Source organism: Phaseolus vulgaris, chromosome 8 (genome assembly GCF_000499845.2).
Source record: "Phaseolus vulgaris cultivar G19833 chromosome 8, P. vulgaris v2.0, whole genome shotgun sequence".
In the NCBI taxonomy this organism is placed as follows: Eukaryota; Viridiplantae; Streptophyta; class Magnoliopsida; order Fabales; family Fabaceae; genus Phaseolus; species Phaseolus vulgaris.
In genome coordinates, this window is record NC_023752.2 from 23,012,287 (window position 1) to 23,083,133 (window position 70,847).

The 70,847-nt window shown below is 39.3% G+C and overlaps 6 protein-coding genes across 10 annotated transcripts; 4 read left to right on the forward strand and 2 right to left on the reverse strand.

Moving 5' to 3' along the window:
* The first annotated feature begins 9,341 nt into the window (after positions 1-9,341).
* LOC137824354 (protein TRIGALACTOSYLDIACYLGLYCEROL 1, chloroplastic) lies at positions 9,342-11,683 on the forward strand. 2 transcript variants are annotated; one of them, XM_068629982.1, is made up of 5 exons: positions 9,342-9,509; positions 9,903-9,977; positions 10,081-10,145; positions 10,385-10,459; positions 10,558-11,683. In XM_068629982.1, exons 4-5 carry the CDS (start codon positions 10,413-10,415, stop codon positions 11,579-11,581), a joined length of 1,071 nt encoding a protein of 356 aa, XP_068486083.1. In that variant the 5' UTR covers positions 9,342-9,509; positions 9,903-9,977; positions 10,081-10,145; positions 10,385-10,412; the 3' UTR covers positions 11,582-11,683. The 2 variants fall into 2 exon arrangements, with proteins under 2 accessions (XP_068486083.1, XP_068486084.1); XM_068629983.1 differs by having other exon boundaries at positions 9,438-9,823.
* A 1,241-nt stretch (positions 11,684-12,924) lies between these two features.
* Positions 12,925-23,806, forward strand: LOC137825466 (uncharacterized). 4 transcript variants are annotated; one of them, XM_068631130.1, is made up of 9 exons: positions 12,925-13,166; positions 13,723-14,445; positions 15,362-18,182; positions 19,892-20,141; positions 20,278-20,484; positions 21,514-21,687; positions 22,808-22,996; positions 23,096-23,209; positions 23,333-23,806. In XM_068631130.1, the coding sequence occupies exons 2-9, from the start codon at positions 13,788-13,790 to the stop codon at positions 23,636-23,638; spliced, it is 4,719 nt and encodes a 1,572-aa protein (XP_068487231.1). In that variant the 5' UTR covers positions 12,925-13,166; positions 13,723-13,787; the 3' UTR covers positions 23,639-23,806. The 4 variants fall into 4 exon arrangements, with proteins under 4 accessions (XP_068487231.1, XP_068487233.1, XP_068487232.1 ...); XM_068631132.1 differs by having other exon boundaries at positions 13,007-13,133; XM_068631131.1 differs by having other exon boundaries at positions 13,161-13,224.
* Positions 23,807-25,102: 1,296 nt separating this feature from the next.
* LOC137824777 (uncharacterized) lies at positions 25,103-27,323 on the forward strand. The gene is made up of 5 exons (XM_068630456.1): positions 25,103-25,209; positions 25,390-25,512; positions 25,630-25,791; positions 26,105-26,543; positions 27,297-27,323. Exons 1-5 carry the CDS (start codon positions 25,103-25,105, stop codon positions 27,321-27,323), a joined length of 858 nt encoding a protein of 285 aa, XP_068486557.1.
* A 22,143-nt stretch (positions 27,324-49,466) lies between these two features.
* Positions 49,467-49,850, reverse strand: LOC137824778 (uncharacterized). Its single transcript, XM_068630457.1, has one exon. It carries the CDS (start codon positions 49,848-49,850, stop codon positions 49,467-49,469), a length of 384 nt encoding a protein of 127 aa, XP_068486558.1.
* Positions 49,851-53,113: 3,263 nt separating this feature from the next.
* LOC137824779 (uncharacterized) lies at positions 53,114-54,874 on the reverse strand. Its single transcript, XM_068630458.1, has 2 exons — positions 54,028-54,874; positions 53,114-53,889 (listed from the first exon to the last, which is right to left on the reverse strand). Exons 1-2 carry the CDS (start codon positions 54,872-54,874, stop codon positions 53,114-53,116), a joined length of 1,623 nt encoding a protein of 540 aa, XP_068486559.1.
* Positions 54,875-56,457: 1,583 nt separating this feature from the next.
* Positions 56,458-57,126, forward strand: LOC137824780 (uncharacterized). Its single transcript, XM_068630459.1, has one exon. It carries the CDS (start codon positions 56,458-56,460, stop codon positions 57,124-57,126), a length of 669 nt encoding a protein of 222 aa, XP_068486560.1.
* Positions 57,127-70,847: the final 13,721 nt, after the last annotated feature.

A 70,847-nucleotide genomic window follows, 5' to 3' on the forward strand; every position in this document is an offset into this window, starting at 1 on the left:
CAACCTTTTGATGAAAGTCAAAGGGAAAATATTTTTCATACAAGATGTCTTATTCAAAACAACATTTGCTATTTGATAGTGGATGGGGGTAGTTGTGCTAATGTGGCTAGTACAAGAGTAGTAGATAAGCTTGTATTGCCTACTATCTCTCATTCAAAGCCCTACAAATTGCAATGGCTTAGTGAAGTAGGAGAAATTGTTGTGAATAAACAAGTCCTCATCCATTTCTCTATTGGAAAATACAAAGATGAGGTATTATGTGATGTTGTGCCCATGGAAGCTACTCATGTTCTTTTGGGAAGGCCTTGGCAATTTGATAGAAAAGTTTTTCATGATGGCTTTACCAACAAACTTTCTTTTGATTTCCATGGTCACAAGGTTACTTTAAAATCTCTCTCTCCTAGAGAAGTCCATGAGGACCAAATCATCATGAAAAAAAAGAGGGAGAGTGACAAAGATAAAAAAGATAAGAGTTCTAAGCCTACACTCCTTGTGTCTAGACATGAGATTCAAAGGGAAATAGTGGCTCATCATCCTCTTTTCTTAGCCATCCCTAGAACTCTTAAGATAGAACCACTTGTTGATAGTCCTCATTGTTTGGAAAATTTGGTAGAAGAATTTCAAGATGTGTTTCAAGATCCTCCAAAAGGACTTCCACCTTTGAGAGGGATTGAGCACCAAATTGATTTGATACCGGGTTCTTCTTTACCAAACCGTCCAGCATATAGGACCAATCCAAGTGAAACCAAGGAAATTCGCCAACAAGTTGAGGCTTTGATTGAAAAAGGGTGGGTTCAAGATAGCATGAGTCCTTGTGCTATGCCTATCATCTTAGTGCCTAAAAAGGATGGCACATGGCGAATGTGTTCGGATTGTAGGGCCATCAATAATATTACAATTAAGTATAGGCATCCCATACCTAGACTAGATGATTTGTTGGATGAATTGCATGGTTCAAAAATATTTTCAAAGATTGATCTTAAAAGCGGCTACAATCAAATCCGTATCAAACCGGGTGATGAAAGGAAGACGGCTTTTAAGACCAACTTTGGTTTATATGAGTGGTTAGTTATGCCCTTTGGTTTAACTAATGCACCAAGTACCTTCATGCGCCTCATGCATCATGTTCTTAGACCTTTCATTGGTAAGTTTGTTGTTATTTACTTTGATGATATACTCATTTATAGCTTATCTTTGAATGACCATAGGTTGCATGTTAGGCAAGTTTTAGAAACCCTTAGGAAGGAACATTTGTATGCTAATCTTGCTAAATGTATGTTTGCTCTTGATCATATAGAATTCCTAGGGTTTGTTGTGAGTAGCAAAGGGGTCCATGTGGACAAAACAAAGGTGATGGCCATTCAAAATTGGCCTACACCGAAATCTTTGAATGAAGTCCGAAGTGTCCATGGACTTGCTTCTTTCTATAGAAGATTTGTACCAAACTTTGGTACCATTGCTGCACCTCTCAATGATATAGTGAAAAAGGATGTGGTTTTTCAATGGGGAGAAGCACAACAAAAAGCTTTTGAAACTTTGAAAGAAAAATTGACTAATACTCCCATCTTAGCCCTTCCTAATTTCACTAAAACATTTGAGATTGAGTGTGATGCTTCAAGCATAGGAATTGGGGCTGTCCTCCTTCAAAAGGGCCACCCCATAGCTTACTTTAGTGAGAAATTGAAGGGAAGTCATCTCAATTATTCCACTTATGATAAAGAATTATATGCACTTGTTAGGGCTTTGTTTACTTGGCAACACTATCTTTTTCCTAAAGAGTTTGTGATACATAGTGATCATGAATCTCTTAAGTATTTGAAAAGCCAAAACAAGCTTAACAAGAGGCATGCTAAGTGGGTGGAATTTATTGAGCAATTTCCTTATGTGATCAAACATAAGCAAGGCAAAGTAAACATTGTGGCGGATGCACTTTCTAGAAGATACACTTTTCTAAATCTTTTAAGTTCTCAATATCTTGGCTTTGATCACATTAAGGAACTTTATTATGATGACCTTGATTTTTCTCTCATCTATCAAGAGTGTCTTAAGGGAGGACACAAAGATTTTTTTATCCAAGATGGCTTTCTTTTTAAAGGAAAACGTCTTTGTGTCCCTCAAAGCTCTATTAGATTATCTCTTGTTAGAGAAGCTCATGAGGGGGGTTTAATGGGTCACTTTGGGGTTGCTAAAACTTTGGATGTGTTGCATGAACATTTCTTTTGGCCTCATATGCATAAACATGTTCATAGTTTGTGTGATAAATGCATAGCTTGCCGCAAAGCTAAATCTAAGATGCATCCCCATGGTTTATATACTCCTCTTCCTATCCCTTCAATGCCTTGGGTTGACATATCTATGGATTTCATCTTAGGATTACCCAAGACATCAAAGGGAAAGGACTCCATTTTTGTGGTAGTGGATCGTTTTTCAAAGATGGCTCACTTTATTCCTTGCCACAAAGTGGATGATGCATGTCATATTGCAAACCTCTTCTTTCAAGAAGAGGTTCGTTTGCATGGGATCCCTAGATCTATAGTGTCCGATAGAGATCCCAAGTTCTTAAGTCACTTTTGGAAGACCTTGTGGGGCAAGCTTGGAACTAAACTTTTATTTTCTACCACTTGCCACCCATAAACTGATGGTCAAACCGAGGTGGTGAATAAAACTTTGGGACAACTATTGAGATGTTTCATTTCGGGGAATCCTAGAGTGTGGGAGAATTTACTACCCCATGTTGAGTTTGCATATAACCGTGTTGTAAATTCTACCACCTCACATTCTCCTTTTGAGGTTGTCTATGGGTTTAATCCCTTAACACCTCTTGATCTTCTTCCTATTCCCATTCTTGGAGATGTCTTGTGCAAAGATGGGGATGAAAAGGCTTCTTTTGTGAAAACTTTGCATAAAGACATCAAGAAGAGAATTGAGAAGAAGGTTGGCAAGTATGCTGAACTTGCCAATAAAAGGAGAAAAGCATTGTTGTTTGAGGAGGGTGATTGGGTTTGGCTTCACTTGAGGAAAGATCGTTTTCCTACTCAAAGGAAGTCCAAACTAATGCCTCGTGGAGATGGACCTTTCCAAGTCCTAAAGAGGATTAATGACAATGCTTATGAGTTAGATATGCCTGATACATTCTTAGGTAGTCATACTTTTAATATCAGTGATCTAACTCCTTTTTCTGTAGGTCTCCAGAATTCGTGGTCGAATTCTCTCCAACTCGGGGAGCATAATGGAGATCAAGCTTAAGTGGACATGGAGGCCAATCATCAAGAGCAAGAAGAGGTTGAGGCTCAAATAGAGGACGCTCATGGAGGTCAAAGCCCACCTCAAAGGCTTACAAGGAGCATGTTCAAAGCTTTAGGAGCTAATGGACGTTTATTTTCTCCCTTTGTAATTTATTTGTTTGAAGGTGCTTAGAGGGAAACATTAGAAACCTCTTTTGTTAAAGCATCTTTAGGTCTTTAGTTAGGAGTCTTAGGGGGGGTGTGCGTTAGTAGATAGGTGTAGGAGTAATAGGGAGGTGCCAAAGTGAGAGAGGAGGTCACACCTTCCTCATAACTTAGATTGGCGCCACTTTCATTTGTATTTGGGGGGAATTTTGAATTTAATTAGCTTTGCATTTTCAGCACCTCTAGGCTATAAATTAAGGTGCTGCCTTTGTATTTTTCATATCTGAATTTTGATTAGAGAAACTATACTCAATTTTTGAGAGAATTGGAGAGCTTTGTGCCTTCCTCACTTAGTCTTATCTTGAGAGTCCTATGGTTACCTCAAGTGGCGGCTTGCACACTCATCTTGGAGTCACCATCCTCTAATTGGCGTGATCATCCAACCATTCCTCCATCTTCATGAGCTTTCTCTTCTCCTTCCTTCCTTCTCTTGTTATATTCATGTCTTAGCTTGCTTCTTAGCTTTTTCTGTTCGGCATTTTTTTCAATTCCTTGCTGTTTTGCTTCAGTCATTTTAATTCTGCTGTTCATCTTTGGTTCTTCTTCCTTTTCTAGCTTAATTGTTCGGTGCAATTCAGTTTTTACACATTTTATTCGGTGCCTTTGCCTTTTCAATCAATTTGTTCGGTTCAATTTGACAATACATGGAACTTCCATATGAGTTTGGGTTTTGGTACTAGTCTTGGTGAGTTCTTGATCATAGAACCTTGATCCAATTCTATCTTAAAGTGCCTATCTCATATCCAACTCAAGATGATTCCTAAGAATGTCAAGAATCATTCATATTGTGCTATTGGAATCATATCAATCTCCATCGCGTCATACCTATCCTCGGAAGGCTAAATCACTTAGGGATGCTAAAACACTATTGATGGTCATCATGTGGAGGTCTCTGCTACTGTGGCTAAAGCACTACTCCTAGATAATGATACGTTGGTTCGGCAAAATCAATTTTCCTCTCTTGATGGTTTGGTAACTACAGATGCAAGAGGTGATCCTCATACTGGTACGCCAATTATTCTGACTGCCATTGTTGAATTTAATTATGAACATATCACTGTTGAAAATCAGGTTGTCCTCAAATCCAATGCGTCTTCTTCTTCATTGTTACCTACAAAAGGAGTTAAATCAATGACATTAAATGTATTATGTACTCCATACTCTGCAGGTAAATCAAGCTTATATGCATTGTTATTTATTCTCTTAAGGACTTGGAAAGGTCCATCACCGCGGGGACTAAGTTTGGACTTTCTCTTAGTTGGAAACCTATCTTTCCTAAGATGAAGCCAAACTAGGTCTCTTTCCTCAAAGATTATTTCTCGCTTCCCTTATTGTTATGTTTTATATATTTCTTTGTTGTATTTGTTCTTTAACCCTCTCATGAATTTTCTTAACAAATTTAGCTTTTGTAGCTCCTTCCTTATGCACAAAGGTATGTGGATTAGGAAGTGGCAACAAATCTAAAGGAGTAAGAGGGTTAAACCCATACACAACTTCAAATGGAGAAATATTAGTAGTCTTGTGAACTACCCTATTGTATGCAAACTCAACATGGGGAAGGTACTCATCCCAAGATCTATGGCTACCCTTCATGACTGCCCTAAGCATAGTAGAAAGAGATCTATTGACTACCTCCATTTGACATCCGTTTGAGGATGACAAGACGTGGAAAATTGGAGTTTAGTACCAAGTTTTTTCCAAAGGGTTCTAAAAAAATGACTTATAAACGTTGGATCTCTATCCGAGACTATGTTTCTAGGTAGCCAATGAAGTCTTACCACTTCTATAAAGAAGAGTTTAGAAACATTGTGAGCATCATCCACCTTGTGGCATGGAATAAAATGTGCCATTTTACTAAAACGATCCACAACCACAAAAAAGGAATCAAAACCTCTTGCGGTCCTAGGAAGTCCTAGAATAAAATCCATGCTAATGTCTTTCCATGGAGCACTTGCAAAAGGTAAAGGAGTATAGAGTCCATGAGGCATTGTTTTAGACTTAGCTTTTAAACATGATATACATCTAAAATAATTTCTTTGGACGTCTCTTCTCATATATGGCCAAAAAAAATTCCTTTTAAAAGCTCAAGAGTCTTATCAACTCCAAAATGGCCCATGAGACCTCCTTCATGAGATTCTTTTACAAGAAGTTTTCTATGGGTTCCTTGGCGTATACAGAGTTTTCCTTCTTTAAAAAGATACCCCTCAGACACATAAAATCCTCCTTGTGCTCTATGTTCACACTTAGCAAAGATGGATGCAAAATCATGATCTTCCTTGTAAATTTCAATTATGTTGTCAAATCCAAGAATTTGGGCTCCAAGTTTTGAAAAGAAGGCATGTCTCCTTGAAAGAGCATCAGCCACAATGTTTGTACTATCATTCTTGTATTTGATAACATAAGGGGATTATTCAAGAAATTTCATCCATTTTGCATGGTGTTTGTTCAACTTATGTTGACCTTTAAAATATTTTAAAGACTCATGATCACTATGAATGACAAATTCCTTATAAACTAGATAGTGCTCCCAAGTCTTTAAGGCCCTCACAAGTGCATATAGTTCTTTATCATAGGTGGGATAGTTGAGGGTGACTTCATGAAGTTTTTCACTAAAATAAGCAATTGGATGTCCACCTTGCAACAATACAACACCTATGCCTACTCTCGATGCATCACACTCTAGCTCAAAAGTTTTTGCAAAGTTTGGTAAAGCTAGAATGGGTGCATTAATGAGTTGAGCTTTTAGCCTCTTGAAGGCTTGATCTTGCTTCTCGATCCAACAAAATGGAACGTCCTTCTTCACTAACTCATTGAGTGGTGAAGCTAGACTTGAGAAGTTAGGCACAAATCTTCTATAAAAGTTGGCTAGGCCATGAAAACTCCTAACATCTCCTACATTTTGTGATGTTGGCCATTTTTGGATGGCTTTGATTTTCTCGGGGTTAACATGTACCCCATTTTTGTTAACTATAAAACCCAAAAACACTACACTATCAACACAAAAGGTACATTTATCACTATTAGCAAACAAACTATTAACTCTAAGCACTAAGAGAACTTCCCTAAGGTGTCTGAGGTGGTCTTCTAGGCTTTGACTATAAACTAATATATCATCAAAATAAACTACTACGTATTTACTTATACAATCCCTTAAGACATGATTCATGAGCCTCATGAAAGTGCTAGGTGCATTAGTGAGACCAAAAGGCATCACTAATCATTCATATAATCCAAATTTGGTTTTAAAAGCGGTTTTCCACTCGTCACCCACTTTAATTCGAATTTGGTGATATCCACTTTTAAGATCAATTTTAGAATATATGATGGACCCATGCAATTCATCAAGAATGTCATCTAGTCTTGGAATTGGATGCCTATACTTGATGGTGATGTTATTGATGGCTCTACAATCACAACACATTCTCCACTTGCCATCTTTTTTTGGCACCAACAAGACAGGTACAACACAAAGGCTTAAGCTCTTTTGAACCCAACCCTTCTCCAACAAATCTTGTATTTTTGATTCTATCTCTTTAGTTTCCTTAGGATTAGTTCTATAAGCTGGTCTATTAGGTAGACTAGCTCCCGGAACTAAATCGATTTGATGTTCTATACCTCTAAAAGGAGGAAGTCCTATGGGGCCTTCCTTAGAGAATATATCATCAAATTCTTTTACTTGAGAAGGTAGAACACAAGTCTTTACAAGTGTGGCAGTGCATGTAAGTGTTCCTTTACAAATTAAAAGGCTTGAAGGTTGTTCAACAAGAAGCATGTTTTCAAATGTATTTTCAATTCTTTCTTCTTGTTGAATGACCTTGTGGGAAGGAACACTCTTCTCCCACGCCTTTTGCTCCCTAAGGGGTTTTTCTTGTTTTTCTATTTGTGTTTTTTTTTTTCTCTTCGTCCCTTTTTTGTTTCATTTGTACTTGATCTTTTACCACTTGTGAATGTGATAAAGGATAAACTTCTTTTCTTTGTGGGTGAAGGTAATCTCATTGGTTAGACCATTGTGCATAGTTTTCTTATCAAATTTCCAAGGTCTACCCAACAAAATATGACAAGCTTCCATGAGAACTACATCACATAAAACTTTATCTTTCTAGTTTCCCATAGAAAACTCGACTTTCACTTGCTTGTCTATAGTTAATTCCCCATCTTCATTGATCCATTGAAATTTGTAAGGTTTAGGATGGGGTATTAATTGTAGATTTAGCTTTTCAACCATTCTAGTGCTACAACAATTGCAACAAGAGCCACTATCCACAATGAGAGAACAAACATTTTCTAAAACTTTGCATCTTGTATGAAAAATGTTCTCTCTTTGTGTCTCTAGGTTCACACTAGATTGATTGTTGAGGGTTCTTCGAATCATCATTAACTCCCCCTCACATGGATATGCTCCCTCACTATTGTCCTCCTCTTTCCCACTAGGTTCATCATCATGACTACTATATTCATCTACCCCTCTTAACATAGTTCTTTGGTTTGGGCATTGAGCTTGAACACGACCTCTACCATAACATTTAAAGCATTTAACATCCGTACTACGGGTGAGTGGAGTGATCACATCTTTTCCTACACTCTTGGAAGTTTCTCTTGGTTTTTCTTTAAGTACACTTTCCTCCCTCTTATACTCTTTTTTTGGATAAGAGTTAGAGTATGAGCCTTCCCTACGACTTGAAGTTTTCCTCAAATTTTGTTGTTCAACTTTGATACATAATTGAATTAAATCATTCAAGTCTTGGTAGGGCAAAAGTTCAACTCTATCTCTAATCTCAAGGTTAAGCCCACTTAAGAATCTTGCTATGGTGGTGGGTTCAGACTCCCTAATTGAGGCATTCTAAATCAAGTCTTTGCAAAAATCTTTAATAAAACAATTCACCCCCCTCTTGTTTAAGCCATCAATGTAATTCTTACAAGTAGTTGATGATGATTGTTCCAGAAATGTAACACGAAAACCTTATTTTTTGCATTTGTATTTTGATCTCTCATTTATCCCTATGTTGACTTATTTTTCTGAGTGAATATCTTGACCCATTTTGATTTGTTTTATTTATTAATTATCAATTTTTTTTTATTAATGTTATTTTAATAACAAATTAATAATACATAACTGAGTTAGTTAAGTATTTATTAACTAAATTAATTAATATTCTATTTAATTCATTAAAAATTTATTAAATTATTTAATCATAATATAATCAACACAATAAAATATATTTTTTTTATTATAAACTCACGCAAAGTAATTAATTATTTACAATTCGAAATAGAGATAATTATTTTTTTACTCCATATAGTCAATTACATAAATAATTAAAATAATGTATATTTTTAATTGAACCATGAGCCGATTAAAATTAAATTCTTATGAAATTATTAATAATGGATGTAAAATTGTTTTGATCATTATATACACTACTTATAGTAATTATACGTTGTATTGTTTTATTACTATATAACTTAATTTGGTAACAATTATTTTTTATAAGTAATTAAACTAATATCCTTTGTGAATCTTCAATGTTTATTAAAAGAGAATAAAAGTATTCATACTCACCAATGAAATATCTTACTGATTGAAAATGAGTAACGGGTAACTTTACATTTTTTTTGTTTTCTTTACCTGTTTAATAACGAAAAATGACAGATAATAAGATACGAAAGCACACAATGTGGAATTTTTAAATAACTACATTATATACAAATTAAATTTCTTTAGTGTTTTTAATATATAAATATATGTATTCAAAATTATTTTTTCAGTATAAATATATGTTATAACCTTGTTTGTTTAAAATTATAATTATAATGTATCTTGTTTTAAATACAGAACTGAATAATAATGTATTGTTAATTCCCGATCACGTGTAATGAAAAAAGTTTTCATTTAAGATATTTTAATATTTCAGGTGAAGAGTATGCCCAAATCAAATCCCTTTGTCTGAGTTACCTAACTACAAAGCAACGTTGAATTCCCAAAGTTTTGGTTTTTTTCTAATTTGTAGTCGGTGACTCACTCACTGCAAACCACTTCAAGCCGTCATTTTTGAATCTCAGGTGCATCCTCTCTTCTTCAATTCCATTTCTGTTTATGATTCCCTTTGTTTCCACCTCGAAATCTGTAGGTTTCCCTTCATATGCTTTTCAATCGCGGATCCCAACTCAAACTGGTTCATCAATCTTAGGGTTTAGCTTTTGAACCCCCTTGCACTGCATTCGTTTGACTCATAATTTTTCTCTGGCCGATTCAGCTAGTTATTATTATGTGAAAATGTGATTTTATTCCTCTCTATTACTTCTAAGCAACATGTTTACACTGAATTGTTTTGTTAAGTGCAACTGCAAAGAGTTTGAATTAGCTCATCTAAATCGTAAGTGGTCTTGCTCCAGCCTATGCTTGTGTATTCAATAATTGGTTGTTTTAATTATTTTATGATTTATTTTTTGCAGCTTCTTTTTGGAATCAAAATTGACAAAAAATAAAATAAAATTGAGAACCGATCTAGTACGAGAACCAAAATTGAGGTAAATTGCATTGTTGAAATCATTTTTTGGCAGCTCCTTATTTAATTGTTTGCAATTTTGTTTTTGTGTTATATTGCTTGAAATAACTTTTCATATATTGCAGCTGGGCAGGAAAGGTTCAAGGCTCTAACCAGTTTTTACTATAGGGAGCACGAGAAATCATTCTAGGTAAGTGAAATTGTTTTATGTAAATAAGAATTTAAGATTATTTCATTCTTCTACATCAGAGACTTCTGTAGAATTTCTTTATGTACATTGCATATATGTAGTTAATTTTCACAAAGAAGCGGCAGTTTCCTTCGTGAAAACTATTTAGTGCCAACAACTATGAGTATGAATACATGATACTGTTATACTTCTTTCATTTCTCTAATGTTTGAAATTGGACTGGATGACCTCAAATTCAGACAGATTCTGTTAGCCAAGGATTTCACCATGCAAACAACATCGTATAGTCATCCTTTAATCTGTTTCTCTTGCAGGTTTATAACTTACCCTTTTCCCCTGATTTTTATTATATAATGTCTGTTTTATAAAATGTATGTTATTGAATGTAAAGTGGAACAATATTGTCTTGCAGAAACATCAGTGCAAATGGGAAGACTAAGTATACTGTGAAATTCTGTGCACCATATCCTTCTCAACTGGATCGGAAATGTGAATTGAATGGGAGACCTCATGTTTATAATTCTCCCAGGCCCATAAAACCAAACCGATTGTTTGTGCTGCATAACACAGATGACAGCCATCCATCTGCTTCTACTGTGGCTGATGAAATGAACACAAACCATGCTCCAAATGTTGCGTCACCTGCATTTCTCAGCAACTGGTCACCTCCAAGGTATCTGTGGAGGGGGTTATCAGTTTTAATCCTCACAGGGCAGGTGATTGTCAAGACTCTAAAGGGAAAGATTCATTGGAGGAACACTCTTCAACAACTGGAGAGAGTTGGTCCAAGATCTGTTGGCGTGTGTCTTTTAACTTCAGCTTTTGTGGGCATGGCCTTCACAATTCAATTTGTAAGAGAGTTCACCAGGTTGGGATTGAACAGGTCTGTAGGTGGGGTTTTAGCTCTGGCTTTCTCTAGGGAGCTAAGTCCTGTGGTTACAGCAATTGTGGTTGCGGGGCGCATTGGGAGTGCTTTTGCAGCAGAGTTAGGAACTATGCAGGTTTCTGAGCAAACTGATACATTGAGAGTTCTTGGTTCAGATCCTGTTGATTATCTGGTGACGCCAAGAGTGATAGCTACTTGTATTGCCCTACCTCTTTTGACCCTATTGTGTTTTACATTAGGGATGGCATCTAGTGCCCTTCTTGCTGATGGTGTTTATGGGGTGAGCATCAACATTATCCTGGATTCAGCTCAGCGAGCTCTCAGATCATGGGATATTATTAGTGCAATGATCAAGTCACAGGTTTTTGGTGCTATCATATCTATTGTGAGTTGTGCGTGGGGAGTTACAACTTTGGGAGGCGCTAAAGGTGTTGGGGAATCAACAACGTCAGCTGTGGTTATTTCTCTAGTAGGCATCTTCATCGCTGATTTTGCTCTTTCTTATTGTTTCTTCCAAGGAGCAGGAGATCAGCTAAAGAATTGCATTTAAGCAACTAATGTTGTCTCTGCAATTTGGTTTTGCTCTTATGTACAAAGTGAATGGTATGACCTTTCTAGAAAAGCTGTGATAAAATATTTAGAATTTGAATCAGGTGCATTAGTCTTGTTCTTTTCTAAGTTATGGTTTTCTAGTATTATATGTGTTGAAGGTAACGAGCTTAACTCATAGCTTATATTATTCTGTTACTATATTATTGGTTTTGTTATTATTTTCATATATAAATGAACACATCTATATGCTATCTAGAGCTATTTTCTAGATAGCATGTTTGTTAATATTATATTTATCATTGAACCGGTAAAACTGATCATGAACTAGGTAGCGATTAAACTGGTTAAGCTTATTTTCCCCACACAACTCGTTAGAAACTGTATTCAAATTGTATTTGTTTAGGTTGTTTGATCGCTGATTCGTAAACAAATTACCCAGCCTCTTCTTTATTAACTTACTATTAGATTAAGTACGACTCTCTTAAAAAAATACTTACTAGATACAAGACAAATACGAGCATGGAAGCATCATTAATGATAAAAAAAGTTAAACAGTCCACGTGATAATTAATCACCCGTTTGTTTAATATTTTTTGAAATCTAAAGGACTAGCCTCTTTAAAAAGAAGTCAATTTTTTTCTGCACTTCCGGCACTTCTATAGAAAACATAAAAATTATAACTTTACCCTTATAATTTTTGTATTCCGAATAGAATTAGATATATATTTTTTGGATATGAAAATATATTTTTAACTTTTAGAATTCGAAATATGATTATATTTCAAATTTATAATTCAAAATGTATTTTTTTTTAAAATTTTAGAATTCGAAATATAATTTTTTATTTTAAATTTTATAAAAAGTATGAATTATACAATTCAGAAATGAGAGAAAAGAAACCATGCACCTTTTGTTGAAAGGTATTTTTGAAAATTAAATATTTATGGAGATGCATGAAGGAACTGTGAGGTGGAGGAAGAAATTGCCTAAAAAGAATGGTCCGCGTTTTGCCTAATGATGTGCCAGCCCAACTAATCCGGCACTGTATACATCTGAAAAATATTTTATTATGAATTTTTTATATATATATATATATATGCATAAAAAAGTAACATGGTAACATGGATACCCTAACAACCCCGACACTATGTAGGGGAAAACCAAATCATACGCGAGTTTGTAAAAATGGTAATATCTAGACATGTGGAAAATTATAAAAGTAAACAGAAATTGTATTCTCACATAAATTGAAATTATATTGACAAAATAAGATAAATAATTAATAGAATAAAAAAAATTTAAAAAAATATTATAAGTAGTTGATCTACGTGCGTAGGACACGCTTTTCTTTTTCAGTTCTGGTATTTCCTTAAATTCTACTTTTCCTTTTCTTAGCCTCTCAGTTTTTCAACCTTTTGACCCCTTTCATTCCAATCAATTGAATAATCAGTCACAATCACTTTCCTCTTCCCTTATACACACCAATTCCCCTTTTAATTTTTTTTTCTTTCAAAATGGGTCCCATCGTCTGTCAGCGCTATTGGGCCCAAGTAATTGATCATCTTTTCTTCATATAATTCCAAGTTAGCATATTTCTCTCTTCCGTCGTTCTGGGTTTGATTTGCATTAATTAATTAACTGGTTTGTTTAATTGTTGGTTATTTTTTATCATTATTTAATTTCACAATACTTGTTTTCTTTTTGATTACTTTGCTTATAGCTGAGTTGAGCTTCGTTAAATTGTAAGTGTTGGTTTCTGCTTTTATGCATTCATGTGCATGCATTAGCTCTTTCCTCTAGAATCTGGATATCTGTTTTCTTCTTTCTTACATCATTCCCCTTGCTACCTTTTGTCTCTTACCTTCAAATAATTTTTCATCGGTATCAATATTCTATCTGTATTATCGTTTATTTATAAGGAAAAGAAGAATTAAAATTAGTTTCACTCTTTTTCTTTTTTTTTTCTTGTTTGGGAGTGTTAAGGAATATATCTTCAATCAGCATTGCGTATTGGCTTTAGCAATGTGTTTTGTTCCTGGCATCATGTGTTGTTTGCTCCTTTGTTGGGTTCTCTTTCAGGTAAATATCTCTAGAATGTTTTGGAACATCTCATTTTTTTCTAATTTTTGTTGTGTTTAGGTTCATCATTTAGAGTGAGTCAGCATAACTCCCCAGAGTAGCAGTGGTATTATTATTTTGTGAAGATGGTACTGGGAATAAGATCAAAGAGTAGAAAAACTGTCTCAGTCCAAGTTCACTACACAATCCATGTTCAGGAGATCAATCCTTGGCCTCCTTCACAATCACTGAGATCTGTGCAAACGGTATTACTGCAATGGGAAAACGGTGATCAAATTTCTGGGTCTCTAGCATCCACTGCTGGCATCGGAAAGATCCAATTTAATGAATCTTTTAGGCTTTCAGTTCTTATGTGGCGAGAAGCATCCAAGAAAAGCAAACACCGTGAAAGTTTTCAGAAGAACTACTTGGAGTTTAGCTTGTATGACAAGACAACAAAGAGTCAACTATTGGGATCAGCCACGGTAAACTTTGCAGATTTTGGGATTATTAAGGAAACTAAAGCCTTAAGCATTGTATTGAACTGCAAGAAGAGCTCCAAGAATTCTTCACAGCCATTTCTTTATATTAGTATTCAGCCATTTGATACAGAATGTTCTAGCTCATCACCAAGCAGCAGCCTGTCAAAAGGGTTGTCACTAGACAAGGAAGGAAGTGAATCGGTATCACAGTCACTAAAAGATGACGACGATGTTGAAATTGTCTCTTTTACTGATGATGATAATGATGAGTTCCATTCAAATACCTTCCAAACTATCAGATCTGATTCCAAGACTACTGGAGGTTTGTCCCCTCTAAATGAAAAAGTACTTAAGTTTTTATCTTCGAATTGTGCTTAATGCAAATATTTCAAACATCACCCCCTTTTTCAAAGGGTATGGATATTATCAAGTTATTGTTATGATTTGGTAGTAATTAATTTCATTCCTGCTTAGACCTTATTGAGCTGGATTTTGCCCAATAAAAGACCGCTATGATGCTTAACTATTTGTTGTGTTATTAATATATTGTATTCCTCTTTACTTTTGGTATGCCATACATTAATCACATACATCCACATGGTCATTGCGTTTAATTGTTAACTGGAATGCAAAATGCAGTGTGCTGCTGCAATTCATGTTGTTTTGATCATACTATATTCAGGATATCAGATGACATTATGAAACTAATTTTGTATATCAATTACCTCTATGGTTGGTTTTTAATTGTTAATTTAGCCCAACAAAAAATGATCAAATGTTTGAACTCTAAATGTATTGACATGTAATCCTTTTTAAATGTTAATCAGATAGATAGGGTCTTTTTGGGTAACTTCTTTGTAAACACTTATAGGAGAAGAAAATAATAAGGAAAAATTAAATATACTTTCTTTGATAGCTAAAATTAACTTAAGGCTAAATTAATTGTAATAGATCTATCATATTAGCTTCTCTAATAGCTTATTTTAAACATATGCGTAAGTTAATTTTAGTTTAGAGAAATTTATTTTACTTTTGTTTCTTATTCGGTATTCTATAAGTGTTCTTGGAGAAGTTTATTGAAACATACCTATAGTGAAAGAACTAGATAGAACTATACAGATGCATTACTGGTGACAGTTTTTCTATTGATTATCTGATCTCTAGACCAATAATAATCGATATAGCTAAACAATTGTCTAGTTCTGCCATATTAACAGCCTGTTGCCATTTGATTTCAGGCAGTATCAAAATCAGCGGAGGAGGAACAGAAGGAACTCATGGAGAATTTGTTCAGCCTGCAGAAAGTACTACTTCTAGCTTAGTTGGAAACTCAGAGAGTCAAGCACCCACACACAATGGCATTAAATCTCCCCCTTCGTCTACAATTCTTGGCTCAGACATGGGAAATGCTGCTGATGGCAGCCCTTCATTGCCTAAAATTTCTGAGGAAACTGTCGAACTTTCTAATGCGATTTCTGAAATTCAAGAAAGCATTCAACAATCTTCTTCTTCACGCATTTCGTCAAGTATGCAACCAAACTTTGAAAGACCTTTCGAATTTCAAGTAACGCAAGAGAGTAGCGTGATTCAAGAAGATGACACAAGAGATGAGAGACTAAATAAAGATGCTCTAGAGAAAGTTAGCTGTGCTTCGGACACTGGGGTTATGGAGGACAAAGAGAAAATGGAGGAGCAAAGAATAGAACAAAAACAGTTTCTCGAGAGGAATGAACTCTTAGAAAATGAGCTCAATAGGTTTTCCAATGATGATTCTACGAAGAAAGGGAATTTAAATAATACTACTCTTCTAAACGAGAAACCACATGGGAGAGGACAAAAGCAGCTTAATGAGAAGAATGAACCTTTAGAAAATGAGCTCAATAATGTTTCCAATGATGATCCTACGATGAAAAGGCATTTATATAGTACTGCTCTTAGAAATGAGAAACTGCATGGGAAAGGACAAAAACAGTTTACAGAGAGGAATGAACCTTTAGAAGATGGGCTCAATAAATTTTCCAATGATGATTCTATGAAGAAAGGGAATTTAAATAGTACTACTCTTCCAAATGAGAAACTACATGGGAAAAAAGAAAGACAGTTTACTGAGAGGAATGAAGCTTTAGAAAATGAGCTCAATAATTTTTCCATTGATGATTCTACGAAGAAAGGGAATTTAAATAGTACTTCTCTTTTAAACGAGAAACCACATGGGAAAGGACAAACACAGTTTACAAAGAGGAATGAACCTTTAGAAAATGAGCTCAATAAATTTTCCAATGATGATTCTATGAAGAAAGGAAGTTTAAATAGTACTTCTCTTTTAAACGAGAAACCACATGGGGAAGGACAAACACAGTTTACTTTTACTGATAGGAATGAACCTTTAGAAAATGAGCTCAATAACTTTTCCAATGATGATTTTACGAAGAAAGGGTATTTAAATAGTACTATTCTTCCAAACGAGAAACTACATGGGAAAGGACAAACACAATTTACTGAGAAGAATGAACCTTTGGAAAATGAGCTCAGTCATTTTTCGATTGATGATTCTATGAAGAAAGGGAATTTAAATAGTACTTCTGTTTTAAACGAGAAACCACATGGGAAAGGACAAACACAATTTACTGAGAAGAATGAACCTTTGGAAAATGAGCTCAATAAATTTTCCAATGATGATTCTACGAAGAAAGGGAATTTAAATAGTACTACTCTTCCAAACGAGAAACTACATGGGAAAAAAGAAAGACAGTTTACTGAGAGGAATGAACCTTTAGAAAATGAGCTCAATAACTTTTCCAATGATGATTCTACGAAGAAAGGGAATTTAAATAGTACTACTCTTCCAAACGAGAAACTACATGGGGAAAAAGAAAGATTGTTTATCGAGAGGAATGAACTCTTAGAAAATGAGCTCAATAGGTTTTCCAATGATGATTCTACGAAGAAAGGGAATTTAAATAGTACTATTCTTCCAAATGAGAAACTACATGGGGAAAAAGAAAGATTGTTTATCGAGAGGAATGAACTCTTAGAAAATGAGCTCAATAGGTTTTCCAATGATGATTCTACGAAGAAAGGGAATTTAAATAGTACTTCTCTTTTAAACGAGAAACAACATGGGAAAGGACAAACACAGTTTACTGAGAGGGATGAACCTTTAGAAAATGAGTTCAATAACTTTTCCAATGATGATTCTATGAAGAAAGAGAATTTAAACAGTACTTCTCTTTTAAACGAGAAACCACGTGGGAAAGGACAAACACAGTTTACGGAGAGGAATGAACCTTTAGAAAATGAGCTCAATAACTTTTCCAATGATGATTCTATGAAGAAAGAGAATTTAAATAGTACTTCTCTTTTAAACGAGAAACCGCATGGGAAAGGACAAACACTGTTTACGGAGAGGAATGAACCTTTAGAAAATGAGCTCAATAACTTTTCCAATGATGATTCTATGAAGAAAGAGAATTTAAAGAGTACTTCTCGGTTAAACGAGAAACCACATGGAAAAGGACAAACACAGTTTACTGAGAGGAATGAACCTTTGGAGAATGAGCTCAATAATTTTCCTAATGATTCTAGGAAGAAAGGGGATTTAAATAGTACTGCTCTTCTAAACGAGAAACCACAACACCCAAGATTGATGAATGATAAAATTCCTCTACAATCTGCTGAGAACTGTGAGCAAATCAGCAATCAGACCCATAATCAGGCAGAGGAAATTAGTACTATGAATGATGTATATGTTGGTACTGCTTGCCATGAAGACATTAATACGAGTGGCAGCTTTCTTAGCAATAAAACTGAATTGAAGGCCGAAGTTGAAATGCTTCGAGAAGAGCTGAGGGAAGCTGCTGCTCTTGAAGTTTCAATGTACTCAGTTATTGCTGAACATGGTAGCTCATCAAACAAGGTCCATGCACCTGCTCGGCGCCTTTCTAGATTCTATTTCCATGCTTGTAGAGTTGGGTCCCCTGCTACAATAGCTAGTGCAGCCCAGAGTGCTGTCTCGGGATTTGTTTTGGTTTCAAAAGCATGTGGAAATGATGTTCCAAGGTATACAAAACTTGATTTCATAATTTTCTTAACTATAAATAACATAAAATGTTCAGGAATAACTGAAGATCTTGTTTTATGAATCTAAAAGTAGTGCAAAAATTTTGGAAAAAAACATAGCCTAAGATGACTTGCACAGTGAGAAATTGTGTGTATGAAATCCACAATAGAGTTCATCTTATATAAATACAGATCATGCCTATAAATAATATTCTAATAAAATGTTCCTATTATTATAAAGATTCTAATTAAACAAGGAAATGTATCAGAATATAAAAAAAAATCCAAGGGATATTTCTTATATTTCTAAGATAGTATCTTAAGATATTTCTAACACTCCCTCAATTTGAAGCTTGCATAGCTTTAGTTTGTTACGAGAAAATAATTCAAATACCCACAAATTAAAAATTGAAAACATAAAAATTAAGCTCCGCCTAAGACAATAGTTGGAAAAGAAACTCAGATGTTGGAGAAGTTGGAAAGAAAAATTGCTTAGCCAGATAGCTGGAATGATCATGAGCCTGGTAAACAATTCATGGCAAGAAAAGCAAGTCCTTCCCAAAACTACATTTGGAAGCTTCAAACTATTATTATTAGAAACCCACAAATTTTAAACTGTAAACTAAGTTTGATAATAACTTTTGGGATAGAAACAAGGTCAGTGCATATATAGGCGAAGGCGGGGCCAGATTAGTGCTTCTAGGACATATATGAGGCCAATGCAATTGAGAAAAAACTGGGACCAGAGTATCTAGGACAAAGTTGAGACCTGTGGATCTGGACAACCAAGCCCATATATTTGGGATAAAACCGAGGCCTGTGCATAGGGTGTGTCAATGGAAAAGTCTACACGGTCAAAGAAACTTCGAGCTAGAGTGACAAATCAAATTAGGACTTAATGTAAAAGTGATAGTCCATGCTGGACACAGTAGACAAGGTGAAAGAGGTGGCTAATTAGATAGTCATGCTGGAAACAATAGACAAGGCGGAAGAGGTAACTGAATGGAGTTCTACCTTTTATGCTTTTAGGAACTCAATAGCAAAATAGGCACATAGCATGTCATGAGGATGGTACTGTTCCATTACCATGTTTAAAAAGGGGGGAAAAAAGATGGAAGAGATTCTAGAAATTGTGTATGGACTACAGAACAAAGTCCATTCTGTATTAACTAATTAAAAATTTATAATAATAAATACAAAAAACTATAGAAGATTTCATTCCTATATACAGGATATTATATGTCTATAAATCATATTCTAATAAATATGATTCTAATCAGATATCCCTATAGTTTAAAGATACTGGTTAAATAAGGAAACAAACCAAAATATAAGATAAGAATAAATTCTAAGATATCATCTATGATACTCTAAAGTATTCTAAGATAATATCTTCAGATATCTCTTATATTTTTAACACAAAATTTAGAATAGGTAGAGGAAGAAAACATTAGCACAAATAACTACAGAAGACATTGATCTAAGATGGTAAATGGAATTTTTGTCAGTTAACTGAAAATTTGGCTTTTTCTTAAATGCAATGGCATTGTTTGATTAATGTATCCAACTCCAGCAGAGTAAGTGATTGTTGTATATCTAATGAAATTTGATTTATTTAACATCAGTTTCAAAAAGACCTGTGGATACTTCTCACTACAATCATTTATTTTATAATATTTCTTAACTTAATGTTTCTTAACCATGAATAGGTTGACATTTTGGTTCTCAAATTTATTATTGCTGAGAGCAATTGTGAGCAAGGAAGTTGAAAATATACCCTTTGGTGATGGTTCATGCATCAACAGTGAATGTGATGCGGTTGGCAACACTCTTCATGAAGAAGAAAAAGACAAAGAAAAACAATTTCATAGCTGGGAGGATCCAAAAACATTTTTAATTGCATTAGAAAAGGTTGAAGCATGGATATTCTCTCGAATTGTTGAGTCTGTCTGGTGGCAGGTTGAATCCTAACCATTCATATTCTCCTTCTATTTCTTCTTATTATTCTGCTTCTTTATCTCCACTCTGAAAACTTTGATTTGAAACTAAAAGCGCTTTTTCATTTTCCTGATATTTTTTTATGCTTGCTCCCCAGACTCTTACACCATACATGCAGTCTGCAGCTGCAAAGAGCTCTAATTCTAAGAAAGTAGATGAAAGAAGACCCCGTGTGGGTGATCCAGATCAGGGAAGTTTTTCTGTTGATTTATGGAAAAGAGCTTTCAAGGATGCATGTGAAAGGCTTTGCCCTGTTCGAACTGGTGGTCATGAGTGTGGCTGCTTGGCTGTGATAGCTAGATTGGTACAATTTAAAGTAGATATTTCTAGATGCAATGTATTGAATGCTGGATTTCAGGATATTCAACTTTTTATACATGCGTATGGGTTAGATGTATATGTGGTTTATATGATATGACAAAACATATAGCTTGGTGTCTTTGTCACTACTTTATATGGTTGGAAGTAATGGTAACGGGGTATTTATTTAAAATTACAAAATCATTTGTTCTTTCAATTCTCTAAATTTTGTAAAACCACCAGGGTGGTGGTGTTGATGTTCTTGTGAAGGTGCTAGTATACATAAATTAAAAGCTAAAATAGACATGATCTAAGCTTCTGGCTGATTTGGTTCCAGACTTGGACTATTTTGTTATTGTTAATTGTGTAGGGAATGGGTGGAAATCATTTTTGGGCCAAAACCTGATCCTAAGCTCTGGCTGATTTGGTTCCTGACTTGGAAAATACCCTCTTTCACCATGTGGTCATGACTGCAATCATCACCATGCCAATTCTAGATAATATATGAATTTTTATGTCACAAAACAATTTTAATAAGTTATTTAGCTAAGATTTCATAGTTGTTGGCTAATTTCTGATAAATAAAGATATTTTAGACAGGCTGGAATAGAAGTGCAGTTCATAGTGTTTTTGATCTCTCCATCACTCTATTCTTTCTCTCTATCCTGTTCTTCTCCCCTTTTCCCCTCTCTTTCCCCCTTTTAGTTTCTTTCTCTTTCCCACCTAAACTCTACATCGGATGAAAACCATTTTGGGCTGCTTTCGGGTTGATTTGATTCTTGATAGTTGAGAACTTGAGGAAACATAGGCCTCTTCCATCTGTTCATTCTATATTATTTACTTCTTGTCAATACTTTGCGTGTAGAATTACTTATATCAGTGGTTTATTCTTGAAAAGTTCCAGGTTGTATAGATGTACATATTATTATTTTCTCTGAATGCTAATATTGTGTCTATTGGTTCCAATCTTCAGAAGGCGAGAAATAAAATAAAATGCAGCCTGATTGAAATAAGACTGTTTTTGTGGTTGTAGGTGATGGAGCAGTTGGTTAGTAGACTTGATTTGGCAATGTTCAATGCTATTCTTCGGGAATCCGCTGAAGAGATGCCCATGGATCCTGTATCTGACCCCATTAGTGATTCTAAGGTTCTTCCTATTCCAGCTGGAAAATCAGGCTTTGCGGCTGGTGCACAACTGAAGAATGCTGTGAGTTATGAAACTTTTTTGTCCTATGCCTTCTTTCTTTCAAAAGACACAGAGTTGATTATAATCTTCATACATTTTTCACCTCTAAGGTTTGCTTCCTCTGTAGCACAGCAATACGCTTTACTAAGAATTTGGGAATTACTATCTGATCAAAGATGTGAAGTATTTTATGATGTTTTAGTATAAGAGTTTAGAAAACAAACATAATCCTAATAGTTCTTGAATCTTAATAAACAAAATGCTACTGTAATACAAAGTGGATATTAGAGACAAACTCTAAATGTTTTACTTGTTTCACCACGAGAAAATAAATTTAATGTCCCGAGTGTATATTTTGAATTCATCAACCTCTTGAAAGACTCTTAAAATTCAAAGCTTGTGAATTTGGATGCATTACTAATTAGAATTATGAAGTTTCTTTTTCCCGAGCAGCCCCTCATCTTAAAACATGTCTTCTCAAGTTTAATTTATACATTTTACCTGTAAATTTGTTGCATGATGGCACAAAATGGAATAAATTCTGTTAATTATAAAATCAGTGATGCAAACACGTGTTGGGCAATGAACTGCAAATATAAAAAAAGAATGTAGCAGAAAAAAGCATGCTGAGGTGGATGAGTGCGTACACAAGAAAAGAAAGAGTAGGAGCGAATGTATCCTATGAGAAAGTTATAGGTGCGTCAACTCAAGAGAAGTTGATGGAAAGTGGCTTAGTTTATTTGAATTAGAGGCTTCAGTTAGAAAAGTGTATCAAATGGAAGTTACTCCAACCAAAAAGAGTGAAGAAAGACCTAAGAAAACTCGAGAAATCGTTTAGAAAGACCCTCCGGTAAATGGTTCTACTGATAATTGGTTCTTGATGGAGCTTAATATCTATGTAGTCAATCTTAATAAGAAGAACTTTGACAACCGCACATTGAAAAATACCAATTTACAACTGTGATTTGACACAATATAATTTCAAAATTGTTCTATTTTAGCAAAAAATTATTTCTCCCTAGTTGTAATTTGGTGCAGAGTTGTTAACATATCAGCACCTTAATAAAATAAGTTGGTTGCAATTCCATGAAGGATATGCGATGTTTGTTCTCTTTGGTAACTTTTTATTATCTGCACTCAGATTGGTGACTGGTCAAGATGGCTTTCAGATTTATTTAGCATTGATGATAGTGAGTCCTGCGAAGTTAGCAATGAAAACGATGAACCCAAATGTGAATCATCCTTCAAACCTTTTCTTCTCCTCAATTCCTTAAGCGATTTGATGATGCTTCCCTTGGACATGCTTGCAGATGAGTCTATGAGAAAAGAGGTTGGATCAAACTTCTTTATTGTTGACTTGTCTTTCTTCTTTTCATTTTTAATGCTTTGAGAAACTAATTATAAACGTATCATGCAAACAATTCTGCAGGTTTGCCCTAGATTTGGCATTTCATTGATTAAACGAGTTCTCAACAATTTTGTTCCTGATGAATTCTCCCCGGGGCCTATCCCGGATGCTGTTTTCGATGCCCTTAACAATGAGGTTGGTTAATGTTTAGCATGCTTGGTGAAAATAAGAAGCAATAAGTGTGATGTAGGAATGGATTGTTGAAATTTCTACATTCTAATTTCTGTCTTTTTGTTGTATTGGATATTGTTATTTTAGGATATTGAGGATGATGAAGGGGCCATTACAAGTTTGCCATGTTCTGCTGGTGCCACGTTCTATGCACCACTTCCAGCTTCTTCAATTGTAGTGATGCTACAAGAAGTGGGAACCAAAACTTCACTGAGAAGTGGGTCATTTGCGCTCAAAAAATTATATACCAGTGATGATGAACTTGATGAGTTGGATTCACCACTTTCTGCTCTTGGCATGGATGAATCCAAGGAAAAGTCTGCACTAGTTAAGGGAGGCCGTAAGGTTGTACGATATGAGCTCTTGCGGGAATCGTGGAAGAGTAGTGAATGATGACTCTGTTCCTATCAGTGTTTTTTTCCTTGTACAAAATATGCATTTATTTACTATTTAGCCCACTATATTCTCCATTTGTTTTTAAAATAAAAATATTGTCCTTGTAATCTTATTCCAGTTTGATGGATATAAGACAAAATTCATGTATCAAATTTCATTCCTCCACGACTGTATTTTATTTTAGACAGACTAATAAAATTGTGCAAATGCAACCTATTAATATTTAAATCAATGGATATAATTTTAGACTTTATTTTTTAAGTTGCATTCCTCTACTTTTCGAGGATATTTTAGTTGCAGTGGGATGAAGAGCAATGAAAAAATGACCATAATAAAAGAAATTTGAATTGGTATAACTTTCTAAACTAAACTGATTATTAGATGAGTTATTTTATAAATTATTTTAAAAGAAAAAAGGAAATAAATCAAAATAACTTAACTTATATCCATATTAAAAATAATTTCTTTTAAAATTTATACGAGAATCCTTTTACAAATAAAATCATGCATAAACAAATTTGAACTAATAAAAGTTAATTTCATAGAATATTTGTCAGCCTATATTAACTTATCTTTTCGAAAGGAATAAATTAGTTAGTACACGCATATATGTTCAAAGTTAATTTTTTCTACTTTCAACAGTTATATATATTTTCAAATATAACCTAATTTATTATGTCATTAACCCCTGATTTTCCCACATTAAATTAAAATGAAGTTTGACTTGATGAATGAGTTTGAAATTTTGACGAAACTAAGAAGGGAACTTCCTGCAGATTGAAATCATTATACTTGTGACTTGCTATGCATATTTGGAGATTTTTTTTAAAATGAAAATTTATTACTTAATTCTTCAGTCCCGCATAATATTTGTTAGGTACACCGTTCACTCACTAATAACATGAGTTGAATAATTTTATTTTATTTTTTAAATATTATATAATTAAAAAAATTAAATGTTAAAACCATATATTATAATTTTTTTAAAAATATTATAAATCAGCATTCAACTATATTGATATTCTGTAATCCGGAGAAGGAAAAATTTACTGCATGAAAAATGAGTTTTGAATTGATTATCCCAGGGAAGAAAAGGACGCATGATAGGGTGAAATATGATGAATAGAAGTATGAATGTTAGTATTGTGTGAAGATCCTAGTTTTGAGAGCAAGCAAATGTTGTGTATAATTATTATGGGGTCAACTTTCTATTATTGGTTCATTCTCCTTTTCACGTTTCCTCTTTTATTCTTTCGTCAACGAGCACTTTTCCTGCATTGTCTGAGCTATAATTTTGGGTAGCCATATATTAACAAGTTCTTGTAGCCTGCAATGAATCCACTTTGATGGTTTATCCTTGTTCCGTTTGCCATTGATCATAAAGAACTAGATTGAATAGAATTGATGTATTAAGAGAAGTGCATTGATAAAGAAGTAGTTAAAAATTTGATTTGAGTAGTAATGGGTAGCCTATTCCTGGAGCAAATAAAAAAGCAGACAACAAATTTCCTACAGGAAAAGTACAAATCTGCTAGGATGACATTTACTGATGTTACTAAAGCTGAATTGTAAGTGCATGTGAATAAACAGGGCAATGGATGATTTATGATAACAGTAGTTTATATGTTGTACTCACCAAATAACTAAACTAGTAAATGTATGGTTAATTCATGTTCCTAGTTTCCAAAAAGACTTGCATTGCATCTCTGGGATTAGAGAGGCATTAACAAATAATACTAAATGATTAGGCTGGCAGAGGAAGCAACAAATAAGGATGACTGCAGTCCTGATGCCAAAACTATGACCAGAATTGCCGAGGCATCATTTGACATAGATGACTATTGGAGGATTGTTGATATTCTTCGTCAAAGGTATGCATCTTCATTCAGACCCTTTGCCATAAATTTTTAAGCTCATTAATTATTATACATTTCAATTTTATACATGAGTTTATATCCACTGGTTTTACTATATCATTTAAAGTGCAGGTTGTACAACGTGGATTGGGAGCAATGGAGGCAAGCATACAAAGCACTGGTTCTTCTGGAATTCTTGCTCACCCATGGCCCTCGAGAGTTTTCTAAAGAATTTCAATGTGATGTAGAAATTATTGAAGAACTAGGAGGGTTTACTCATATTGATGAAAAAGGGTAAACATTAAATCTGAATCCTGTTATTTGTGGTAAATAATACAGGTTTTTGTTTTTGAAGTATATAACAAGTTAAAAATTGAAAAGATGAGGAAAATGCATATAAGGCTGGAAAATAAAGACAAAAGTTGCAGAAGTGCCTCAGTGCTAGGTAGAAAAATGGCAACAAGTTTGGAAAATAAAACAAAAGAAAAAGTATGAAATCATAAACTGAAACACATGGGAGCTAAAAGATTTCCATTTTTAGGTATACTTTAGTTTCTTATGAGTAATTTGATTTTGGTTTTCATTCATATGCACGAATCAAATTCAGATTTAATTGGGGATCCAGAATGCAAAAGCTATCAGACGAAATCGTGAAACTTTTACAGGAAGCAGAAGCTCTGACAGAAGCACGTTTGAAGGCTCTGAAAATAACAAATGGAATAGAAGGGTTTGGAAGTTCAGTGAAGTGTCCATCTCCAACATCGTCATCATTTTATTCATTTTCCACCACAAGTACCCCTGCTACCATATTTCACTCTAATCACTCAGACTCCATAGGAAATAATGGCAATATTATATTGCTACCACCAAGGGATTTAAAGCATGTGAGAAAAAACCACCTTTGGAAACGTTTTGCAGATGAGGAGAAGAATATTTTGGTTGAGTCTAAGGAAGATGAAGATGTGGAAAAACCAAAAGGATTTGTAGGTGAAATTTGCTCAAAGATCTCTGGTATCAGTCCCGTCAAAGGAGAAAAACGTGGAAAGGTTGAATTTAGATGCCTCTCGGATGTTGGGAGCAAAGTCAACCAAAAGAAATTTGATCGCCAATACTCACTTTGGTTTTGAAGGGAGACAATGTTGTAATTGCATCATATTTTATTGTGTCTTTCTTCAAATCCCTGTTTTATATAAGATTCAGATTTTAATTTGAAAATTTTCACCACCCTGATACATTATCAGTTCCTCTTAATAAAAATACATTATACTTAAATTTAAGAACTTTTTTAAAACATCCCCATTAAATACATCTTACTTGTAATAAAGAAATTATTATAATGGATTTTTATCGTGTATTTTATTTGTAATGGTATTGATATATTCACAATATATATAAGGTGTTGTATTCAGTCATTTATTTATTTGTTTTGTTTTTTCATTGTCTTTTAGTTTTTTTCATTTCGTTTTAATTTTTTTCATTCTTCACGGAGTTGGTTACAAAAGCATGAGCATGTAATCTTTGATGGTGTTTTAAATCATGTTTTCGTTCTTACTTGGCAACAAATTGCGTATAATGTTTTAAACATCATTTATGTATCTTAGTATTTCAACTATGATTTTGGTTGAATTTGTTATTGTGATATGATCAACTCATTTTTGTTCACTCTGTATTACAAGTATTTTTCACTCTGTATTACAGGTTTTTAATGTCATCTCTATATCTTAGTCTTTAATATGTGATATTGGTTGCATCTATTATTGTGATCTGTTCATCTCATTTTTGTTTACTCTGTATTACAGGTTTTTAACATCATTTTTGCATCTTAGTCTTTGAATTGTGATTTTGGTTACATTTATTATTGTGATCGGTTGAACTCATTTTGTTCACTCTGTATTACAGGTTTTTAACGTTGTTAATGTATTTTAATCTTTCAACGGTGTTTTTTTGCATCTCTTATTTTGTGTGTTAATCCATTACTTTCATTGATAGTTGAGGGACGTTAGGTTTTCGTGGAGGTAAATTGCTCATTATTTTCAATGTTGTCATTAAATACATTTATTATGGTTTATTGCTTTATGTCATTTCACTCAAGAGTTCTGACTTGACCCTTACCATACCGTAAACAAAGTCTTTTCAGCTTTTAATTTCATAATACATATTAATATTAATTTTCTTTAAATTATTAATTTTTAACATTATTTTAAGTTTTTAATTTTGAAATGTGATAACAGTAAGGATGTGAATCTTTCGAGAATGAATTACCCAAATGTGTTAACTAAAAGTGTGTTCTAAATACAATTCTTGACACTATTTATTTTTTATTCACAACCTTCTGTCATCCTTTGTTTTGTTTCTCTTTTTTTATTTCGTATTCCTTTTTCATCTTCATTTTTATTGGTAATATTATTCTTTTGGAAATTATAATGATTAACTAATAATTTAATTTTTATTTAAGAGCAAATTGACTTTATTGACTGTGGGTTCGCCATAAAGTTTGAAATGGAACTTGGTCCAATATGGTGTTTGGAGGACTGTGGAGGCACTAACCATGTTGTCATGTACACACATGGATTTGTTGTACCCTCATATTACGGAAGGGAGGTTGGAATTACGGGAGTTATATGGTTCTAAAGGAAACCATCATATATTGTGTTTGTTATATTGATGACATTTGCTTGTTGATTTTGGCTTAATCCCAAGTCCCACATCGGTGGGTTCATTGTTTGGGAAGGAGGTTTGAGGGTTATAAATTAAACTCTTCTCCTTCACTGTTAGATATCTCAATTTGTAATATCTTCTCCCATAATAATAAAAGCAGGCTATTTCAGTTGTGCTCGGAGATTAGGCTAAACAGACCGAACTCCGTTAACAATTTTCTGGTGTGTTTTTCCTTCTTTATCTCTTCTATTATTCCGCTTTATTTATTCAATATTATTTGTCGGGTAGCTCTGTTAGGGTTATGTTTTAGTGGGAAAATTACCCGTTTTTCCCAACAAGTGGTATCAGAGCCGAAGGTTCGCCCTTGGGTTGCTCGAAATTGTTTGTAATATTGAATACAATATTTTGAGTTTGTGATGGCAAGAGGTTGTCAGCAAAGTCAGACAAAGGGGAGAAGAGGGAGGTCTAAGTCTAAAGGTCGAGTCGCTGCCAAAGATGAGTGTGTTTTCTGTCATGAGAAAGGACACTGGAAGAAAGACTGTCCAAAACTGCAGAAGAAAGGGAAGGCTCCGCAAGATGCAAATGTTGTAGAATGCAAAAATGATGTGGAATCAGATATCTCTTTAATTGTCTCGCTTTCAACATCATCGTATCCAGATGAGTGGATATTGGATTCAGGTTGTACCTATCATATGTGTCCCATTCGGGAATGGTTCTTTGAATTTCAAGAACTCGATGGCGGGGTTGTTTACATGGGTAATGATAATCCATGTAAGACAGCTGGGATAGGTTCAATCAAGCTGCGGAATCATGATGGATCCACCAGAATTTTGCGGGATGTACGGTACGTGCCAAAGTTGAAGAAGAATCTCATCTCATTGGGGGCTTTAGAATCTAAAGGCCTAGTTGTGACGATGCGAGATGGAATTCTTAAAGCAACTTCAGGAGCACTGGTGATGTTGAAAGGCGTGAGGAAGAACAATCTGTATTACTATCAAGGTAGTACAGTGGTGGGGACAGTAGCGACAACAACTTCTAGCTCTAAGAAGGATGCTGAGGCAACGAAGTTGTGGCATATGAGGTTGGGACATGCTGAAGAGAAATCCTTGCAAATTCTTACCAAGCAGGGAGTGTTGAAAAGTACGAAGGCTTGCAAACTTGAATTTTGTGAGCATTGTGTTCTGAGAAAACAACGAAGAGTGAAGTTTGGCACTGCAATTCACAATACCAAGGGTATTTTGGATTATGTGCATTCAGATGTGTGGGGACCTGCCAAGACTCCGTCAATCGGAGGTAGGCATTATTTTGTCACTTTTGTGGATGATTTTTCCAGGAGAGTTTGGGTGTTTACTATGAAGAACAAAAATGATGTGCTTGAAATTTTCCTTAAAGCTCAAGTTGAAAACCAGACAGGAAGGAAGATTAAGGTTCTTCGAACAGACAATGGAGGAGAATACAAGAGTGATTCGTTCCTGAAGGTATGTCAAGATTGTGGCATAGTTCGGCACTTCATTGTTAGAAAAACACCACAGCAGAATGGGGTGTCGGAGCGTATGAACAAGACACTTGTGGAGAAAGTTCGTTGTATGTTGTCTAATGCTGAGTTAGGCAGAGAGTTTTGGGCTGAGGCTGTGACATACGCTCAACATCTCGTCAATCGTTTGCCATCATCTGCTATAGATGGCAAAACCCCGTTAGAGGTATGGTCTGGAAAACCTACAACTGATTATGATTCTTTGCATGTTTTTGGTTCTATACACGAAATACCACAAGTGACTCTCCTATGGCAGAAGAAGAGTCAGATGAGGAAGAGGTTCCTACCCAAGAATCTCAACAACAATCAGCGTCAATTGCAGTTAGAAGACAGAGACGAGATATTCAGAAGCCTGCTCGTTTCATGGATATGGTTGCCTATGCACTTTCAGTTGTTGATGACATTCCATCCACTTACCCAGAAGCCATTCTGAGTTCAGAGAGTGGTAATTGGGCAGGTGTGATGGAAGAGGAGATGCAGTCTTTGAAGAAGAACAAGACATGGAAGCTGGCACAATTACCAAAAGGTAAGAAGGCAATTGGGTGCAAATGGGTATTTGCAAAGAAAGAAGGATTTCCTAATAAAGAAGATGTTCGCTACAAGGCAAGGTTGGTTGCTAAAGGCTTTGCTCAGAGGGAGGGAATTGATTATAATGAGGTATTTTCTCCAGTTGTTAAACATTCCTCTATTCGAATTTTGTTGGCACGGTAGCACAGTTCAATTTGGAGCTTGCTCAACTTGATGTAAAGACCGCGTTCCTACACGGTGATTTGAAGGAGGAAATCTATATGACTCAACCAGAAGGATACAAGGTTGATGGTAAAGAAGATTGGGTTTGTAAACTTAGCAAATCTTTGTACGGATTGAAACAATCTCCGAGACAGTGGTACAAACGATTTGATAAGTTCATGAAGGGTCAGAAGTACAAGAGAAGCAAATATGATCACTGTGTGTATTTGAGTAGACTTGAAGATGGTTCCTACATTTACTTACTCTTATATGTTGATGATATGCTGATTGCAGCAAAGAGCCAAGTTGAGATTGACAGGTTAAAGGCTCAGTTGAGTAAAGAGTTCGAGATGAAGGATTTGGGGGAAGCCAAGAAGATTCTCGGCATGGAGATAAACAGGGACAGGGAGAGGGGAAAACTTTGGCTGTCACAGAAGCAGTATTTGTAGAAGGTACTACAACGTTTTGGTATACACGAAGATACAAAACTTGTAAGTACCCCACTTGCTCCTCATTTGAAATTGAGTAGCCGTTTATCTCCGACGACTGATAAAGAACGAGAATACATGGCGAAAGTCCCATATGCAAATGCAGTTGGAAGCTTGATGTATGCAATGGTGTGTACAAGACCAGATATTTCACAGGCTATGAGTGTTGTTAGCAGGTACATGCATGATCCGGACAAGGGTCATTGGCAAGCTGTGAGATGGATTCTACGGTACCTCCAAAATACCTTAGATGTTGGATTGACATTTGAGCAAGATGAATCACTTGGTCAATGCATAGTTGGATATTGTGATTCTGATTATGCAGGTGATTTGGATAAGCGACGGTCTACAACTGGCTATTTGTTCACTTTAGCAAAAGCGCCAGTTAGTTGGAAGTCTACCTTGCAGTCTACGGTGGCTTTGTCTACGACAGATGCAGAGTATATGGCGATTACAGAGGCTGTGAAGGAAGCAATTTGGCTTCATGGGTTGCTTAAAGACTTGGGAGTTGGTCAGAAACAACTTGAGTTATATTCTGACAGTCAGAGTGCTATTCATTTAGCAAAGAATCAAGTCTTTCATGCACGGACGAAGCACATTGATGTTCGCTATCACTTTGTGCGTGAGATTCTCGAAGAAGAGGAGATTGTTCTCCAGAAGATTCACACTACGGAGAATCCTGCACATATGCTCACCAAGGTGGTTACAAGGGCCAAGTTTGAACATTGTTTAGACTTGGTTAATATCTTGCACATTTGAAGTTGGCGCCCGGAGGCGCAAATTTGAAGCACCACAAAGTTTGTTTTTGTTATGTTTTGAGAAGATTTGTTTTAGGTGGGACTTGAAATTAAGTCAAGGTGGAGATTTGTTGATTTTGGATTAATCCCAAGTCCCACATCGGTGGGTTCATTGTTTGGGAAGGAGGTTTGAGGGTTATAAATTAAACTCTTCTCCTTCACTGTTAGATATCCCAATTTGTAATATCTTCTCCCATAATAATAAAAGCAGACTATTTCAGCTGTGCTCGGAGATTAGGCTAAACAGGCCGAACTCCGTTAACAATTTTCTGGTGTGTTTTTCCCTCTTTATCTCTTTTATTATTCCGCTTTATTTATTCAATATTATTTGTCGGGTAGCTCTGTTAGGGTTCTGTTTTAGTGGGAAAATTACCCGTTTTTCCCAACATTGCTTTCATATTACTATGTTCAATGGAGAGATTTCTCCATTTTTTGTGTTGAGATTTTTTTTATCGCATTCAGGGCCAAACACTGCTATTTGACGGTCCTTTCGTTCATTTCTCATTAACAACTTCTCTAAATTTGTGCCATGCCAGTTACATGGTGATTTTTGTGTTCTGACATGTTTTTCTTTATCATGCAAGTTAATTAATTTGCTTGCCATTATTTGTAGGATTTACCTCCTCTGTTTGTCAGATTCATACGTAGTCGCATGTTTAACAATGTTGATCTTCATGGGCATTTAAAGGAAGTCAACTGCAATGCTTTAGTCGATTAGTTTCCTAGAAGATGTATACAATTTGGAAGTGGTTGGAGGGAATTTTTTGAATGTCATGTTCTTGGTGAAGGGGACAAACTGATTTTTGAGTACCATAGTGGGAAGCCCTCTATCGTTATCAGGGTCATTGTAGTTTCCTAAAGAAGTTGTTTTTGTTTTTGCTCTATGCTCAGTTTGGAAAATGTTTCCCTTTGATGGAAACAAGGACAATTTTAAATTTCACTTTTTTCATAGCTTTTATTGTTATTTAATCAATGTTTGACAATATGCTATTTCTTTTGGTATTCGTTCTTTGGATTAAAGGCATGTGCATTAATCTTTTTGTATATTGTTTTCATATCATATTATGACACGATTTTAAATTCTTAATGTTTGTATCTGACATTGTTGAGTTCAATTTATAATTACACTTTTCATGTGGATGATATTTTCATGTTCATTTGTTTATATTCATTTTATTCTTAACACAAAATAATTGTTTACCTATTTTTTCTGCAATTATAATTTTTATTACTTGAACAAGCAACATTGTAACAAATGTTAATGATAATTTTTTATGTCCAATTTTTTATTTATTTTCTATATTATTTATGAGGTGTCGGATTAATTTGATGTGCTCAACTCCAAATTTTTGTTTATGTTGAAAAACACACATTATTATTATTTATAGGCTTGTATTGGGCCTCTTGAAAACATTGTTTCTGTTGAAAAACACACATTACAAACATATCCAAGAAGACATCCAACTCATCAAAACATAAACTAGAGCTTTGGTCAAAAGAAGACAAGAAGACCGAGTTTCTGCTCACTAGTCATCATTATTTTTGGGCCAAGCTTTAACTTAAATAAATTGTATAAAGTTGTTTAGGATTTCATGGGCCTTGTAATCGGCCTTGTATTGGGCTTTGTATTGAGCCTAGTAGCATAAAATAATTGAACCAAATATTTGGGCCAAGTAGCATAGGTTTTTGGGCTTGTATTTGAGCCAATAGTAAAATAGATCTAGTTAGGGTAACAATTGGGCTTCTTTGAGCCCAATGTAACCCTAAAACGTCTAGGGTATATTGGAGAACGAAAATCACCTTGGCATGGAGCACATGAACATCCACATGACAGCGTAGGAGTGGAGAGGATTTAGCATGGAAGGTGTGAGCTAAACATGGAAAGCATGACTCCACATGGCACTTTCTCATTGAGAGTTTTATTTTGAATTTTCAAATTTTGGCTCCAAAATGTTCAACCCTCTCTCCTATAAGTTGAGGTGCTTGGCTCATGAACTACTAAGATTAATGAATGAGTGAATTATTGCCAAGATTGCATGCTTTCTCACTCTCTTGTCTTGCCTCTCTAGGATAGACACCTTAATATTCTTTTTCACCTTCTCCAAGTGATATGGTCCAACCAATCACTCTCCCTACCTATCATGCACCTTCAAGGAAACCATAGCTCCATTGGAGCCATCCTTGTCTACTTCCTCCATAAAGCTTCCGCAATCCACCACAAAAATTCAGAAAGACTGAAGGCAATGTTATCATTTGGTATCAGAGCTTTGGTTCTTCAAGAGATAAGTATTTTCTCTTCATTTTAATTGTGTGTTCTTCATTTTTCTGTGTGGTTCATCATATTCTGAATTGTCTTGTTGTTTTTAATTTCAATTTTAATTTCATAATGTTGTTTTAAAAGTGTTGTTTGGTTTATATTTTGTTCAATTGTTCTTGAACAATCTGGTTGCAATTTTATAGGTTTTTATTGAGTATTTGAGTGTAGATGTTTTGTTTTTGCTTTTTATTTGAGTCTTATTGTGATTTTAATCAGTGCAAATTGTTTGGTTGAGTCATTTTAATTTTTGAATCCATTCAAGCATTGTCAATGTTATGTGCATCCAAAATTGTCATCAATTCTATGTAGTACTTTTCTTGTTAATTTTGGTTGCTTGATTTTAATTTGAATACAAAATATATTTTGAATTTGAGCTTTGATGCCTTTTTATTTTTCCATATTTGAGTTCATACTTGTGTGTTAGTTCCATACAAGTTCATTTTCCATCCAATTCTATTATGTTTTTGAAGTTTCATTGTTGTTTTTTAATTCCAAATAGGTTTTCTCTATTTCACAGTTTTTGTGTTGGTTGAAAACGTTTATAAAAATTAATTTCATAGGTGAAAAATTTTGAAATTATGTATTTGAGCAGTTTGATGTGTTGAGAAAAGGTGAAAAAAAAGTATAGCAAAATTCAAAATAGAAAAAAAAATGGTAAATGAAAAACGAACAGAGTACAAAAATTCTGACTCTAGAAAAATTTGAATTGGCAGTGAATTTGAAAAAGTTATTGCAATTATTTGGCACCCTGTATTTGAGAAATTCCAGCGCCTAATTTGAGCTTAAACATTGTTTCTATTATTTAAATTTCAAATTCCAATTTGAATTATTCTGTCCAACATAAATTCGGGAAGTTGTGAAAATTTACACACACAAAAAGTTAGTGTTGTTTTTTTGTTTTATTCATCTATTCTAGTTCCATTCACTAGGATTCTACTTTGTGTCCTTCCTTTTCTTGTGTACCTTAATTTTTTGCTTGTTAATTTTATTGAATACTCTTTCAATTCATGTCAAATATCAACTCCATTTGCAGTAGTCCTCAATTTTAAATTTTCGTTTTGTTGCTTTAAACTTGTTTGACCTCTCTTAGTGGAAGTGACCTAAAAAGTGTTTTGGTGAGTTGTGGAGCTGAAACTTTTGGTGTAAGCTACATCACTAAAGAAGTGAAAATCGAATATCAAAGGTTGAATATCCCAAGGAGACAAAGCAAGGGACAACATCAAATTTTTATACACAAATACCAAAAGGAACTACAAGTGAAGGAGTGCATAAAATAAGTGTTTAAATTTCTTGTGCATCAAAATTGTTGGTCTAATTTTTCATTGTATTTCTTTGAGTTGTAATTTTCAAGACTTTGTTCAATTAGTGTATTAAATTTCGTTTTATTCGGTGAGTGTGTCTTCAAGGTTCAAAGTGCCAAAAAGCCAAAAAGCCTTTTCTGGGAATTTGTCTAGTTTTAAAGCTTTCTAGTTAGAAATTTCTTTCAATTGTTTTATTGCTTTGCATTGTTTCTCTTGCATAAAAACTTGCTTTTCATATTTGATTGTGCTCTAAGTAAATTTCTTAGAGAAAGGTTTGTGAAAGTGTTGTGGGATAGTATCTGGCAAGGAAAGGCTTGGTACTTAAGAGATCCAAGTGATTCACCTCCCTTTCCTGAGAAATTACCTACTTCACTCCACCTATTTTTCTTTTTGAAAAATACTTTTATCACATAACCCTAAACATGTGTACTCGTTCTTCAATTCATAGTGAAAGTGATAGAAAATACACACAATTCTTTTGAAACAATTGGATAAATATTTTCAATCACTATCACTTAGACAATTACAACATGAGGCTCAAGTTTTAGAAGATAAAAAAGAAAGAGATGTCCATCTTGCACTTTTGGAAGAGGAGTTGAAGATTGTTAGGGAAAAGGATGAATACATAAGAAAATTAAAGAAATATTCACATGCATCTAGTTCTAGGTTAAGTGACTCACATGCTGAGGGGAGTCTAAGAGTTAATGAATATTATCAACCTCCACCTAGAAAAACTAGAAGAGAAAGCCCAAAAGAGACTAGGGTAGACTTACCTCATTTTTATGGGAAGGAAAATGTTGAAACATACCTATATTGGGATATGAAAGTAAAACAACCTTTTGCTTTCCATCATGTTAATGAGGAGATGATGGTACCCTTAGCCACTTTAAGCTTTCAAGGAAATGCTATGTATTGGTGGACAACCCTAAAGAGAGATAGGCGCCTCCACAAGGACCCTCCCATAGAATATTGGAATGATCTTAGGAGAGCCTTGAGACGCCGCCATATTCCTTCTTACTACAATAGGGAGTTAATGTTCAAGCTTCAAAGATTCCAGCAAAAGAACATGAGTGTAGATGAGTATAGGCAAAAGATGGAGTTTTCCATGATGAGAGCCTCTATTAGGAAGGAAGAAACCACCACCATATCTAGGTTCCTTAGTGGTCTCAATCTTGAGATAAGAGATAGAGTGAAACTTTTGCCCTATAGGGACTTGAATGACTTGATCAAACTTAGCATAAAAGTTGTACAACAAATTTTGAGAAAAGAGTCAAGTCACAAGAAGAGTTCTTATTCTAACTCTTATCCTAAGAAGGAGTACAAAAAGGAAAGGGAGGATAGTTTTTCAAAAGATAAATCCAAAGTAGAAACTCCCAAGAACCTAGGAAAGGATGTGTCTACCCCACAAACACTTTTTGTGATGTTGTTGCTTATCATGGGCAATGAACAACACAAAGGAAGCAAAAATAATTTTGAAAAGGGCCCTATTTCTTTCCAACAAAACTTTTATAAAAGTAACAAAGGGCCTTATTTCCTTACTATTTAATTTGAATACACTAATCTTAATTTTCTTAGCTCAGTTTTCTTTGATGTTTACTGTAGGTTAATATTTTATCCTGGAGGGCGAGTATAGTTTTCAAAACAGGAATAAGGTTGTTGTTCGAGATCAATCCTGTAGATCTAAGAACAGATCCTCTCAAGAAGGAGGGGGTGATGGTAGAGCCCCTAGCCACACATAACCACATAATAAGGAGGACCTATACATTGTTTATTGATTTATTTGCAAATATGGGTCTAATTGAGATTTTGTTTATTTTTGTAAGTTTAATCAAGAGGATAACTCTAGCATGAAGGAATTTACAAACATATCCAAGAAGACCTCCAACTCATCAAAACATAAACTAGAGCTTTGGTCAGAAGAAGACAAGAAGATTGAGTTTCTACTAACTAGTCAACATTATTTTTGAGCCAAGCTTTAGCTTAAATAAATTGTATAAATTTGTTTAGGATTTCATGGACCTTGTATTGAACCTAGTAGCATAAAATAATTGAACCAAATATTTGGACGAAATAGCATAGGTTTTTGGGCTTGTATTTGGGCCAATAGTAAAATAGATCTAGTTAGGGTTAAAAGTGACTAGTTAGGGTAACAATTGGGTTTCTTTGAGCCCAATGTAACCCTAAAATGTCTAGGGTATATTGGAGAACGAAAATCACCTTGGCATGGAGCACATGGACGTCCACATGGCAACCTAGGAGTGGAGAGGATTTAGCATAGGTGTGAGCTAAACATGGAAAACATGACTCCACATGGCACCTTCTCATTGGAGAGTTTTATTTTGAATTTTCAAATTTTGGCCCCAAAATTTTCAACCCTCTCTCCTTTAAGTTGAGGTGTTTGGCTCATGAATTATTAAGATTAATGAATAATTGAAATTTTTCCAAGATTGCATGCTTTCTCACTCTCTTGTCTTGCCTCTCTAGGATAGACACCTTAATCTTCTTTCTCACCTTCTCCAAGTGATATCGCCCAACCAATCACTTTCCCTACCTATCATGCACCTTCAAGGAAACCATAGTTGCATTGGAGCCATCCTTGTCCGTTTCCTCCATCAAGCTTCTTCAATCCACCACAAAAATTCAAACGAAATGAAGGCAATGCTATATAAGGAAGAATCATCATTGTCTTGCCAAGTAATGTAGGCTCTTCTTGCTTTTCCCTTCCTTTCAATCTTCTTGCTTGCCCCTCTCTCCTTGCACTCATTATTTGGACAATTGGCCTTGATATGACCCTATTTACCACATCCAAAACAAGTATAGTTTGTAGAAATAAATTCATTTACCTTCTTACTATTATACCTGTTTGAAGATGGGTTCTTGTCCCAATTGTTCTTTTTCAAGAACTTGCTAAACATTCTTGTCAACAAGTTGAGAGTTTCACCATCACTTCCCTCACTTGTGTCTTGACCATCTTTATGACCATCAGCTCTCAAAGCAATGCTTCTCACATGTTTTTCTTCATGTTATTGGTCATTTAGGAAGTTCATCTCAAGTTCATGCTCCCTTAGCTTACCAAACAAGGAGGTTGTGATCAAAGTTGTCAAATCCTTGGATTCAGAGATTGTAGTGACCTTTCGTTGCCAAGATCTATCCAAGCATTTGAGGATCTTGATGTTCAGCTCCTCCCTTTCAAAGATCTTGCCAAGGCTGATGAGATAATTCACAATGTTGGTGAATCTTTTCTGCATAGCTTATGTGATGTGAGTTGATTTTAGATGTTTTCTTTTAAGGTGACACTTTACTTAAGATTGAGATTTTAGCACAATTATGGTGAGTACCCTAAGAAGATCCCCATTGGACACAAACTTAACCAAGTGGTTAAGTAAATGTGAAGGGTCACTTCACAAGGGCAAAGAGAAAAACACAAGAATATGGGTGACAATGATGCAAAGGCGGAAATTAAAGAACACAAAGGAAACAACAAAATGATTTGACCGAATGGAAGAAATGGAAATAAACAATAACATATAACAAAGAGAATTAATGGAATGAAAGATGAAAAACAAAGATGAAGGAAAAGAAAGCTTATGGATGATGGAATGAGAGGATGAACACGCCACTAGGATGGTGGATTCTCCAAGATAAGTGTAGAGGGTCGCCACTTGAGAGCTCTCAAACTCACTCAAGATAAGACCTAATTCTTAGAGGACACAAGCCTCGCACAAGTCTCACACAAATTGTGCAGAGTTTCTTTACTATTCAACTTCAACATGAAAAATACAATGGGTAAACCTCCTATTTATAGGTGAAGGAGCCTTGGAAAACAAGCAAGAGGGGTAGGATGGGAAAAGGGAAAAAATGGGCAGCCTTAGGGTTTGACTAAGTCAAACCCGCATCATAGGCTTATCCTTCTAAAAACTAGGTCAAAATGCCTTCATAAAGGGCTAAGAACAAGCTAAAATGATAACTACACCCCCTATTATGCTAAAGGCACCTTATTCTAGCCTATCTTTGCTATTTAGACCCTAAAGTGAGCCCAATTATTTACAACATGTTTTATTTTTAAGAAAAACCAGAAGGAAGAACTTTTGATATTCTGGTTTAAAGCTTCTTCTTCTTCTTTTGTTGATGCTTTCTCGAGTTTTGGTGGGGCCCGACTTTGTATACTGAGGTGACTGACCTTTTATGTGATGTGCTTGATGTGTCCATAGTCATTTGCTGGTTACTTTTGTTTGTATCATTATTTGAGTTGATTTTTAGATGTTTTCATTTATGGTGGCACTTCACTTAGAATTGGGATTTTAGAAAATTAATGGTGAAACCTAAGGAAGATTCCCACTGGACACGAACTTAACCAAGTGGTTAAGTAAGTATGAAGGTTCACTTCACAAAGGAAAAGACAAAAGCAATATAAGGTGATAGATGGAATGCAATTGCAGAAAAGAAAAGGCTATAAGGTAACATCAATGGTGGTCATAGCCGAACCAAATGATGAACCATAAGCATAAAGCCATGAACAAAACCGAAATGAAAAGAACAACTTAAGAACATAATGGGAGGCATAAATGGAAAGGAAAATGAAAGAAGGGATTGTGAGAGTGGTAAATGCCACTTGGGGTGTGGAGACCACCAAGATGAGTGAAGGGCCGCCACTTGAGAGTCTCACACTTTTGATAAGTGCCAATGTGTAGTTTTTATGATTGAGAAAATTGAACACTTTGGAACTTAATTGTTGCTTAATGTAAGAAAATTACCCTAATTTGAGAATTATTGAATCTGATTATATATTTTGAACCAAAAAACAAATGAAGAAATTTATTCTCTATTTTTGTGTAAATTGCAGATGAATATGAAGCATTGAAAGAAAGAAAACAAAAACTTAATTAGATCACAAGAAGATTTAGCTCAAGCTAGAAGATTTAGCTCAAGCTAGAAGATTTAGCTGAAGTTAGAGGATTTAGCTCAAGCTAAAACTATCCAGATTTGATTAAAGGTGCAGTACTAATCTAGCTTAGGCTAGAATTACTAGCTCAAGCTGAAAATGCACCGAAAGATCTAGCTTAAGCTAAATTGGCTCGCTTGAGCTAAAGTTCAATATATAAATTTTGGAACAAAGTGAATAAAGAAGCGGTGGAAAAAGATTGGATTTTTATAGAGAGAGATTAGTGAGAGAAGAAGAAGGAGAACTCTGTTCTTAGGAGAAGAACTTGCTCATATTAGCCCTTCTTATGAAATCCAGATCAAGAATGAAGATTGAAGGAGTTGTCATGAGTGGCTAAGTGCTTTCTAACTTGGGATTGAATGTAATCTAATATGTTCAAATGTATTTTTGGTGATATATATAATATTTTCTTTTCTACTCGTTCTTGGTATTTTTGTTTCATGCTTATTGCTTGATTTTATCTGATCAATAGAGTCTTGATTTTGATCCTTAAATTTAACTGGAAAGTACTTTTAAGGTTCTGAGTATTATATATTGTATTATTAAAAAATACAGATGATTGAGATAGACACAATTCAATCCCAAGTATCTTTCTCTATATTTGATAAGTAAGTTTTGTTACGTCTTGAATCAAACCCTAAACCTTTGAGTTACTTCTTGTGCAATCTTTAATTTGGTTATGAAAAAGTTCTCAAAGTTATTTTCTATACTTGATGAGTTTTATAATAAAACATCTTAATTAGAATTGTTTCCCATGGGTTCGACATTCGTACTTTAAAGAGTATTATATTACAATTGATTCGGTACACTTGCCGAGAAAAATCAACAAGTTTTTGGTGTCGTTGCCAGGGAACAATTTCTTTTAAGAATTTATGAAGTATAACTTATTAAGTATTGTGAATAGTTTGTTTTCTTTGTGAATAGACACTTGTTTAGACCTTATTCTTTTATCATGTGCTAATCCTTGCTTGAGTTGTCTTAGTTATATGTTATTAAGAGGACAGGTTCCTGAAGATCAATTGGAATTTGATCTAGAAATTGAGAAGACATCTAGAAAAAATCAGAGCAAGAAGAGAGAAGAAAAGAAGAAGCAAGGACAAACACAAGGAGAATCTTCCAACACTCTCAACTCACACAATCAAATAGGGTTCCAAATGGCTGAAAATAGACAAAATCCACCTAGAAGGACATTGGGAGACTATGCTATGCAACAAGTGATGGAGGAGGGCCAAGCACAACCTCCCATGAAAGGCTAGACCCCAAGTCAAGAGCGCCTAGACCCAAGCCAAGCATCTAAGACCAAGCTAGGAGCATCTAAGATCAAGCTAGGAGCGTCTAAGACCAAGCTAGGAGCGTCTAAGATCAAGCTAGGAGCGTCTAAGACCAAGCTATGAGCGTCTAAGATCAAGCTAGGAGCGTCTAAGACCAAGCTAGGAGCGTCTAAGATCAAGCTAGGAGCGTCTAAGATCAAGCTAGGAGCGTCTAAGACCAAGCTAGGAGCGTCTAGGACAAGAAGACTTGGATCAAGCTATGAATGGAGAATGACATATTGGTACATGTTCTGTGAAGGCTCATCAAGTGTAGCCTAGTTTTAATTGGGGTGTAAATAGCATAGCCATGTGGACAAATGTTTATTTTTCTGTACATTAGAATTAAGGAGGAGTTAACCTTGATTAGCTAAAGGTTTCTAGAAGCCTTCACTAATCAAGTTCGGCCATGTGTAAGTTGGAGGGCCATGTGCACCCATGTGCCATGTGCTCCATGTGCCTCCATGTGCCACTTCTTTACATTTCGTTTGGCTTACATTTGTGTAGCATTTAGGTCATCAAATCTGGTTCTCTTTAGCCTATAAAAAGAGGAGCCTACACCTTGTATTTTAAAGATTAAATTGAGTAATGTTATGCTGGCCATATAGTGCCATACTTTACTCCTTGCCTAGCTTCTAGGTTTTAGTCTTCCTTTCACCACCTACAAAGGGGCTGGCCGAACCTCCCCATGTCCATACTCTTCATGCACCTTCAAGGTCACCACACCTCCTAGGAGGACCTTGTCCACTCTCATCCATAAGCTTCCGCACCATCTTCAACCAATCATCCAAGAAGAGCTCATAGGAAATCCATCAACAAGGACCAAGGCATTTCTCTAGTATAGCCATACCTCCTGCCACCAAATCATTAGAAATGAAGCCATTTTTTCTTAGTTTAATCAGCACTCATCAATTCGCTGGAATGGATCTTGAAGACCCTTATACTCATCTATCCACATTCTATGAGTTGGTTGAGACCATGGGCTTCGAGGAAAATGACATTGAATCTGTTTATCTACGTCTATTTCCTTTCTCACTTGCAAGAAAAGCAAAAGAATGGTTAAAGTCGCATCCAAACCAGAGTTTAAGTAGCTGGAATGATGTAGAAGAGAAATTCCTACATAGATTCTTCCATGGCTTTGAGGATATTGCTCAGTTGAACATATTCCACAATGGTTTAAGGCCTGATACTAAAATGATCTCGGATGCTGTAGGAGGAGGTACAATGATGATTGTTGATGCAAAGCAAGCTACAAGAATCATTGATGCCTTAGCCTCAACAGATTACCTAGCTCAACATGATAGATATACAATGCAAAAGAAAGGGGTGTTGGATCTTAGTACTTCAGATGCATTTTTAGCACAAAATAAGATTTGGACTCAACAAATTGAGGCATTAACCAAGCAAATGTCAAAACTACCTCAACAATTACATGCAGTAAATTCTTCTTCAATTCAGAATCAAGCTTTGAAGTGTGATTTTTGTGGGGGAGATAATCTTAATGACCAATGCTCTTACCAAAATCCATAAGAGGAAGAAGTTCAGTATATGAATAATCAAGGAAGGCAAGGTGGCTTTGCATCTAATTATCCCAATAGCATGGCCCAAGGATGGAGGAATAATCCAAATCAAGGATTTGGGTGGAAGCAAGAGGCTGGATCATCTAACAGACAAGTTCCTTATCAGCGGCCACCACATTATCCTTCTATTGATGAGATAGCATCCAAATTGGAGGATACTTTTGAGAAGATCATGCAAGCCTCTCTATCAAATCAGAAAAATACTGAAGCATCAATAAGGAATTTAGAAACACAGGTGAGGCAGTCGGCTAAACAGTTAGTTGATAATCAAGGAAGTCAATTTTCAGCGAATACACAAACGAATCCCAAGGAGCATTGCAAGTCTATCATTACCAGAAGGGGGAAAGTTATAGGAAAAGGAATTGGGGATAATTTAGTTGTTGAGGAGGAGATTTTAAAAGAGAGAGAGAGAATGAAAAAGAACATATTGAGTGTGTTCCTGCCGGTTGAATGAGAAAGTCTTCGCGCGTGGCTTTGACTTGCACTCGAGGACTGCTTCGTCTTCAACTCAGATCTCCGCCTTGCGCCGTCGTGAGAACCTGAAATGAAACGAGCAAAGGGCGCCCTCGCGGCCATTTCCACTTCGACAATCAAGTCAGCGAAGCAAGAAACATCAAAACCTCCGTATCGGAGATTGTAACTGAATCGTAACTAACTTTGAACTCTCTCTCTCTCTGAGTGAGAGTGTAAACTGAGTAATGTGTGCAACTGATAGAACGTACCTTAGTAAACTTTTCAGAGAAGCTTATATACCTTGATGTTTCAATGCTTATTGCCACGTGTCCTTCTGACTTGACCGCCATTCCACGTGGAAAGCCTTACCACGCTGTAACCCAACTTAGGGAAACTCCAACGTGTAAGTCTTCCTTCTCTGGAGTGCATCTGGTGCGAGGGGTGACTAACTGGGTGCCAACTCATGCGTCCCAGCTTCTAGTCACTCACTCTGGGAGTGTATCTACCTTCCTCTCGTACCATGCACATGGTTCTCCCCTGGGCGTGGCCCTCTCCTGGGTCGTATCTGTCCCAGGGATTCTCCAGTGGTGGCGTGGGTACTTCACGAGGCAGGCTACCCTCCCTGCTGATACTGGGATATTGGGACTATGGCCTTGAAGCCACCTTTCTCTTCTCTTCATTACTGTTCTGAGGTACCGGGGCCCGAGGCCTCCTCGCCCGTACCGTTGCCTCTTAGCGTGTCATCCCCTCCACGGTCTTTCCTACCTGTGGGTATCGGGGGATGACAACATCAACACATGAGTCTACCAATGCCTATCATGGCGACGCCTCTTCCATGCGATGCCTACACCTGGCGACGCACAAACTGGTCAACCTGTTGACTTTATCCCCTTGGCCCCCTGGCGGGTCCCACCACGTGTTTGACTTTGACTTTGGTCAACGCTCGGGGACAGGATGGTACACAAGCCCCCCAGTCTTGAGCTGAAACTTGTTTCAGCAAAAAGACTAAGGCCTCGCCCTACCATCCACGTGGCACTCCTGATGACGTGACATTCTCTGAATAGCTGACGTGACATTCTCTGCGCTGAGGACGTGACACTTTAAGTTATTCTCTAATCTCTTGACACGTGGCCCAATCGCACGACCACAACTTAATGCCTCCCGCGCTCCTCAAGTTAACGTTATACCTTTCGAAAACACGCGCTTCAAATTACTGTTTCATTCGCTCTTCGCATTCCCTCCCCTGTTCTTCTTCTCAAACTTTCTCTGCAATCTTTGCTCTCTTCTTCGCACCTCCAACCTCTACCAAACCAGACACTCAAAGGTATAATTTTTCTCCTTCGATGGCTCTTTCCTTTAACTTTGGCACTGATATAACTGCCTGGGTCTGTTTATTTCCTTTGCGTTTGCGTTCTTCTTCCCCATTTCTCTGTTTCTCCCTTTCTGAACTTCTCGTGTGGGTAGGGGTTTTCTTAGGGTTTCTTTCCCCTTTACGCCTTAACCCCATTTCGCTGAACCTTTCTTCTTCTTCATTCTTCAGCTTTCTCAATGGCGCGTACTAAAACGACACCCAACCCTCCACCCCCAAAGGTCAACTATAGGGCCCTTTACCCTTGGGCTCCCGACGAGCTGCTCACCGAGTGCTCTAGCCTGACCACCATGAAGGCTTGGAGGGATCATATCGAAGGATCAGGGGTCTAACAGCATCGTGCCTTTGGTAGGAGGCACGATGAAGATATAGCTGTGCTTCCTTGTACTCGAGGCGAGCCTATCTGTGGGGATGAGAAGGCCAACAATGGAGTTCCCTTCTTCTACTTTTACCAGACCGTATTCAAGCGCATTGGGATGCGCTTGCCCTTTTCGGGGTTCGAACGAGAACTGCTCACCGAGATCAACGTCGCCCCAGCCCAGCTACACCCCAACAGCTGGGCCTTTGTCAAGGCGTTCGGCATCTTGTGCGGGTACTTTGGCTAGTCACCCTCAGTCGATATCTTCCTCCATTTCTTTGAGGTGAAGAAACAGAGGAAGAGGTTGTGGGTGAGCCTGAGCGACATTGCTGGGAGGGTCATCCTCTCCCTTTTCCAGCAATCATACAAAGGCTGGAAAGGGAAGTTCTTCAAGGTGTGCTGCTCCGAGTATGACCATGCGGCCTTGGACGGCTTTCCCCTATACTGGGTAGAGGAGGTCAAGCTGACAAAACCCAAATCCTTAGACGAGCTACCCTCGACTGATGGAGAGGTTTGCCAAATCCTGGCCAGTGTGGGGGTTCTTGACACCTCTATCCTGATAAGCCACGAGTACGATGCTAAGGCTCTTGCTAATTACATAAGTATGGGAATCACCCCTTCTAATCATCTGTTCTCTGCCTCTGCTTGTTTTTTGCTTGGTGTATGATTTATCTGCTCTTCTTGTGTAGTGACTTAGCTTGTGCCTAACCCTTGTTGTGTTTATCTTCTTGGTGCAGATTCAAAAATGGACAAACAAAGAAGATTGAAACTCGCCCAAATTTTGAAGTCCAAAGGCGAGGCTTCGTCAAAAGGGGTTTGGGGATTCCATACCTCCAACCTCTGCAACTGCTCCTACCTCCCCTAACCTTCGCCCCCAACACCCACCTACAACAACATCTCCTCCAGCCCTTTCTTCTCCAAACCAGCCCCCAAGGTCGCCACCTCCCATAGCAGCCGTGCCTCTTGCGCTGACTGAAACTCCTGCTAAACCAGCCCCCATTGATAAAGGCAAAGGGGTGGTGGTGGTGCCTTCTGAAGACGAGGAAGACTCTGCTGAAGGGCAAGTCTTCAAAAGAAGAAGGACTTCCCGGGCGACACCTCAGGTTGCTACCTCCACCACTTCTTCCTCCCACAGGGTTGAGTCTCTTAGGGAGAACCCTCCAAGTGCCACCTCACCCCCTCAACCAATGGCCTTGGAGGGAGGGACCGAAACTGATGAGAGTCAAGTAAAGGAGGTTTTTATTAATGAAGGAAGAGGCAATTCACCATCACACTTGAAGTTCTTCCTTCTAGTCTTCTCAAAATTAAAAGAAGACATAAAATAAAGAGAGGCCCAAGCCCAAAGCCCAAGTCCATCCTATGAAGGGCAAGGCCAAGTATTAAATAATAAAGAATATTGTTGAAGGTGCTTAGAGGGAAACATTAGAAACCTCTATTGTTAAAGCATCTTTTAGTCTTTAGTTAGGAGTCTTAGGGGGGGTGTGTTAGTAGATAGGTGTAGGAGTAGAAAAGGAGGTGCCAAAGTGAAGGAAGAGGTCACACCTTCCTCATGCATTGTTTTAGGTGCCAATTCTAGAAGCTTTTTAGGAGGGAGATTTTGAATTTGTGTAGCTTGCATTTCAGCACCTTAGGCTATAAATAGAGGTGCTCCCTTTGTAAAATTCAGATTTAAATTTATCTAAAGAAACTATACTCAAAATTGGAGTGAGCATTGGAGAGCTTTTGAGCCTTCTTCTCTAGTCTTATCTTGAAGGATCATGGTTTCCTCAAGTGGCGGCTTGCACACTCATCTAGGAGCATCCATACTTCTAGTGGCGTGATCATCCAACCATTCTTCCATCTTCATGAGCATTCTCTTCTCCTTCCTTTCTTCTCTTGTTAATTTCCTTGTCTTAGCTTGTTTCCTAGTTGTTTTGGTTCGACAATTTCAGCTTGTTATTGTGTAGCTATAGTTCATTTGTGTTCTTGGCTGTTTTTCATCTTTTCTTCTTCAATTCCAGCACTTGCCCATATCAGCTCCACCACTTGCCCCATAACTTCCCCTACCGATCCAAGAAACTCTTAGGGGCTACCTGGAGAAGATGTCCTTAAGCAGCCAAGCTGGAGGGCCCAAGAAGGAGGGCATGAACTACTACATGGGTGCCTTCATTGCCTGTGCCAATACTTGGTGTGCCCAAGCCAAAACCAAGGCGGTCGAAGCTTCTGCTCTTCAAACTTTGGAGAAAGAGAATGCCTCGCTGAAAGAGGAGAAGGATCGCATGGCACAACACTAGGCTCGTAAAGAAGAGGCATACAAGGATTCGCTGAAGATAGCCCAGAAGGCCAAAGAAGAAGTCAGTAAAAGGCTGCATGAGGTGGGGCAAGCTCATGCTGAGCTTCTTAACCAGGTCGTGCCCCTCAGAGTGAAGGTCGTGGAGCTTAAAGACTGCGTTGACCGGGAGCAGAAGCTGGGAAAGACTTAGGCCTCGCTCGAGGCCAAAACCAATGATTGCGCCCTGCTAACCACCAAAAACGCAACTCTGTAGGCCAAGGTTCAAGAGCTGATTGCTGCTTTAGGGGCCAAAAAGCAAGAGATGGCTTCTCAGGCTGAGAACTTCAAAGCTGTAGAGGAAAAGCTAAGCGAAGAGGCTGCGACGGGGTTTGTTGATGGGTTTGCGGAGGCTCTTGTTCAAGCGGCTTGCGCGAACCCTGGTATCGATGTTTCAGAGTGCAGCCCCTTCAACGAAGTGGTCGATGGCAAAATTATGCCTTTGGAGGCTTCTGAAGACTAGTCAATTCTTGTATTTTGACCAACACATCATGTATATATAACTGTTTGACTTGACTTTGTAAATGCCATGAACCTTTTATGCTGCATAACTTTGAATATAATTAATCGTTCTGGCCTCATCCTCTTCGTGCATTCCTTCTTGCTTTTACTGTCTTTGATAACTTGCGTTTTTTATGCTTCTTCTCCTTGCTCTTCGAATTTCTCTTGCCTTTTTAACTTGCAAAAATTTTCAACTTGCTCTTTTGCTTACTTTTCTTGAGTCCTAGGGCGCTTACTGCCAAAGGTATTGCTAGCTTTTGTCATCGCTTAAGATAAAAGAGGTCTCGTCTCTTCTAGGGCCTCGACATCGCTCGAGGGCGAGGAGGGCTTATCTTATCTGTGATGGGTGTCCACGCTCGAGGAGAGACCCGCTGAGCGCGAGGTCGTATCGTCCTCAGCGTGTCTAAACACTTGGGACAAAGTCACGCTTTAGTGCCCACGCCCGTGGAGAGGCCTATTACTGCAACGCCGTGTTGTCCACGGGGTGTCTAAACACCAAGGCGACTTAGCCCTTATCTCTGCGCACTTGGTGCCCACGCCTGAGGAGAGGCCTGCCCGGAGGTAGTGCCGTTTCGTCCTCAGGGTGTCTGAAAACACCAAGGCGATCAGTGTTCTTGGTGCCCACGCCCAGGGAGAGGCGTGTCGGAAACATCGCCGTATCACCCCTGGTGCGTCTAAACACCAAGATGACCAGGGGTTTTGGCGATTATGCCTAAGGAGAAGGTTTCCCGAAGGATGGCGCTTCTCCTTAATTGCGTGTATCTGCACCAAGTGACCTGGTTCTCCACTGCTCCGAAAGTTCTCACTATCTGATGCCCACGCTCGAAGGAAACGTCCCCCGCCACTTCCTTGCGAGGTGTCTAAACATCAGACACCGGGGCTATTCGTTCTCACCTGAGGAGGGGGCGTCCCGAAGGAATCCCTTAACCCCTGCTCAGGGACTAGACGCCCGGATTTTAACTTATACTATGCGTACCTTTCATCTCGACGCCCACGCCTGAGAGTGTGCTCCCGTCCCTCGCCTTGGGGTGTCGACTCGTTCAAACTGGCTTGCGCACTCGACGCTTGCTCCCTTATCTGGCGATGCCTACGCTTGGCGATGCCTACGCCGGGCGACGCCTACACCTGGCGTCGCCTACCCCTGGCGACGCCTACTCTTGGCGACTCCTACTCCTGGCGAGGCCTTGAGCCTTTGTTTTTGGTTTCTTATTCTTTACTTTTACGTTATGAGAGAGGGAAAAACTGAGAGAAAATTTTCTTGAACTTCTTTTTTACTTGGGTTTACATAACGTTTTTAGTTGAAATAAAACTTCAAATTGTCTGCGTTCTAGCTACGTGGGATGGGGCCTTCTTCCAGAGTCTCAAGCTTGTACGAGCCATTCCCCTTGGCTTCGGTTACTCTGAAGGGTCCGATCCACTTAGGAGACAACTTGTTCTCCAACTCATAAGGATGAGCCTTCCGCATGACCAGGTCAGCCACTTGGAATTGCCGCGGCTTCACCTTAGAGTTGTACTGATGCTCCACCCTTCTCTTCACAACTTCAGCCTTTATCCTCGCCTCTTCTCTGGCCTCATCCAACAGGTCTAGATTCACCCTTCTTTCCTCGTTGGACTCCTCTGCTACAAAGCTCAAAAAGAGGGGCGAGCTCTCGTGATTCTCTACTGGGATCATGGCGTCTGACCCATATACTAAGCTGAACGGCATCTCCATGGTGGAGGATTGAGGCGTGGTGTGGTAAGCCCACACAATCCTTGGTACTTCTTCTGCCCACGCCCCTTTAGCTTTCTCTAGTCTTCGCTTCAACCCCCTCAGCAAGATTCTATTCGCGGACTCTACCTGCCCATTCGTCTAGGGGTGTTCGACTGACGCGAACACTTGCTTGATTTCTACTTCTGCGCATAACTTGCTTATTTGCAGGCTTGCAAACTGAGTGCCATTGTCTGAGATGAGGCGCCTCGGCACACCGAAGTGGCATACAATATTCTTCCACACGAAATGTTGTACCTTGTGCGCAGTGATCTGGGCCACTGGTTCTGCCTCTATCCACTTCGTGAAGTACTCGATGGCGACTATCAAGTACTTCATCTGCCTTATCGTCAAAGGGAAAGGCCCCTGAATGTCGATCCCCCATGTGCGGAAAGGCCACAGGCTGTAAATCAAGCTCAGCTCTTCAGGAGGCGCCTTGTGCCAATCAGCATGCATCTGACACTGCTTGCATCGCTGGCGTATCTCACACAGTCTTCTCTCACCAATGGCCAATAAAACCCTGCGCGAATCACCTTGGAAACTAGTGATCTCCCCCCCCACGTGGCTTCCGCAAACCCCCTCGTGGAGCTCCGACATGATCCTCGTACATTCATCGCCACTCACACACGTCAGAATTGGGTGCGTGAACCCATGCCTAAACAACACTCCATCCACGAGAGTATACCTTGCAGAGTTCTTCTTTATCCTCTTTCCCTCTCCAGGCTCTGCTGGGAGAATCCCATCTGCAATGTATCACCTATAAGGCATCATCCACGTGTCGCCTTCCTCTAAGGCACATACTTGCCCACACTTCTCTCCCTCGGGCGAGGCCGCATAGGTGCTTATGCGGGGTGTCCTCGCCATATCTTGAATCAAAGAGTGATGGCTCCTTGGCTTTCCTCTCACCGTGCTGATGTGAAGAACATCCACCCTGTTGTCTGCCACAAACTTTCGCGGCGTTTTGAGCGTCTCTTGGATGACTGTCCTCTGCCTTCCCCCCTTGCTTGAGCTGGCCAGCTTGGCGAGCAGGTCAGCTCTGGCATTTTGCTCCCTTGGGACATGCACCAGCTCAAAAGCGGCGAAGGCTCCCTTCAACACCTCGACATACCTCAAGTACGCAGCCATCTGTGGATCCTTTGCTTGGTACTCCCCTGTTACTTGCCCTGTGACCAACTGGGAATCACTCTTTGCCAAGAGGCTCTGCGCACCCATCTCCCTGGCCAAGAGCATTCCAACAATCAGCGCCTCGTACTCAGCTTGGTTATTGCTTGCCTTAAAGGCGAAGCGTAGGGCTTGCTCGATCAACACCCCGTTGGGTCCTTCCAAGACTATTCCCGCGCCACTCCCCTGTTGATTGGAGGACCCATCAACTGAGAGCATCCATTGTGATCCTAACTCCACCTCTTGAGGGGCACCTCCTGGTGAAAGCTCTTCAACAAAATCTATGTAGACTTACCCTTTGATGGATCCCCTGGGCTCGTACTGGATCTGACAGTTCCACTGCCCAGCGACATCTGGCTTCTGCAGTACCTTCTAAATGGGGAGGTCCGTCATCACCACCACTGTGAAACTATGAAAATAGTGGCGGAGCCTCCTAGCCGAGAACACCACTGCCAACGTCGCCTTCTCGAACGACTGGTACCTTGACTCTGGGCCTTGCAAAACCTTGCTTACAAAATATATGGGCCTCTGCACTTGATCCTGCTCCTGTACCAGCACAGAGCTGATAGCCCACTCAATCACAGCGAAGTACAAGCGAAGGGGGACGCTTGCCGGAGGCTTGCACAGCACCGGAGGCGTCGCCAAGTACTCCTTCAGCTTGAGGAACGCTGCTTCGCACTCATCTGTCCACGCAAAACTGCTATTCCTCTTGAGGCCCTGAAAGTAGGGGTGACCCTTCTCACCACCAGTAGACACTAACCTTGACAAAGCTGTCATCCACCCAGTCAGCTGCTGCACTTCTTTTACTGAGGTTGGGCTCCTCATGGCAATGATGGCCGCACACTTATCAGGGTTCGCCTCTATTCCCCTCTCTGTGAGCATAAAGCCCAAGAACTTACCCGCCTCAACCCCAACGACGCACTTCTCGGGGTTCAGCTTGAGGCGGTACTTCGATATGGTGGCAAACAGCTCTTCCAGATCCGCTGTGTGCCGCCCCCTCTCATGCGAGGTCACCACCATGTCATCTACGTAGGCTTGCACGTTCCTTCCCAGCATGGGAGCAAGAACCTTATCCATTAGCCTTTGGTAGGTGGCGCCCGTGTTCTTCAGCCCAAACGGCATCACCTTGTAGCAATAACTGCATGTCTCTGTCATGAACACCGTCTTGCATTCATCCCTTGGATGCATCTTTATCTGATTGTACCCCGAAAATGCATCTAAGAAGCTCAACATCTTGCACCCTGAAGCGCTATCTACCAATGCGTCAATGCTGGGTAAGGGGTACGAATCTTTAGGGCACGCCTTGTTTAAGTCTATGAAGTCGACACACATTCGCCATTTTCCGTTCGCCTTCTTCACCAAGACGACGTTGGCCAACCAGTCAGGGTATTGGATCTCCCGGATGTGCCCAGCACTTAGCAATTTCTTCGTCTCCTTTTGCACGACGAGGCGTCTCTCCTCGTTGAACTTCCTTCTCCTTTGTCTTACAGGGCGTACCTTGGGATCCATGGTGAGGTGGTGGCACAAGAAGTCTGGGTCGATGCCTGGCATGTCCGAGGCGGACCATGCGAACGCATCTAGGTGGCGCGAGATCACCGCCGCCACTTCGTCCTGCTCCTCCTGGCTCAGCAAACGCCTCAACCTAAACACCTTGCCATCTATCTTCCTTTCCACCACGCTGTCTACGGGTTGGGGTCGCCTGTCCCGCACGCTTTCCGCACGAGACTCGCTTCTGCTGCCTTCTCTTATAGGCGTCGCCCCATCAGGTGCTTCAGGCGTCGCCTCCTCTGATACCTCTTCCATGGGCGAGGCCCCCTTGATTACTTCTTCCATGGGCGTCGCCTCCCCATGTGCTTCTTCTAAGGGCGCATCTTCCTTGGGCGTCGCCTCCGCGTGTGAGGCCTCGACAGGCGTTGACTCCGCGGGTGTCGCCTCTTTCAAGGGCTCTTACTCCATCGACATATACGACACGGGCGGGCGCTCCATCACCATGACCGCGCCCCTCTTCGCTTTTAAGCTATTTTCATAGCATTTTCGGGCCTCTTCCTGATCAGATTTGATGACGATCACCCACTAAGATCTGGCAGCTTCATCTTCATGTGGCACGTGGAGGCCACTGCTCTTAGCCTATTCAGCGCTGGCCTACCCAACAGAATATTGTAAGCTGAATTGGCGTTGACTACCAAGTAACAAATGCTCTCTGTACGGGACGTCGTTCCATCTGTGAACGTCGTCCTCAGCTCCAAGTAGCCTCGTACTTCCACTTGGTCCTCTGCAAACCCATACAAGCATCCAGTGTAGGGCCTAAGCAGGTCAGGGGACAACTTAAGCTTGTTGAAGGTCGACCAGAACATGACATCTGTAGAATTGCCCTGGTCGACGAGAACTCTATGCACCTTTCTCCCAGCTGTGACAACCGAAATGACCACGGGGTCATTGTCATGGGGGACGACATCACGTAGATCAGCTTTCGTGAACACCAGATCTGTCTCCCATGGGTCGTCTGAACCCTCTCCAGCAACTGAATTCACTGTCCTCACATACCTCTTGTGCTGAGAGGCAGTGGGCCCTCCTCCTGAGAAGCCACCAGAGATGGTGTGTACTTCTCCGTGTATTGGCATCTCATGTGCCTGATCTTCCTCTGGCACTGCCAAGGACACGGCCGTAGCAGACCCGACCAGGTAATCCTTCAGAAAGCCATTCTTCACCAGTTCATCTAACTGATGGCCCAACGCCAAGCAGTTATTGATCTGGTGCCCAAATGCCTCGTGGAACTCATACCACGAGTCTTTGTGAGGTCCCAGCACCTTATTTGTCTTCACTGGTGGCCTCAACCTGTCAGCTATATTTGGCACAACAATAAGATCTTTAAGCTCCACCACGAAATTGTGCCTTATCGGCCTATTCCCTTCCCTTGCCGGCCTGTTTCCCTCTGCTCGACCCCTAGGTTGGGGCTTCCTCGCCTCGTAAGGGCGTCAACTCTCCTGGTTCTTCCTTCCCGTTGCTGCCTCGTTAACCCTGGCAGGTTGTGCACACGATGGTGCTCTAGGGCGTGTGGGTGCAACACTTGTGCGCTTCTCGCACACCTCGCCCTCAGTGGCGATGTGTTCCACAGCACGACGCCTTATCTCAACAAAAGTCCGGGGGCGGTTGCGGATGATCGATTCGCAGAAAGGCCCAGGGCACACCCCCTTTCTGAATGCATAGACAATCATGGGCTCCTCCGTGGTGCCAACCTTCACCACCTGAGCGCCAAAGCGATTAATATACTCCTTCAAGGTCTCGCCTTGATACTGCTTCACGTCAAACAAGTCATACGAGACTGGTGGTGAAGCCCTGTTTGCTAGGTACTGCTCCCTGAATACCTGAGAAAGTTGTGCGAAAGATGTGATATGGTCGTCTGGAAGGCTGATGAACCAGTCCATGGCCATGCCAGTCAGAGTGCTCATGAAGAGCTTGTACCTCACGGCGTCGGAGCCGCCTACCAGCATCATCTGTGTGTGGAACGCAGTGAGATGTGCCTCAGGATCTTCCATCCCATTGAAGGTCACCTTAGGACCTACGAACGTGTTAGGAATTACCGCCTCCAGAATCGACTGCGAGAACGGCGTAGAGAATTCCCTTGGTGGAGTGAAGCACTCGCGCTCGTCTGCCTCGCGTAGCCCTGAGTTGTTGCGCAACCCACGGTGCAACTCCTCATTCGTACGACAGAGCTCCTCATTTCTCGCTTGAGACGCCGTGAGATCTTCCTGCATGCGTTCTTGTTCAACTTTCGACGCCGCCATTGCCTCCTGCAATCCCTGCATCATATCCATGACCTGCTGCATGGTCAGGTCTCCACTCTCAGCGTGCGTCGAACATTGCCTGGTGGTTCTCTTGAAACTCTTCTAACGATTACGGCGGTTCTAACAAACTTTTTCGATGGAATCAAACGAGATTGAGCACGAACGGTGAAAACTTGGTGAAACTAAAGAACGAACGGTTGAAGCTTCAGGAAAACGACGGGAACTCGAACTAGATTGACGAACAACCGGTGAAAACTGAAAACAATCGGAAAACGATCGGTGGAAACCACGAGCAACAGCGTATCTTCAGCAAACTTTAAACAAACAGTGATCTGAACTGAACTTCACGATGAACTGAGGATCTTGAACGATTCTTGAAACCTGATCTTGAAAACTGCGACTGAAAACCTCTAACACTTGCGGTGGGAGCTGATGTTTTAAATTGGCCCCACGGTGGGCGCCAAATGTTCCTGCCGGTTGACTGAGAAAGTCTTCACACGTGGCTCTGACTTGCACTCGAAGACTCCTTCGTCTTCAACTCAGATCTCCGCCTTGCGCCGTCGTGAGAACCTGAAATGAAACGAGCAAAGGGCGCCCTCGCGGCCGTTTGCACTCCGACGATCAAGTCAGTGAAGCAAGAAACATCAAAACCTCCGTATCGGAGATCGTAACTAAATCGTAACTAACTCTGAACTCTCTCTCTCTCTCTTTGAGTGAGTGTGTAAACTGAGTAATGTGTGCAACTGATAGAACCTACCTTAGTAAACTTTTCAGAGAAGCTTATATACCTTGATGTTTACATGCTTACTGGCACGTGTCCTTCTGACTTGACTTCATTCCACGTGGAAAGCCTTACCACGCTGTAACCCAACTTAGGGAAACTGCAACGTGTAAGTCTTCCTTCTCTGGAGTGCATCTGGTGCGAGGGGTGACTAACTGGGTGCCAACCCATGCGCCCCAGCTTCTAGTCACTCACTTTGGGAATGTATCTTTCTTCCTCTCGTACCATGCACTTGGTTCACCCCTAGGCGTGGCCCTCTCCTGGGTCGTATCTGTCCCAGGGATTCTCCAGTGGTGGCGTGGGTACTTCACGAGGCAGGCTACCCTCCCTGCTGATACTGGGATATTGGGACTATGGCCTTGAAGCCACCTTTCTCTTCTCTTCATTACTGTTCTGAGGTACCGGGGCCCGAGGCCTCCTCGCCCGTACCGTTGCCTCTTAGCGTGTCATCCCCTCCACGGTCTTTCCTACCCGTGGGTATCGGGGGATGACAACATCAACACATGAGTCTACCAATGCCTATCACGGCGACGCCTCTTCCATGTGATGCCTACACCTGGCGACGCACAAACTGGTCAACCTGTTGACTTTCTCCCCTTGGCCCCCTGGCGGGTCCCACCACGTGTTTGACTTTGACTTTGACTTTGGTCAACGCTCGGGGACGGGACGGTACAGAGTGTGAGGGAGGAGAAGGAGGGAATAAGGAAGATGTTGAACATATTGGAGAGAAAATAGAAAAAAAAATCAAAAAAGTGAAAAACAGGAGAGGAGTGTTCCTATAAAAGATGTACCTTATCCACATGCTCCTACAAAGAAATGGAAGGAAAGACAATTTGTAACATTTATGGATATTCTCAAAAGATTGCAAATTAACATTCCATTTACTGAAGCTTTAAAGCAGATGCCTACATATGCTAAATTCATGAAGGAATTATTGACAAGGAAAAGAAAAATCAATGACCAGGAGATAGTTGAATTGGAAGTTGGATGTAGTGCTATAATTCAAAAAACATTACCACAGAAATTTAGAGATCCTGGAAGTTTCACTTTGCCAGTTACCATAGAAAATCTCACTATTGGAAAGGCATTATTGGATCTTGGAGCTAGTATTAATTTGATGTCTTTATCAATGTTGAAGAAAATTGGAGATGTAGAAGTGAAACCAACAAGAATGACTTTGCAGTTGGTTGATAGATCAATCAAATATCCACACGGAATAGTTGAAGATCTGTTGGTAAAGGTAGATAAATTTCTATTCCCTGTAGATTTTGTTGTAATGGATATTGAAGAAGATGTTGAAATACCTTTGATATTAGGAAGACCATTCATAAAAACTGTCAAAGTTATAATTGATGTAGATAAAGGAAGATTGAAGGTTTGTGCTCAAGATGAACAAGTAAGCTTTAATGTTTTAAAAGCAATGAAATATTCAAATGATCAGAAAGAGTGTTTCAGATTGGATGTGATTGTTGTTGAACCTTTAATGACGTTAATCAGGCGTCAAGCTATATGACGTTAAACGAGCGCTTGCTGGGAGGCAACCCAATGTTTTGTTTTGAAGTGTGTCTTTAATTTTTGTTTTGATTTAGTAGTATGTTTTAATATTTGATGTCTTTAAAACCAGTTTGATATGTGAAATGGTCATGTAGGTTTGAAATGTTAGGTGAAATGAATGGACGGAAGAAAGTTTAGAAAGGTTTGAAACTATTGGCAAAGATAAAATGAAAATTTTCAAGAAAATTTCATTGCAGGGTAATTTTAGCTTAAGCTAGAACTTTTAGCCTAAGCTAGATATGCAGAAAAAGAAAGAAATTTTGTTCTGCAACTTTAGCTTGAGCTAAACTGACCTAGCCTGAGCTAAACAACTCTGTTGCACTTAGCCAAATTCTAGCCTGAGCTAAAATGAGCTAGTCTGAGCTAGAAAACTCTGTTGCTCTCGGGAAAATTTTAGCTTGAGCTAAACAAATCTGTTGCTTTCGGCCAAACTTTAACCTGAGCTAAACTGATCTAGCTTGAGCTAAACAAATTTATTTCTCTCTGCCAAACTTTAGCCTGAGCTAAAAAGATCTAGCCTAAGCTACTGGAATTTTTCTAAAAAAAAAAACTGCATCATTTTAAAATCACTTTTGAAAATCCTGCACCCTAACTCATTTTCAGTCAAGCGTTCCCAGTTTTAAAAGTTCCATCCCAAAGCTTTCATACTCATTCAAACATTTAATCTACATTTCCATTATCAAGGTAAGTGCTTTATGTATAAATCTATCATCTCCATAGCCATCATCATTTCCATTTCCATTCAAGCATGTTGCCTTCTGCATTCATTTTAAGATTTCATCAAAGATTCAATCTTGTTGATATTTGAATGTTTTAATGTTGAATATGATTGTTATTTTGAGTTTATCCAAAGTTAAACACTATCTTCCATGGATTAAATACCAAAAATTACTCATTCAATGTCCTTCTATATCATGCATACCAAGTGTTTGTTAAAATGCCAATCAAATAGAACACTTTGGTTTGGGAAATGCTTATTCTTACATGTGCAGAAAAATGAGTCGCACCAAATCCACAACTGTATTAAATAATCCGTCATTGACACCCACTGAAGATACACCAGAAATGGCAACTGGACCAACTGGAGCAGCAATAGCAGATGATGAACATTCAAATTAATTCCAGAATGATGATTGTGGCACAGAATTGGACAAAGTCATAAGAGGAGATTGATACTTCTCATGCACAATGAATAGAAAAATGGTTTTATCTTTTTTGTTTAACTTTAATTTCAGTATTAATTTAGTTTAAGTAGTTTAGTTAGTAAGTTGACTTTAGCAGTTTAGTTTAATATTTCTTACTTCAGCTTTTGTTGATGGCAAACTTAAGTTAGTATAGTGGCTGATGTTTGCATATTTTGTGAAATATTGTATATAGATAGATGATGGTATAATTTTTTGGAAAAAGAAATCAAACCATTGTTCTAAATTAGAACAACCAAATGGATTGATCAGGGACTTAATTTGAAAAAGAATTTGTGGCTAGAACCATCACTCAAATTGAGAAAGGATGGTAATGTGTAAAAGTTGGAACAAGGTAAACAGTTGAAAGCAATGACTGAGAACAAATGAGGAATTGAAATTAGCCAACCAAGTGAGAGTGTGAAACCTTTAAACAGTTTGAGAGACTTTCACTAGTGAAGAGTTAATTGAGGTTGCCTAATTTCTAATCCATTTGCATTATAAAATCAAATATGGAGATGATTGAGGCATGTTTAATAGAGTTGGATATGAGAAAACTTAGGGCCAAACAACTAACCTTTGCAATATATAATGAAATGTGTAGAAAAATAACCCCTTTTTAGCTAAAATTTGTCACCCTATCTTCTGATATACATATATTGTCATACCCTGTGGTATGCTAACAAAAGGAGAGCATAGGTGCAATTCAAATTTCTATAATTAGAAGAATTGGGTTTGGTGTGGCTGTTGGGATCTTGAGAATGAAAAAAAAAAACAAAAAGAAAAAAAAGGGGATTACAAATTAATCCACATTCACATTCTCTTTTCTAAAAAAAATAAAAGAAAAAGGGATTACAAGAATAAAAACGGAAGTAATGTGGATGAATCTTATGGAAGGGATAATGAATAACACAACTAGAAATTGAATTGCAAATATGTTAATCTTTTGTTAAGTGTGCATTTTGTTATCCTGGAAAAACCAAATTTTCTATGTAACCCAACCTCATTACAACCTGAAAAAGACCTCAAGATCTATGTTTGTGAAAGTGTTTATAATCAACTGGAAATTAAGGGAAACCTTAAATTAGCTTGGAAATCAATGAAAAGATAGGGAAAACACACACCCGTGAGGAATGAAGAGAGAAATTCCTTAGTTTGATTCTCAGTGAGGAGTAACAATTGTTTACCTTGGAAATTGAATACATTCTTATCATGTCTTGGTTTGAATTGATAGGAAACACCATAATTTTTTGTTGAATTATCTTGTGCTCTTTCCATAAAGTTGTTCTGATATTGAACTATAAATTTGATTTCTAAGGATTTTGGGGAAGAATGAACTCATTTTGTTTGGGATTCAATTACTTTGCTTGAGGACAAGCAAGATTCTAGGTTGGGGGGAAATTGATAAGTGCCAATGTGTAGTTTTTATGATTGAGAAAATTGAACACTTTGGAACTTAATTGTTGCTTAATGTAAGAAAATTACCCTAATCTAAGAATTATTGAATCCGATTATATATTTTGAACCAAGAAAAAAATGAAGAAATTTAATCTCAATTTTTGTGTAAATTGCAGATGAATATGAAGCATTAAAAGAAAGAAAGCAAAAACTAAGGTGATAATATTCTTAACAATACAATCAAACTTAGCCCTTTTATTTTCAGCATCAGTCCATTGGGACCAAGGTTTTTCAATAAAAACATTATCTTTTTAAACTTTTGGAATAAAAGGACCATTTTCAATTGCATCCCAAATTCCTCTATCTGATGATTGAACAAAGATTTTCATTCGTACCTTCCAAAACTGGTAATTCAAACCACAAAATAAACGTGGCTTGTTTCTTGAGGCACCCTCCCTAAAAGGTAACTTTTCAACCATAGGAAAAAGGTTTTAAGAACAAAACTTCAAAGACTTTCAAGAACCTAGCTCTTGATGCCAATTGTTAGAATTTATGGCTTTAAAGAAGAGGGGGTTAAGTTGTTTATAAAAGATTTTTGCAAACTTTGAAGCTATAATGAAACTCAAAGTAGAATCTCAAATCAATGAATCAAGTAAAGCAATTTAAAAAATTGTTTAAGTTGATTTGCAAAAAATCAATCGGTTGTTTTTATCAGTAAAGAATAAAAACAACTTTAAAGCAGTGATTAAGGAGTTCAAGGATAGAGAAAATCACACAAGCAGATTTATACAGGTTCACTTTTATCCCAAGAGCTACATCCAATCCCTAGAAACCCCTGGGTATTCACTATGCAATCAAAAACCAGATTACAAACACATGCACCAAAGAAGTGATCTTGAACCCTTCAAGAACACACACACTTCCTTTGGAAAACCACAACACAGAATTCAGAACAACCTTTGATTCTGCACACACCACAAGTTCTTCAGAAAGACAGGAGATAGAAGATAGAATTGATCACACCTGATCTGAATCAAATCAAAGATAATACAGCACAAAACCTATTCTACTCTTTGTGAAAATCCAAAACTTGAAGTAAATCTTGAAAGCTTGAATAAACTTGACTCAAATGTGAATTTTTCAGAAATTGTAATCACTAACTCTTTCTTAGGAACGTAAAACAAATTATTTAAAGTCCAAAGGTTTGTTAAAAATATTTAAAACAGGAACCTTTCTATGAATCGTTATGAACCTTTCTACTCACTAAAGGGAGGTTCCTGGTGTTATGAGAATATACTGTAAGCATGTTTTTCAAATAAATTTTTATTGGGCGACCTCATTTAAAAACTCTCGTAAGGGAAAGAGAGTGTCCCCTTAAACGTTCACACTGCATACAAATAGCATAGTTAAATGAAATAGAACTTAAGATTGGCCTCATTCCATGTTTGGGGAATAATCCCGTCCTCCAAGGTCTCGAGTCTGTACGCTCTGTTCCCAAGTACCTCTATCACGCGGAATAGGGCAGTCCATTTGGGAGACAACTTATTCTCCAACTGATAAGGGTGAGCTTTTCGCATTACCAGGTCAACGACCTGGAACTACCGGGGTCTCAGCTTGGACTTCTGCTTATGTTCCACCCTTCTCTTTAAGGCTTCAGCCTTGATGCGCGCTTCCTCTCTCACCTTGTTGAGCAGGTCTAAATTCACCTTCCTTTCTTCGTTAGACTCCTTTGCCACAAAGTTCTGGAACCGCGGTGAACTTTCCCGGATCTCGTCGGGGATCACAGCATCAGACCCATACACCAGGCTAAAAGGTGTCTCCCTGGTGGTGGATTAGGGAGTGGTGTGGTAAGCCCACACAATTTGAGGGACCTCGTCTGCCCAAGTCCCCTTAGCTTTCTCCAGCCTCCTCTTTAGGCCTCTGAGCAGGACTCGGTTAGAAGATTCGACTTGCCCATTAGTCTGGGGGTGCTCTACCGAGGCGAACACCTTCCTGATGCCGAGCTTTGTGCATAACTTGTCTAGCTGCTGACTTGCAAACTGGGTGCCATTGTCATACACCAAACGCTTTGGAATCCCAAAACGGAAAACATCATGAAGTGCTGAATCTTGTGGGCTGTTATCTGTGCGACGAGCTCGGCTTCTATCCACTTGGTGAAGTACTCAATGGCCACCACCAGGTACTTCATCTGGCCAACTGCTAGGGGAAAGGAGCCCAGGATGTGAATTACCCATGTGTGGAAAGGCCATAGACTGTGGATCGATCGCAGCTCCTCTGGGGGTGCATGATGTCAATCGGCGTGTAGTTGGCATTGTTTGCACCATTGTGCATACCTCCTGCAGTCCTCCCTCATAGTCAGCCAGTAATATCCTGCTCAAATAGCTTTCGATGAGAGAGCTCGTCCACCGATATGAATCCCATAGATGCCCTCATGGAGCTCAGCCATGATACACGTGCACTATTCACCGCTCACACAAGAAAAGATAAGGTGAGTGTAGCCATGCCTAAACAATTTTCCATCCACCAAGGTGTATTTGCATGCATTTTTCTAGGTGATTTTGGCCTCTGATGGCTCCTGTGGGAGTAGTCCATCAGCCAGGTAATGCCTATAAGGTATCATCCAGGTTTCACCTACGTCGACCAAGCAAATGTCTGATGATTCTCCCACTGACAAGTCGTGGGCACTTATCTTGGGTACCCTCAACGTTTCCTGAGTCAACGATCGGTGCCCTCTCCTTCCGCCTTCTGAGACATTCACCTGCTGGACCTCCTCTGTGCAGGCTGTGGCAGTCCTAGGCGTTTTTAGGGTTTCCTGGATAGCTGACCTCTGTCGGCCCCCGTTGCCTGAGCTGACGAGTTTGGCCAGTAAGTCGGCTTGGGCATTGTGCTCCCTAAGAACGTGTGTCAGCTCGAACGTAACGAAGGTCTCCTTTAAGAACATCACGTACTTTAAATATGAAGCCATCTAGGATTCTTGGCCGAGTACTCACCCATAACTTGTCCAGTCACTAGCAGCGAGTCACTTTTCACCAACAAACTTCGCGCGCCCATCTCTTTGTCTAGCAACATTCCTGCCACCAAGGCTTCACACTCATTGTTGTTGGCTTTGCAGGCGAATCTTAGGGCCTGCTCGATTAGTAATCCAATAGGTCCCTCCAGGATGATACCAGCTCCACTGCCTTGCTGGTTAGAGGACCCGTCCACGGAGAGGACCCATTGGAAATCTACCACGAAGTCAACATAGACTTGTCCCTTGATGGGTCCTCTTGGCTCATATTGCACATCGAACTTGGACAGCTCGACCACCCAGCACACCATCCGACCCGCCACGTCAGGTTTCTGCAAGACCTTACGGATGGGAAGGTCGGTCATTACGATCACTGTGAAGCTCTGGAAATGCTAGGGTCGCCTTCTCAATGGCCTGATAGCGCACCTCGGGTCCCTGCAGTATACTATGATCGAGCTAATTGCTCGATTTGTGATAAAGAAGTAAAGACGAAGGGGAGTACCTGGCATTGGTGTGCCTAGAACAGGTGGGTTAGCCAAGTACTCCTCTAGTTTGAGGAATGCTACTTCGCACTCGTTTGTCCACACAAATCGATTGTAATCCACCCTTTGATCGAATCTAAAGCATAGGCATTCTCAATCTTTGTGAAAGTAAAATGTTTTCAAACTAAGTTAAAACAACCGATTGTTTTGTCGAAACAACCGATTGTTTATACATAGATGTTTTTAAGAAAAGATTGAAAACTGTTTTTCAAATGGTTGAACTGTTAGAACCAAAACAATTGATTGATTCGAGGAAACAACCGATTTTTTGTTTTGGGACCATAACAGAAAAACTGTTTTATCTTTGACTGAGCTTTAAATGATTTAAATGCTTACGCTCTAGTCATTAAATGCTTTGACCAATCTTTTAATGCAATTTAAGAGTTTTTAAGATTTGATAGCAAACTACATCTTTGAATATATTCAGAAAAACAGATTTGAGAATTAATCTTTGACAAGTTTTTGCTAAGAGTTTTTGAGTTTTTCAAAGAGCCGAGACTGCTGAAAGTTTGTGATTGATCAAAGTTTGTGGAATAGGATTCTGCTTATATTGATTTCAGATTATCTTCTGTAACAAGTGTAATCCTTGTACTCTGTGAAACAAGTTTTCGTTTCTGTGTTTGTTGAGATTGGATGTGTGCTCTTTAGGGGATGAAGATCAGCAATCTTAGTGTTGGTGTGTTGGCCAAGAAGAGTGTGTGTCTTGAGGTGTTCAAGATCACTTTCTTGGTTGTGGTGTAAGTGATCAGGTTGTGATTGCTTAGTGGATTTCCTCAGGGTTTCTGAGAAGACTGGATGTAGCTCTGGGTTTGGAGTGAACCAGTATAAACATCTGTGTACATTTTCTCTATCCCTAACTCTTTAGAATTCAGTTTTGATATTTGTTTACTGGTATAAACAATCGATTGTTTCTGCGAAACAACCGATTGTTTTCCCAATGCTGTGCTTTTGGCTTTGTGTTTTGAAAAACTGATTTCTTAATCAAGGTATTTGTGAAGTATTTTCATTCAAGGCTCAATAGATTGCGAAAACTCTCTTTAAACAATTCACCCCCCTCTAGTTTAAAGCCATATATTCTAACAATTGGTTCTTGAAAGTTATTCAAGTTGATCCAAAAACCTTTTTTCTATGGCTGGAAAACTATCTTTTGAGGAAGGTGCTTCAATCTACAAACCACCTTTATTCTGTGGATTGAATTATAAATATTGGGAAGCAAGAATGAAAATCTTTATGAAATCTATTGATCAAGGAATTTGGGATTCAATTGAGAATGATCCTTACATTCCAAAGTTTAAAAAGAATGGTTCTTTCATTACAAAACCTTGGTCTTAATGGACCAATGATGAATGTAAGATGGCCAAGCTTGATTGTACTGCTCAAAACATAATAGCCTCTGCACTAGATACTAATGAGTTTTTTAGGATATCAAAATGCAAAACTGGTAAGGATATGTGGGACAAACTCAAGGTTGCTCATGGTCACAATGAACCAAAGGAGGCAATGACAAAGAGTCAAGCAAGAAGGAAAAGAAGGCAAAATAAGAAAATCCTCAACCTCTGCTTCATGGCCAGAAAGGAGGATGACTCAAGTAGTGTAAGTTCATCAAACTCCTCAAACTCTGAAAATTATGGTCAATTACTTCAAGCCTTTCAAGAAACACATGAAGAAGCCAACCGATTGGCTCTCTTGAACAATCAGTTAAAAGAAAAGAACAGTTGGCTTGAAAACAGAGTAAAGACACTGGAAGAGGAATTAGAAAATTCAAAAACAGATTTTGAAAATCTTGAAATCATTTACAAAAACTCCTCTTGCAAGTGTGATACTCTAGTTTGTGAAAATTGCGAAAATCTTGAAAAGAAGGTCCACTATCTTGTTAAAACAGTGGATAAGCTTTCTAAAGGCCAATCCAACTTTGAGAGTGTTCTAGCATCTCAAAACTGTGTTTTTGGAAAAGCTAGATTGGGTTTTAATCCATAAAACAAACAAGATAGATTTTCAAAATCATTTTCAAAAATGCCAGAAAAACAACCGATTGGACCATCGATTACATGCTTCTATTGCATGAAAAGAGGCCATTCTGTGAGGTTTTGTAAAATCAGAAAATTTGTTGTTCCTAAAGGTCTTATGAATTGGATCCCGAAGAGTAATAAAACTTTAATTGATGAGTGTAAACCAAGTGAACCCACATTTATAAGGGGACCAAATCTTTGTACTTGAAAATCTTTTTGTAGGAAATCTTGGAGGAGAGCAAGCAACTATGGTACTTGGATAGTGGATGCTCCAAGCACATGACAGAGGACAAATCAAAGTTCCTGAGCATCTCCTTTAAGCAAGAGGGTCATGTTACCTATGGAGACAACAACAAAGGAAAGATTCTTGGAAGAGGATCCATAGGAGACAAAGACATCTTGGTAATCCATGATGTGCTTTATGTAGAAGGCCTAAAGCATAATGTGCTGAGCATTAACCAACTACGTGACAAGGGATATCAAGTAATGTTCAAGGCAAACACATGTGAAATCTGTCTACCCAACACCAAAGAGGTAATGTTGGTAGGTAAGAGAGTTAATAATGTGTATCTCCTAGATATCTCTTCACCATGTTCAATTGGATGTCTTCTATCCAAGCAAGATGAATCTTGTCTTTGGCATAGAAGAATTGCTCATATTCACATGAATCACTTGAACAAGCTAATTTCAAAGGATCTTGTGATTGGTCTACCAAAACTCAAGTTTGAGAGGGATCACATTTGTGAAGCATGCCAAAAAGGGAAACAATTGAAAAGTTCTTTCAAAATTAAAAATGTTGTTTCATCTTTAAAACCTCTTGAACTTCTTCACCTGGATCTCTTTGGACCCTCAAGAACTATGAGTCTTGGTGGAAATTATTATGCTCTTGTTATTGTTGATGACTTTTCTAGGTACACTTGGACTCTTTTCTTGGAATCAAAGAGTGATGCCTTTTCTGCTTTTAAGAAATTAGCAAGAAGGTTGCAGAACACAAAGAACAACAACATAGGTTCTTGTACCGACCAGGTAGTCGGGAGTGATGACGTGGCAGCAAGGGATAATATAGGCGTGTCGAACGGAACACCTGGCTGACGGAAGGGAAGGACATCGGGAAGTTCGTGTAGTCGCCAATTGTTAAGTTGGCGTGCTCCGATCTCTAACATATCTAAACCGGCGGTCACCAGGCTTGTGTCGTAATCGCCGTATGCAAGCTTAGGGACATCGCCGAAAGATCAAGAAGGCTTGTTCGAGGCTTCCAAGGGGCACGAGTACGAAGGATGAAGTTATCAGATGATCATTCCCTAGCCAGAGGTTGAGGCCAGGGAACAGTTTACCAGAACATACACGATGAGCAAGTAATGCAGATCGTGATAGCGGCAGGCGAGACCACAGAGAAGGTGCGCAAGGTGACACCCCGTGCTCGCCACTAGAAGAAGATCGCGCTCCATGGTAGCTATGCACCGAGTTGCTCCTCACCTGAGTAACTTAGTCAAACAGCCTGAAGAGTAGAAGTGGCGCTCAAGCAGAAGACGTTCCAGATGGTGACACGTGTACAGTTGGATGCGAGCCACGTGTCCAGAGGTGTAACCGTCAGGAGAGACAAAATGCACAGGTATATAAGGAACTCTTAACAGATTCTGAGGTACGCGCGTTTAGAACACTTCTTTACGCTTTGAGAATACTGGAGTACGCTGAGAGAGTTTTTGCACGGTTCCTTGAGTTCTTAGCTTTTCTCTCTTAGAGTTTTGGTGATTCCGTCACTGACTTGAGCGTCGGAGCGCGATCGGCCGCAGCGGCGCCACTCTGTCTTTTGCAGGTTCTTGAGGAGAATCGAGGTGTGAAGGACGGAAGCTAGCGTGGTGCAAAGCTGATCCAGAGGAAGATACCTTTGACGTGGCGAGACTTTTGCGCTCTGGTCAACCGGCAGGATCATTAGGCGCCCACCGTGGGGCCGTGTAAAACCTGTCCCCATCCACAGCGTGAGTTCTTGAAGTTTCTGTAGTTTTTGTGTGGTTGTGTGCTGGTGCAACCATTTTCCGCCGTTCGTTCGAGCTTTGTTTGGTGAATTCGAGTTTTTCGCCGTTCGTTTGGGTTTTAATCGGTAGTTCGAGGTTTTCCACCGTTCGTTCGAGCTTTCGATCGGTTTCTTGAAGTTTCTTGTTGTTTGCGCGGTTTCCAATCGGTTAGTTCGAAGTTTTACCGTTCGTTCGCGTTTCTGGTTGGTGAATCGGGAGTTTTGCTGGAGGAGCGGTAGGTTCGTGGTGAGATTGCAAGTTTCTGTGAAGGTTTCGATGTCCGAATCCATCGGCGTGCTGTTGTGGTTGCGTTTTTGGAAGTTCTTGGGAGTTTGAGAGTTTCTGACCGGTTGATTGCTGGATCAATCGTTTGCTGGAGAAGGTTTTGCTCGTTGAAGTTTGGTTTGCTGAGTTTTCATGAGAAAGATGAGAAGCAACCGTTCAAGTCCCGTTGTGCCCGTTGCTGCAGAAGGCGCCATGACCATGGCACAGATGATGGAGATCATGCGTGCGCTGCAGGCGAATGTGGAGGCATCGCGCATAGAGCAGGTGATCCTGCCTGTTGACTGGGACGCAAGAACCTTGCCTCGTCAAACCTGGATCGACTTCTGCGCTGTGTTAGCCTCCGTCCTTCACCGTGATTCACCTCAAGAACCTGCAAAAGACAGAACGGCGCCGCTGCGGCCGATCGCGCTCCGACGCCCAAGTCAGTGACTGAACAACCAAATACTAAGAGAAAAACTCAACAACTCTAAGGAACCGTGCAAAATTCTCTCTCAGCGTACTCAAACTCTCGCAAGCATAAAGAAGTAATCTAAACGTGCGTCCCTCAGAAGTTCGTTAGAATCTCTTATATACCTGTGCACTTTCTCTCTCCTGACAGTTACACATCTGGACACGTGGCTCGTATCCAGCTGTACACGTGTCACCATCTGGAGCATCCTTGACTTGGGCGCTACTTCTTACTCTTCAGGCTTTTGGCTAAGTTACTTATGCATGAAACAACTCAGTGCATAGCTGCCTTGGAGCGTGATCTCTTCTGCGTGGCGAGTACGGGTGCCTTCATACACACCTTCCCTGTGGTCTCGCCGGCCGCCTTCATGATCTACTTCTCTTGCTTCACCGTGCATGTTCAGGTAAGCCGTTAGCCGACCTCAGCCTCTGGCCAGCTAGGAAATGACTTTCTGACGACTTCATCTTCGGCGATGTACTTGTTTCGGCGATCTCTAACCACTAGGTCGTCCGGGTTCGCATCCGGCGACTTCATCTCAATCTTGGTGACCGCCGGTTTAGGTATGCTAGAGATCGGAGCACGCCAACTTAATAACTGGCGACCACACGAGCCCCCCGACTTCCTTCCTTTCTGCCAGCCATGGGCCCCGCTCAACACGCCTGCATAATAGCTTGCTGCCACGTCATCACTTCCGACTACCAGGGCAATACACAAGCCCCCCAGTCTTAAGCGAAGACTCGTCCAGCGAAAAGACTAGAGAAGTCACGTCACTACCGATCCACGTGGCGCTGGCGCAGAATTCCAAACGTTCGTACTTTCTGCTTTTCTGACGCTCCACCAAACACCTTTCCAATCGCTCGACACGTGGCTTCATCAACGGTCATCTTTAGCTGTCGTTTACGCTTCCAAAAATCGTTTGAAAAACCCTTAAACCCATTTCATTTTTACTGTTTCATCATCTTCCTGCCTTCGAAACGCTCTGAGTCTTCTTCTGCAAACCCATGACGCTCTTCGACTCTCTCGATCTCCAACCCCCTTCAACGTTCGTCTGATCATCGAAAGGTACCTCTTTTACTTCTTCTGTCGATGTTTACTGCATTTTAACCGATTCGCATCATCCATTAACTGTCTGGTGCATACGCTGTGGGTTGTTTCTTCTTCTTCTTCCTTTTCATAACTTAGGGCTTCGTCTTCCATTTCTTTCATCACAACGAACTTTCGTTCGTTCGTTTTTCATCCTTCATTCACAATCAAGTCGACCTCTACGACCTTCGCTCATCCTTCTTTTCCTTTTTCCTTTGCAGTTCCCGCGATGGCTCGTACAAAGACCACCGCGAATCCTCCTCCTTCATCGCGAAACCCTCTATCCTAAGCGCATAACCTACCGCGAGCACTTAGTGCTCCCTCTTCCCAGGCTGAGAGGCCTGCAACCTCTCGCCCCAACCTTGCTCAGGCAACTCCACCAGTCGCCGGAGGAGCCCCCATTCCTTCTCCAGACTACAAGAAGCTATACCCATGGGCCACCTCAACTTTGTTGAAGGAGACTTCTTCAGTGAACTCTGCACTGGCAGTGCTACGACTGAAGAAAGGGGACGAGCCCAACCTCTCGTTCCACAAGGAGCATGATGATAAACTGATGGTGCTATCTTGCCCTCCTGACGTGCCGATCTGCGCGGATGACAAGGGGAACGATGGCGAGCTGTTCTGCTTCGTGTATACCACCCTCTTCAAGAAGGTGAAACTCAGGTTTCCCCTCACCCGTTTTGAACGGGAACTCCTAACCGAGCTCGGCATCGCCGCCGCCCAGCTTCATCCCAACAGCTGGGCCTTCGTGCTTGCGTTTCAGATTATGTGCGCGCACTTGGGACTACCGGCCTCGGTAGATGTATTTCTTTTCCTGTTCGAGGCCAAAAATCCTGGAGATCGCCTTTGGGTGAGCCTGAACGGAATTGCTGGGAGGTCGATCCTTTCGATCTTCCAGCAATCTTACAAGGATTGGAAGGGAAAATTCGTCCAAGTGCGCCAGAATGACCAAGACCCTTCGCTGCTCGACGGTTTTCCCTTGTACTGGGTAAATAAGGGAAACAAAGACTCCAAGGGAAGTTTCAGAAGGCCTAGAAGTCCTGACAACATGGGCGAGCTGGACAAGGATCTATGCCTCTTCTGGAAGAGCGTAGCAGCCGCTAACATCACCTTCCCTACCTCTTCAATAATCACCTTCGAGTTCCTCGAGAGCCAACTCGAAGCTCACATAGGTTAGCCCTTACTTCGACCTTTAGGCTCTATTTTGTGCTGCATCTCTGTTACTTGTTATTGGGCGTCCTGCTGGTTGCACACTAGACCTGGTTTTTATTTCCTGCGCCATTTACTTGTCTCGTTTGCACATGTACTTATATACTTTACTTTGTCTTTGAGCTTACTTGTATACCTTTGCACTGTGCAGATCTCATGTTGGGCAAAGGCAAGCTAGCTGAACTGAGGGCGCTCGCCCGAACCCACAAATTGGCGTCGGGTTCTCAAACCGTGCCAAACTCGGTGGTGGAGATCGCCGCCGCTCAAGGCAGGTCACCCCCTCAAGGCCCAACTCCTCCAGAAGCACTACCCGCTCCTCAACGAAAGAAACTCATCTTGAGGAAACCAAAGAGGAAGACTCCTCAAGTGGTCCAAGAAGATGAAGAAGAGGACGATGAGGCAACAGAGGATGGCCTTATCACCAAAAGGAGAAGGGCGGCACCTTCTTCACCACCTGCTCCACCTTCCCTTCCAACACCAACACCGCCTTCTCCCCCAGCTCC

Excerpts from the sequence above, each read along its gene's own strand:
- LOC137824354 (XM_068629982.1), top strand. The coding sequence starts at position 10,413 with ATGCAAACAACATCGTATAGTCATCCTTTAATCTGTTTCTCTTGCAG. Across the intron at positions 10,460-10,557 it reads TTAATCTGTTTCTCTTGCAG|AAACATCAGTGCAAATGGGA; the intron begins GTTTATAACTTA and ends ATTGTCTTGCAG.
- LOC137825466 (XM_068631130.1), top strand. The coding sequence starts at position 13,788 with ATGGTACTGGGAATAAGATCAAAGAGTAGAAAAACTGTCTCAGTCCAA. Across the intron at positions 14,446-15,361 it reads TGATTCCAAGACTACTGGAG|GCAGTATCAAAATCAGCGGA; the intron begins GTTTGTCCCCTC and ends ATTTGATTTCAG. Across the intron at positions 20,142-20,277 it reads TTGAGTCTGTCTGGTGGCAG|ACTCTTACACCATACATGCA; the intron begins GTTGAATCCTAA and ends CTTGCTCCCCAG.
- LOC137824777 (XM_068630456.1), top strand. The coding sequence starts at position 25,103 with ATGGGTAGCCTATTCCTGGAGCAAATAAAAAAGCAGACAACAAATTTC. Across the intron at positions 25,513-25,629 it reads GTTGATATTCTTCGTCAAAG|GTTGTACAACGTGGATTGGG; the intron begins GTATGCATCTTC and ends TTTAAAGTGCAG. Across the intron at positions 26,544-27,296 it reads AAGGAGAAAAACGTGGAAAG|GTTTTTAACATCATTTTTGC; the intron begins GTTGAATTTAGA and ends TCTGTATTACAG.
- LOC137824778 (XM_068630457.1), bottom strand. The coding sequence starts at position 49,850 with ATGGAGATGCCGTTCAGCTTAGTATATGGGTCAGACGCCATGATCCCA.
- LOC137824779 (XM_068630458.1), bottom strand. The coding sequence starts at position 54,874 with ATGCAGCAGGTCATGGATATGATGCAGGGATTGCAGGAGGCAATGGCG. Across the intron at positions 53,890-54,027 it reads GGGAAGGAAGAACCAGGAGA|CTGACAGGTTGAGGCCACCA; the intron begins GTTGACGCCCTT and ends TGCCAAATATAG.
- LOC137824780 (XM_068630459.1), top strand. The coding sequence starts at position 56,458 with ATGGATATTCTCAAAAGATTGCAAATTAACATTCCATTTACTGAAGCT.